The 71,508-nt window shown below is 45.6% G+C and overlaps 2 protein-coding genes and 1 non-coding gene across 8 annotated transcripts; 1 reads left to right on the plus strand and 2 right to left on the minus strand.

Moving 5' to 3' along the window:
- Nucleotides 1-6,940: 6,940 nt before the first annotated feature.
- Nucleotides 6,941-13,937, minus strand: wdr74 (WD repeat domain 74). Its single transcript, XM_033977274.2, has 4 exons — nucleotides 13,558-13,937; nucleotides 11,503-11,716; nucleotides 10,385-10,684; nucleotides 6,941-7,875 (listed from the first exon to the last, which is right to left on the minus strand). Exons 1-4 carry the CDS (start codon nucleotides 13,935-13,937, stop codon nucleotides 7,471-7,473), a joined length of 1,299 nt encoding a protein of 432 aa, XP_033833165.1. The 3' UTR covers nucleotides 6,941-7,470.
- A 163-nt stretch (nucleotides 13,938-14,100) lies between these two features.
- Nucleotides 14,101-34,290, plus strand: LOC117380464 (protein IWS1 homolog). Of its 6 annotated transcripts, none has more exons than XM_055226019.1 (17): nucleotides 14,255-14,451; nucleotides 15,998-16,080; nucleotides 16,176-16,863; nucleotides 21,290-21,355; nucleotides 23,029-23,224; nucleotides 23,314-23,371; nucleotides 23,449-23,555; nucleotides 24,141-24,291; nucleotides 24,650-24,732; nucleotides 25,087-25,216; nucleotides 26,843-26,960; nucleotides 28,489-28,600; nucleotides 31,160-31,216; nucleotides 32,230-32,286; nucleotides 32,359-32,470; nucleotides 32,995-33,131; nucleotides 34,044-34,123. In XM_055226019.1, the coding sequence occupies exons 1-16, from the start codon at nucleotides 14,409-14,411 to the stop codon at nucleotides 33,115-33,117; spliced, it is 2,184 nt and encodes a 727-aa protein (XP_055081994.1). In that variant the 5' UTR covers nucleotides 14,255-14,408; the 3' UTR covers nucleotides 33,118-33,131; nucleotides 34,044-34,123. The 6 variants fall into 6 exon arrangements, with proteins under 6 accessions (XP_033833166.1, XP_055081997.1, XP_055081994.1 ...); XM_055226020.1 differs by lacking the exon at nucleotides 34,044-34,123 and adding an exon at nucleotides 33,914-33,950; XM_033977275.2 differs by lacking the exon at nucleotides 32,995-33,131 and having other exon boundaries at nucleotides 14,101-14,451; nucleotides 34,044-34,290.
- Nucleotides 34,291-37,804: 3,514 nt separating this feature from the next.
- On the minus strand, nucleotides 37,805-41,399 carry LOC117380503 (uncharacterized). The gene is made up of 3 exons (XR_008648918.1): nucleotides 41,377-41,399; nucleotides 40,169-40,246; nucleotides 37,805-37,877 (listed from the first exon to the last, which is right to left on the minus strand). It is a non-coding gene; the product is annotated as an uncharacterized LOC117380503 (transcript).
- Between the last annotated feature and the right edge of the window lie 30,109 nt (nucleotides 41,400-71,508).

Raw genomic sequence — 71,508 nt, forward strand, 5'->3', positions numbered from 1 at the left:
GCCAAGGGGGGTCTTAAAAGCGGTTTTCCACTCGTCCCCTTCCCTTATGCGCACCAGGTGGTACGCGTTCCGTAAGTCAAGTTTGGAAAAGATGGTTGCTCCGTGGAGGGGTGTGAATGCGGAGTCCAAGAGAGGAACTGGGTATTTGTTTTTTACTGTGATGTTGTTAAGCCCCCTATAGTCTATGCAAGGACGTAGCGTCTTGTCCTTTTTAGCTACAAAAAAGAATCCTGCACCAACTGGGGAGGAGGATGGGCGGATGATACCAGCGGCCAGTGAATTCCAGATATATTCATCCATAGTCTCGCGTTCAGGTTTGGACAAATTATATAGGCGACTAGACGGTAAGGGGGCACCTGGCAGGAGATCAATAGCACAGTCATAAGGCCAGTGTGGAGGCAACAAGAGGGCCCTAGTTTTACTAAACACCTCCTGGAGGTCATGGTACTCCACCGGAACAGCTGAGAGATTTGAGACATCCGAGGCGGGACTGGAAGTAGTGTTGGCCCTCCCTCCGGGTGACAGGGCTCACTGCAGACACTGGGCGTGGCAAGTGGGGTTCCAGCCTGATACTTTTCTCCGGACCCAGTCAAAAACAGGATTGTGCGTCTGTAACCACGGGTAACCCAGGACCAATGGTGATGAGGGAATGGACAGGGCGTGGAAGCGACAAACCTCGCGGTGATTCCCAGATAAGACGAGTGTTATAGGCTCGGTGACCTGAGTCACGCGGGCGAGGAAGCATCCATCAAGTGCCCGGGCATCGAGGGGATGTTCCAGGACCTCCAGTTTAATTCCACACTGCTCCGCAAGCTGTTTGTCAATAAAATCCTCTTCGGACCCAGAATCGACGAGGGCTACAACAGGTAAAGTATCCGCGTGAAGACACAGGGTAGCGTTCAACAAAAGTCTATTGTTCCTTTCTGGGATGTGAGACTGACCCACCAGTACTCCCAGTGTTACTGGCGGGCTCCCCCTTTTGCCCCTTTTGGCCGAACTGGGCAACCAGCAATGAAATGTCCCTGCTCACCACAGTAGAGACACTCCCCTGCCAGGCGGCGACGTCGGCTACGTTCCTCAGAGGCCATGCTGGTCCGGCCTAGCTGCATCGGCTCCTCTGGAGGCAGCGGGGAAACACGTGCCTCTCGCGGGACCAGCGACCGGCGTCTCTCCCTCCGTCAAGTCTGCAGCCGGTTATCAATCCGGTGGGCCAACAAAATGAGAGACTGTAAATCTGGGGGCTCATCTCGGGAAACCAACTCATCTTTTAAATGTTCGTTAAGTCCCTTTAAAAAAAACAGAGCGCACTGTCCGTCCAATCAACCTCTGCTGCTAGCGTCCAAAACTCTATGAAGTAATCCGCTACGGACCGGCGCCCCTGGGCGAGACTTAACAGGCGGGCAGCCGCATCCGCTTGGTAGTGCGGGTGATCGAAAACCAGTTTAAAAGCCGACACAAAGTTTTCATAGTTCAGATCATCCGGAGCCGTGTTAGACAGCCGAGCCTCTGCCCACTGGAGCGCCCTTCCCCTAAGTAGTCCGCAGATGTATTGTATTTTAGCGGCATCAGAGTCGAAGTGGGCAGGGCACTGCTGGAACAAAAAATGTACACTGGAACAAAAATCCCTGGAATAGTCCGGGCTGACCTGAGAAGGGGTCAGGGTCCATGCCCCTCGACTCCGGGGAAACGTAGCAGCTGCGCAGTTCTGACGGTGGCAGCAGCGGGAGGCAGGGTCGGAGGTGAGGCAGCGAGCAGAGCCGTGACTTGACCGGTAAGTAGGGGCACTTGTTGAGTAAGAGTCTGGTTATGGTCCAACAGAGTCCGGAGGGACTGGTCGTGTTGCCCAATAATCACTTCGTGGTGGGAAAAGGCGTGGCGCAGCGCCTGATCCGGTCCCGAGTCTGTGTGGGTGTTTTGAAGTGTTTCATAACTCTTGGAAGCTAACTTTATTCTGCTTCCCAGAAATGGACTTGGGACAAGGATGTTGGGAAATGTTTTGATAAATGAATGTCAAGGTGACCTTTGCAAGAGGAGCCAGATGCCAGAGTGAGCTCAGATCCCATCTCACTCCCTTCTATGGTCAGAGTTGGGTCTGGTGTTAGTGTACCAAATTACGTCAGGAGGGTGGACGGTCGGAGGAAGGGGTGGAACCTCGATTCAAGTAGATCTAATAAAAGTGATAGCCACACCCGATTCTGGGGCTTTACTGGGGTTTCGGGGTATCTTGGGCATCTTTAGATTCAGAGCCACTTGTTTCTCACTGAACTGGTCTGGGTTCCCTCAATTGGGTCTAATGAATGAGACACCTAATCTGTAAGCTCAAGTAATTTCTGTTCATACTCAAAACTTCAATAAACCTGTGGAACCTTATTCCTGGACTCGGCTTCTTTCGGGAGAAAGCACCTACATCTGCTTGGTCCATTTTCTGGCCAGACCGTTCTGTCATAATGGTGGGTGTAGTGGACCAAAGACGTGCAGGACTCGGGACAGGTTTACAGTGTTTTAGGATGGGATCAGGATGAGACCAGAGCAAGCCAGGCAGAGATGTCCAGAGAGGGCACGAAGACAGCCAGGGCCGGAGCACGACAGGACCAGGAACAGGACCAGGGAAGACCCAGCAGGGATAGTCCGGAGAGCAGGAGACAGGGCCGGAGACGGGAAGCAAGCCGGAGGCCAAGACGGAACAGGAGGGAAGGCAGTGAGGAGGACTGTACCGGAGCTGGAGCGCGGAGGCAGGAGCAGGGATGAGCGAGAGCAGGAATGTTGACACGCGCACGATCTGGCTCCGAGTGTCTTCTGCCGAGCCTTCATATACTCGGCAGCAGGTGAACGTAATTGCACTGATGCGCTCCAGGTGCACGCGGGAGGAGTGAGGAACTCCGCCCAGCTCCAGGCAGACAGGTAGGGGAGGGGGAAGAACACAGCAGGACAGACAATGCAGGCATCATGACACATCTGGAAATTTAACAATTACTAAGATTAGTAAAGTTAAAGTGCTGAATACTGATATCTGTTTCCCTCCTTGTTCATTGTTGATAATTATTTTGAGAAAGCATTAATGTGATCAGTGTCTTGCAACATGATCAGTGTGTTCACATAGATTATTATCATTTATCATTATTAATAATGTATAACTAAAGGCAAACTGAGAAAATGTGTTATTTCAGAAGAGCATCTCAAACTGGTATCCCTTCGTATGACTCAGTGCCCATAAAGTAGCTCTCTGGTTAAAAAAGGTTGGTGACCCTTGGTCTACACAGTATGCTCCAGATGTTCTAAATTTAAATAAACTGTACTGTTTTCATGTAATAATTTATGAATATTGAATTTTACATATTCCTTCAAATGAGGTGGCACCTTCTGCAGGAGAGGGAGCAGCGACAAAAGAAAGTGCTGATCCTCAGACTGAGCAGGAGGAGGAGGTCGGTCCCGGAGTGCCGCCAGTAGCTCTCTCTCGATGCTGGAGGGCAACAACTCCAGGGACCTCTTCTTCGCTCTCCTCTTCGTTGGGCCTGCAAAACAAAAAGTGTTATGAGAATGATGTTTAACATAAGTTAAAAACAACCAGTACATATGTACATTTAATGGAAAATTGAAGATTGAAATTGCACATTCAAATTCAAAACAACCTCATACAGTGTTATAAAGCCTGACTCCAACTTAATGCCTTTACAAACCTGTGGGTGCAGCAGAAGAGCCAGTCTGCTCTGAAGAAGTAGCAGCAGACAGATCTAGGAGGTGGGAGTCCTCTTGCAGGTGATTCTCAACAGGTTTTGTCATGATAATAATAAAGAAATAATCCACAGCAGTGATATTTTTGCTTTGAATATTTTACTGTACACTGAATTAACATTACTCAATTCCTACTTATTATTAGAACATAGCATAGAGAACAAAGCTGACAGGTTGTATGTGCATCATCTTCCAATATCTTTGACTGTACTCAACACATTTCCTGCATCTGACAGCCCTGCTGCTGCTTTTTCAAGCTCTTTAGGCTCTTCAGGACAGTCCCCTGTGGCCTGCACCTCCTCGACCATCCTGGGCATGTTTCCACTCGTCTCGCAAGGGGAAATGAAGGGGTCGAGGAATGTCAGGACCCCTGAAAACCGCCACTTTTGGGCTGACCCTGCTGCTGACCCACTCCTCTTTTTTTTCTTCATTCTCCTCTCCTTCATATAAGTGTCCCTGAGACTTTTCCATTGCTTCTTACACATGTCCACTGAATAAATACATAAACTCATCAGCTACAAACAAGTGGCAACGGCAACTTAATGATGCTAGCACAGGCTAGCGTAAAGGCGGGCAAATATTTTAGCACTCCAAAGTTGTGATAACTTACCAGACACACCGAGCTCCTCACTTATCGTCCTCCAGGCAAGGTCCTTGTTCTTCCAGTCTTTATAATCTGCCAGCGTCACGTTATAAAGTAGTGGACGCTGGCAAACGGCTACAACAAGGCTGTCCTCCATTGTCGGCGTGTCTCCCGGTGTTCCAAATGACCTCTCGACGTCACTGGTCTCTGCATGGTCTCTGATTGGTAGACACTGCGCATCGAATGCCAAAAAGTTCAAATTTTTTAACTTTTGGATGCGCGTCCAGAGCGTCTGACACCTGGATGCTCAGGTGTCAGACGCCAACGCCAGATTCGCAAAAACGCAGGACGCCCAAGACGCGCGTCCACCATAGACTTTGAATGTAAACTGGACACCTCTGATGCCCCGGTCTGAACACACGTTTTGAATGTAAACTGGACGCCCCTGACGCCCGGTGTGAATGCACCATTAACCCTAACCCCAACCCTGATCCCTAACCCTAATCCCCAACACTATTTATTGCATTGTGAAATGTACACAACTTTTTCTAAATGTCCATTAGCTTAGCATACACTTTCAATGTCCTTTAACAACGTGTCTTGGAGCACGTGCTCCTACAACGTCTATGGCCGTGGTCTTACCTGGTCTTGTGAGAAGAAAGGACCACGTGGTGCTCTAGTGTTGTCCTTTTTCCCGCGCTCCCTGCGTTGGCTCACAGTCTGTATCTTTCTGGGAAGTTAGAATATAAGAATAAGAATATAAGAATAAATATAAGAATATAGAAGATTCTCAGGGGGGACAAATCCTGACCTGCAGGACAGGCCACAAGGACAATAATTTTAGTCCATTTAGAAAAAATAAAACTACTCTAAATGAAAGCGGCACGTCTCATGTGGCTACGTGACTTTATAAAAACTCAACATGAAGGCTGCTCAGCACTAATACAATTTAGCATGTTTTCACATGAAATATACTCAAAATACATAAAAAAAAATACAGTCAGGCTTAAACAGTATCAAATAAAATAATAAACAACATAAATATACCGTTTTTTCGACACATTTTAATTATCTCAATTACCTGGTTTAACAAGCTAAGTGTAAATTACAAAATCAGGCAAAATGTAACATAAACCTCACCAAAACTCTTCTTGGGGGCTTAAACTCTCATTTGGCTCACACCCTCCTTCCGTCTGGCTGGACAACAGGTTTGTGCTGGTATTTCAATATTTTTCCGTAGTTTTCTGCGAATGCTGCTCTGCTGCGCGTGCTCGTTCTCTGTGCGTGCTCGTTCATTGCGCATGCTCGTTCACTCTTTTGCGCGTGCTCGCTCACTGACGTAACAGGTTTGTACGCAGCCTCGTGGGTGGGGGAGGGGCATTTGGAAAACTTTATGGATAAGAAATAAAGTTTAAAATATTCTTTCTTAAAACAAAATAATAAAACTCACAAATTACTTTTACAAATAATATTCATATTTTATGATCAAATTGGTTATTTTTTTATTATTATTATATTTTATTTTATTTTTGCTATTTTAATTACGTTTTAATTATCTTATTTATTTATTTATTGACCCTTGCTGTTGACTTATGGTGTTATTAATGAATTTATTCGTAACAGGAGTTACACAGGACTAAACCAGGACTAAGCCAGGACTAAATCAAGGCTAAAACAAGACTAAACCAGGACTAAACCAGGTTTAAACCAGCACTGAATCAGGACAAAACCAAGACTAAACCAGGACTAAACCAGGAATAGAGCAGGACTAAACCAGGACTAGACCAAGATTCTGAGTGGGCCATGATCCCTAGCTCTATTTCCAACTGAATCTTTGGTGGTTGTTTATTTTCTTAACACAAGGACTACTATCGGCTGTAACCCACGCCAAAACAAGAGTAAAACAACAGCACTGTCCACTGACTAGAGCCAGTCTCCAAAGCAGACCAGGAACTGACCAATAGAACCTCACATCAACTTGTCAGCAGAGCAACCAAGAATCACATACAAAAGCAGTTACATTAACAACAACACAGACATTTTTGAGAAAATAATTTTTATTTAACGATGAACGAAGTCTTGCATCATAGTGATTGTTACTGACTCATCAAAGGAGCAGAGCTTTTGTTATGTTACTGTCATCCTGGGAACGTTCTCCGTCTCGTGCACTCCCCTTTCTTCATTCTCGTGCACTCCCCCCTCTTCTGCCTCGTGCACTCGCCCCTCTTCTGCCTCGTGCACTCACCCCTCTTCGGCCTCGTGCACGCCCGTCTCTTCTGCCTCGTGCACTCACCCCTCTTCTGCCTCGTGCACGCCCATCTCTTCGGCCTCGTGCACGCCCATCTCTTCGGCCTCGTGCACGCCCCTCTCTTCGGCCTCGTGCACTCACCCCTCTTCTGCCTCGTGCACGCCCATCTCTTCGGCCTCGTGCACGCCCATCTCTTCGGCCTCGTGCACGCCCCTCTCTTCGGCCTCGTGCACTCACCCCTCTTCTGCCTCGTGCACGCCCCTCTCTTCGGCCTTGTGCACGCCCCTCTCTTCGGCCTCGTGCACGCCCGGGTCCTCTTCAGACAGCTTATGTTTAATGTTTGTATTGTGTTGTTTTAAATAAAACGTTGACATTTTGAAGTTTTTGTACTTTTTATTTACATCAGAATATTCTGGATGATATACAAACACATTCTCAACTCTGGTACAAGGATTGGTACCAGAGTTTACATTTACTTTAATGATTTTATTTCAGAAATCCTGAGCTAAAACTAGGAACATCATCTGCCAGCTACTGGTGAAAAAATAAACAAACTTGCAGATGGTAACTTTAAGCCTGAAGTTGTTCCATGACAGAAATAATCCTGAGTCTGACCAGCGCCATCTCAGCATCTTAAACCTCAGGCCTGTTTGTGTGTGCTCCCAGTGACTCCGAGAAGACCAGAGCAATGGAACAGCGATAGTCCTGAGCCTAACTCTTTGAAACAGCAGATTAAAGTGTCCAGTCACTGCTAAAACTCCAGAGAGCTCACGGTCTTAACTTGGATCAGATGGAGCCTAACCCTAATTTTGATACTAGCTTTGGTTTCGAGTATTATCTAATTTTCAATATTTTGACAAACCTGAAAGGCACAAAATGTCTCCGTCTCATGCTCATTACAGTCTCTTCAGTTCTTCTGTTTCTTTGTCTTTTTCTGACCTGTTTTAGAGTCTGTTTTCCTTTTGTTTTTTCCTTTTGTATATTGCACCTTCTCCTCCTTGTGCATGCCCCTGTCCTCGTGCACACAGTCGTCCTCGTGCACACAGTCCTCCTCGTGCGCACCCCTGTCCTCGTGCACACAGTCCTCCTCGTGTGCACCCCTGTCCTCGTGCACACAGTCCTCCTCGTGCGCGCCCCTGTCCTCGTGCACACAGTCCTCCTCGTGCGCGCCCCTGTCCTCGTGCACGCTTTCCATCTTGTCCCACACTTCATCCTCCTCCTCCTCTTCCTCTTTCACTTTCACTGGTTTGGCCTCTGCGTTTGGGTCATTGCTCGAGAACAGGAGGCAGTTCAGACGAGACTTCAGGTAAACCTAAAACAAACACATTTTCAAAAACAGTAGTTAAAACACAGATGTAAAATGTCTATTTTATTAGAAAAGAACAGTTCTGATTCTGTGTGACTGAGGAGCACAGAGTTATTGGCTATTCTCTTCTGTGGTCGAGGCTTATATATATATATATATATATATATATATATATATATATATATATATATACACATACATACATATATACACACACACTCACCTGAAGGATTATTATGAACACCAGACTAATACGGTGTTTGACCTTTCACCTTCAGAACTGCCTTAATTCTATGTGGCTTTGATTCAAGGAGCTGATTCTTTACAAATGTTGGCCCAAATTGAGGAGCATTTTGCAGTTGATGGAGATTTGTGGGATGCACATCCAGGGCACGAAGCTCCCGTTCCACCACATCCCAAAGATGCTCTATGGGGTTGAGATCTGGTGACTGTGGGGCCATTGTAGTTCAGTGAACTCATTGTCATGTTCAAGAAACCAATTTGAAATGATTCGAGGTTTATGACATGGAGCATTATCCTGCTGGACGTAGAGGAGGAGGACGGGTACATGGTGGTCATGAAGGGATGGACATGGTCAGAAACAATGTTCAGGTAGCCCGTGGCATTTAAACGATGCCCAATTGGCACTAAGGGACCTAAAGTGTGCCAAGAAAACATCCCCCACACCATTACACCACCACCACCACCACCACCACCACCTGCACAATGGGAACAAGGCATGATGGATCCATGTTCTCATTCTGTTTACGCCAAATTCTGACTCTACCATTTGAATGTCTCAACAGAAATCCCGACTCATCAGTCCAGGCAACATTTTTCCAGTCTTCAACTGTCCAATTTTGTTGAGCTCGTGCAAATTGTAGCCTCTTTTTCCTATTTGTAGTGGAGATGAGTGGTACCCGGTGGGGTCTTCTGCTGTTGTAGCTCATCCGCCTCAAGGTTGTGTGTGTTGTGGCTTCACAAATGCTTTGCTGCATTCCTCAGTTGTAATGAGTGGTTATTTCAGTCAACGTTGAACTTCTATCAGCTTGAATCACTCGGCCCATTCTCCTCTGACCTCCTCTGACCTCCTCTGACCTCCTCTGACCTCCTCTGACCTCCTCTGACCTCCTCTGACCTCCTCTGACCTCCTCTGACCTCCTCTGACCTCCTCTGACCTCCTCGCCCACAGGACTGCCACATACTGGATGTTTTTCCCTTTTCACTCCATTCTTTGTAAACCCTAGAAATGGTTGTGCGTGAAAATCCCAGTAACTGAGCAGATTGTGAAATACTCAGACCAGCCCGTCTGGCACCAACAACCATGTCACGCTCAAAATTGCTTAAATCCCCTTTCTTTCCCATTCTGACATTCAGTTTGGAGTTCAGGAGATTGACCAGGACCACACCCCTAAATGCACTGAAGCAACTGCCATGTGATTGGTTGATTAGATAATTGCATTAAGGAGAAAGTGAACAGGTCCTAATAATCCTTTAGGTGAGTGTATGTGTAGCCGGGTCAAATAAAACAAAATCCAAGTTAACAAGTAGTAGTTGCAATTTTCGGCCTCGCCACTAGATGTCACTGTACTATGTTGGTAATGCAGTAGTCACTTGAAGTCGCACGCGTGATGTCATCAACGGCAGACAGCCAAGTGCCTCAATGAGAACCAGACAGAAAACGGTGCGTTTGAAGAGTAAAAATGTGAGTTTGAATGGGTTGAGCACAAAAATAATCTTTAATATTGATAAGTAATGCTGTAATGAGTGTCCTATTTTAAGATTATTCATTTAGTTGTAGACCCAAGGATTCAGATTTTCCATTCTGTGAAATGTGTAACAGCTCACGTAATGGAAGACGGGACGACGGCATGAACAATAAAAGTGAATTAATTTCAAGTTAATTCAGTGTAATTATTTAGTGACCAATCTTGTACAGTTGTGATAGATTCAGTGGGGAGATAGCAGACAGAAGAACCCTGGACAGTGCTCAGTTGTTCTGGGCAGTCTGTTCGCCATTTTAACGTGAGTTGAAGTTCACTGTTAAACTGTAATTCCATCTCTATTGTACTGTTGCTATTTGAATGTAAACTAAGTAGTGTTATTCCATGTTTAGTTATAGGATAAACCCACTACTTTTGTCTTATGTTTTTTTTTTAAATCTTAATTAATCCACATACATTTTTTTGGAGTTGCTGGTGTCTGGTCTATTCATTTTACACCTGGCCACACACACATATATATAATATATATATATATATATATATATATATATATATATATATTATAGATATATATATTTTTTTTATTTATTTATTTTATTATATGTTTAAAAGGTGATTTTTGTATTTTTTTTTAAACAAACTGAACTTAAAAACTCAACCAATTCTAAATGAAAATATTTCAAACGTTCAAGTTTAAAAATTCAGCAGCATTTAAAATTCAAGATGTAGGATCATGGGAGGGCATCTGACACACAGAGATAAAGGACGATGGGAGGGCATCTGACTCATACCTTGTGTTGTAGCTTCCTGTCCTGCAGACTGTGGATGCGCAGGTGTCGATCCAGGCCGCAGGAGGCGATGAGGGGCAGGGTCATGTGACACTGCAGCGCTCGTACGCTCCCTGACGCCCCCTTCAGGACACCGCACACCAGGCCTTTTCTCAGGTCCAACAGCGCCATCTGTCCCTGAGTGTTGGCCACTGCAACTGTGTGTCCATCCACTGGGAGGGACAGTGCGGTCAGAGGGTACTCCCCAAACACAGCCTCCAGAACGGGCCGGCGCTGCGGAGAGCTGGGGTCATACACATGAACCTGGAACACACATTTAAAACACGTGAACCTGGAAAATCACAGGCAGAATACCCCCTTTTTACTACTCTACGACTGACCCGAACCCTGGATCCTCGGAGAGCACCTGTGGAACATTTTATGTGACCCCTTCATGTTTTATTTAAATAAAAAGTTCTGCTTATGGCAATTTGAGCCAATTCACCTGGACACCTGAAACATGTGTCTGAGGGCCCTGTTTGGCCCCCGGGCCATAGTTTGGACGTCTGCTCATGAGACAGACAGTTAACCACCGCCTGATCGTATCAGACACATTGTTACACTAAAAGTAACTAAACTAAAATAATTTACAAGACAAAACGTTGGTCTTTATTATTTAGTGGTTAGACCCCACAAATTAGAAGGTTTGCGGTTTGATCCAAGGTGCAGGTTCCAGTGCACACAGTTATGTGTGAATGTGGTAAGGGGGTCAGGTGTCAGGGGTGCTTTGGTCAGCCTGCCCCGGGGCAACTGTGGTGACAGTTACAACCTGAGCGTTTAGAGTGTGCAATATGAATGAGTATTATTGCTTACTGTCACATGACTCTAGGTCCTTAATGTGTAGATAACCGGACAGACAATGAAACAATAAGCAAATAAATACAAGAGTCCTCTAGTGTTTTGCCCACGGACACAACAGCAGCACGCACTGGTCAGAGCTGGAACGAAACCCGCAAACTTAGGGTTAGTGGGTGAAATGCCAAGTACCAAGTACTGAAATGCTGCTGTGTAATCTGCGTGACATCCAGGACTAAACCACATCTAAAGCAGGACTAAAGCAGGTCTAAATGTGGTCTGCTCACCTGGTGGTATCCAGTGCAGGAGACCAGTCTGTCTGTCCCTGGGATGAAGGCCATGTCTCTGACCCAGTGGGGCTGCCGTAGGTCAAGCCATGTGTCGCGCAGGTTTTTGGCGGTGAACATGGGCTTGTCTGGATTTTCCAGGTCCCAGATCTTCACAGGAGTCTCCTTGCCCCCGGTGGCCACTCTGTGAGGTGCAACGGGGCTCTGACGCATCCTGAGGGAAGATATCATGAGCCTGTGACCTTTGACCTGTACTAGAAACAGTGATGACATCCTGATGGAACATCATCAAAAACAGCAAACAACGAAGTTAAATCTGTCAACTGGACAAATCTTGTAGGAGTGAAGACGTTTCTCTGCTCATCCAAGTCTCTTCTTCAGTTCTGGTCAGATGCTGCTGGCCACTGCCTTTAAATCTGTCTGAGGGGAGGGGCTAACCACACTGAAACTGTAAACAGCTGTTGTCTACAGTTTCAGCTGAGACTACCCTATTGTTCTCATTGCTCTGGGTCTGAGGATGGTGTTGTAGATGGAGGAGCGATTATGTCTCAAGCCCCCATTTCTGGGGAGACCTTTCCTAACAAAAATAGCTTAGTAAGCTATTTTTGCTAGGAAAGAGAAGCCTTCCTTAAACAGAAATGGGGGGGCTGTCTCCTGTTGCTGTATATAAGCTCATAGCTCTCATGCTCCAATAGATTTGTAATAGTATTAAAAGATCCACTATGTAACTTTTCTGGAGGAGGGTTCTCACCTTCTGAGATGTTATTGTCTAGTGGAATGTTTCACAATATCACTTTAAACTCCTTAATCTAGCCATTATTCAATTTACACTACAGGATCCCTTAAACATTCTGAATGTTAGCAGAGACAGGCACGCCTCTCTGCAGATCTGACCCGTAATGTCACCTGACTGAGTCACCTGCTGGTCTCCATGGAAATAACATTAATCATCCATTAATGCCATGCTATGGATTATTCCAGGCAATGCAACAACATCTCCATGGAAACCGGCAGGTGGTAAACCCTCCATCAAAGAGTTAATCCTTTAAGGGGACAGTGAGTCTGTGAGGGGTCGGTCAGTGTGTGAGGGGTCGGCCAGTCTGTGAGGGATCAGGGTCAGCCAGTGTGTGAGGGGTCAGCCAGTGTGTGAGGGGTCGGTCAGTCTGTGAGGGGTCGGCCAGTCTGTGAGGGATCAGGGTCAGCCAGTGTGTGAGGGGTCAGCCAGTGTGTGAGGGGTCGGCCAGTCTGTGAGGGGTCGGCCAGTCTGTGAGGGGTCGGCCAGTCTGTGAGGGATCAGGGTCAGCCAGTGTGTGAGGGGTCAGCCAGTGTGTGAGGGGTCAGCCAGTGTGTGAGGGGTCGGCCAGTCTGTGAGGGGTCGGCCAGTCTGTGAGGGGTCGGCCAGTCTGTGAGGGATCAGGGTCAGCCAGTGTGTGAGGGATCAGGGTCAGCCAGTGTGTGAGGGGTCAGCCAGTGTGTGAGGGGTCGGTCAGTGTGTGAGGGGTCGGTCAGTGTGTGAGGGGTCGGTCAGTGTGTGAGGGGTCGGCCAGTCAGAGGGATCAGGGTCGGTCAGTGTGTGAGGGATCAGGGTCGGCCAGTGTGTGAGGGATCAGGGTCGGCCAGTGTGTGAGGGATCAGGGTCGGCCAGTGTGTGAGGGATCAGGGTCGGCCAGTGTGTGAGGGATCAGGGTCGGCCAGTGTGTGAGGGATCAGGGTCGGCCAGTGTGTGAGGGATCAGGGTCGGTCAGTGTGTGAGGGGTCGGCCAGTCTGTGAGGGGTCGGCCAGTCTATGAGGGATCAGGGTCGGCCAGTCTGTGAGGGGTCGGTCAGTCTGTGAGGGATCAGGGTCAGCCAGTCTGTGAGGGGTCGGCCAGTCTGTGAGGGATCAGGGTCAGCCAGTCTGTGGAGGGTCAGTCTGGCAGTCTGTGGAGGGTCAGTCTGGCAGTCTGTGGAGGGTCAGTCTGGCAGTCCATCACCCCTCATCTGTCTGTGAGGGGTGATGGACCAAAGGCTGGACCAGAATAGATCCATCACAGACAGATCCAGACCCAGACCCACCTGTGCACGTGCTCCCCGGCGCGCACTTCCGTCACGGGCACGTCACTGTGCTCCTTCCACACGCGCACAGCTCCTTTCTCTGTGCACGTGACCAGCGCAGAGCCGAGCGCGTGGAGACCGCTGAAGCAGCCCTCATGTGGCTCCCCGCAGCGGCGCGAGGACGTGAACGTGCCCTTCTCCGCGCTGAACGTCCTCACGAGCCCGTCCGCCGAGCCTACGAGCAGCTCCGTCTCCCCGGGACCGGCCCAGCTCAGAGCCCGCACCTCCTGCGCGCGGTCCAGGCAGCTCGAGCTGCTGAAATTTACCGCCTGTTTCCGGCTTACGCTCACGCCTTTGAGCAGCCCCGTCTCCGCGCCGAGCCACGCGTCCATCACCGACATCACCTCCTCCAGGCAGGAAAACGGGGATAATCCCAAATAAACCAACTGTCAACTCCAAACCAGACAGAAGCACGAGACCAGCGTGGATCACGCACACCGCACGCCCTGGGTCGCTGCGTGATGACGACACGCTGTGTTTTAAACTTATTCTTCTTCAAAAATGATCACGCATCCTTTAAATGTTCGGATATGAAATGCGATCCGATTATGTAATCATGAATATAAGTTAAAATAATGTATTAAAGATTTAAAAAAAATAAATCTACGTCTATTTTAGGCGACAGCTCAGCTGCGCATGCGCGCATGCTACACACAGCGCCATTTTGGATCTACAGCTGCTGGAACAGGAGCTAACAGTTTTGTTTCGATTTTATAGTTTAATCGGCACGTGTTTTGTCTGTTTGTTCATCCAGTGTGTTTTAACTTCACGGAGAGTCCCCGAAGCCTCCCGGGGCCCGAGCTGGAGCGCACATGGACGGGGAAGAGGACGAGTTAATGCCCAGGAGCCACTCTGGTAACTGCCTCTGTGTTGTTTATGTCCGAGCCGCTAAAGAACAAAACCGGGTTAAACTTTGGTTCTTTTAAACCTGTTCTTAGTAAACTTTGGCTCTGTTTAAACCTTTTCGTATTCGGATTCGTTTAGACTTCACTTGATCCTCTTTAAAGTACTGGAAATAGCGAAGTTGAAACCTTAAACCGCGGTGTTAACGCTAGGAATGTGCGACAAGGAAACTGCAGCCGCTAAACACATAAACGAGAACAAATCTCACTTGGTAGACATTATTCAATTCAATTCATTTATTTTTGTAACGCCCAAAATCATAACAGTTGTCTCGAAGGACGTTCATGTTTTGGTTGATGGGGGAAACCGGAGTACCCGGAGGAAACCCATCCAGACACGAGGAGAAACATGAAAAACTCCGCACAGAAAGGCCTGGGCGACCCGGGGATCCAACCAAACCTTCTGCTGTGAGACATGAGCCACTCAGCCACCGTGATATACACACAAAAACAAAACAACAGGAAAAATCAGAAATCAGACAAAACAAGAAAAATCGGCCAGGCGAGGAGGAGGGAGGGGGAGGAGAGGGTCCAGCTGTCATCGGGGCATCTGAAAGAGTTACACTCCACAGGGGGAGTGGGAAAGGGGACAACATGTGAATAGCATTGCTGATGAGAAAATAGGAGGAAGCAGAGGATAGTGCTCAGGTTGCCATACTTCCCCCAGCTAGTTACTCCTACTGCAGCCTGTCTTATCCCGGGTTTTAATGTCCCTAACTCCCTCACAAAGTAAGCTGGTCATAAGCTATACCGAAGAGGAAGGTTTTAAGCCTGGTCTTAAATACAGAGACTGTGGGGGCCTGTTTAACATCAGCAGGGAGTTGATTCCATAGCACAGGAGCTTGGTAACTGAATGCTCTCCCTCCCACTGTACTTTTGGACACTCTAGGAACCACTAATAGTCCTGCATTCTGAGAGCGGAGTGCTCTGTTTGGCTGGTACGGGACAATAGCATCTTGCAGATAGGATGGGGCCATACCGTTTAGGGCTTTGTATGTCAGGAGGAGGACTTTGAATTTGATTCTAAGCTCGACAGGAAGCCAGTGCAGATATTTTAGTACAGGACTGATGTGGTCTCTTCTTTTAGTTCCTGTTAGGACTCTGGCCGCTGCATTTTGGACCAACTGGAGGTTCCTTATAGTACTTTATAGTACTTTTGGGGCAGGCAGCGAGCAGAGAATTACCGTAATCAAGTCTGGAAGTAACAAATGCATGGATGAGTTTTTCAGCATCGTTTTTAGGTAAAATATTTCTAATTTTAGTTATATTTCGCAGGTGAAAGTATGCGGTTTTACAAGCTAGGTTTATATGGGCTGTGAATGAGAGATGTTGATCAAATGGGATCAAATCTGTCCCTCACTTCTGTTCCTTTTTATCCTCTGTTCCTCTGCATTCTCTACTCCTCTGTCCCTCTCTGCATCCTCTGCTCCCCTGTATCCTCTGGTCCTCTATCCCTCTCCTCTGCATCATTATTTGAAGAGTAACTTTGTGTTTTTCAGATGATGGAGGTGGAACTCCAGTCCAAGACGAACACCCACAGTCAGACACAGAGGAAGCCAAAAGCGACAGACATCAATCAGAGGTGTGGCAGAATAGTTATCCCATGTCCTCCCTCTCACCAGGATGTTGTGGGTTAGACTCTTCATCTCTCTGAGCATAATTATTTTATTTTCTCAGGATGAGGGCAGTAATGATGAGACCACACAGCCAATGGACACCAGTGGAGCCATGAGCGATTCAGATGGAGAAATACCCAGGAAAGATCAAGATGAGGACAGCGAAAACGAGCTGGAAAAAAAACAGGAAGAGCACAGCGACAACGAAACCAAAGAGCATGATCCGAGCAGCGACATGGAACAAGCGAAAGAACAGGGAGACATGAGCGGAAGTGATGAGGATTCTCCAGAAAAACATCGACCCAATGTTTCTGAGAACGAATCACCGGCCAAACAGCCTCAATCTGACCAGGAGGGGGAGCCGTCCAGTTCACCCAAGCGCAGGGGCAGCACGTCGGATGCAGAGGAGGGAGGAGCTGTCCCCCGGGAAATGGAAAACGCAACCAAAATGACGTCTGACTCGGAATCTGAAAAACACGACAGTGATTCGGATGGTGGAATAAGAAAGAAACGGAGACAGTTGGACTCGGATGATGAAGAGGAGGAAGAAGAGAGGGAGAAGAATGGAGGGGAGGGAGAAAGAGAGGGGGAAGAGAGAGGAGAGAAAGGGAGAGAGGCGGAGTCAGGGAAATGGAAGGGAGTGATGCAGTCCGACAGTGAAGAAGAGGAGAGAGAAGGGACAAAGGCTAAGCGCGAGGGAGAACAAGATGGAGGACAGAAGGACAGTGGCGATGAAGACGACAGACCAGGTTTGGTATTTACAGCTGCACAACTTTCCTGTTTGAGGGTTCATTGCCTGCTTGTCTCCACGGTGAGGCCAAGTTAAAGGTCTGATCTTTGGAGAGCCAACCCTGCTCACCTGTATTGAAATCAGTGTTAAGCATAGATCCATCCATCCATTTTCTTCCGCTTATCCGGGGCCGGGTCGCGGGGGCAGCAGTCTAAGCAGGGACTCCAAGACTTCCCTCACCGGGACACATCCTCCAGCTCCTCCGGTGGGACCCCAAGGCGTTCTCAGGCCAGCTGAGAGACATGGTCTCTCCAATCCAGCGTGTCCTGGGTCTTCCCCGGGGCCTCCTCCCGGTGGGACATGCCCAGAACACCTCCCTAGGGAGGCGTCCAGGAGGCATCCTGAGCAGATGCATGAGCCACCTCAGCTGGTTCCTCTCGACGTATAGGAGTAGCGGCTCTACTCTGAGCTCCTCCCGTGTGACCGAGCTCCTCACCCTATCCCTAAGGGTGCGCCCGGCCACCCTACGGAGGAAGCCCATTTCAGCCGCTTGTATCCACGATCTTGTCCTTTCGGTTATTATCCAGAGCTCATGACCGTAGGTGAGGGTAGGAACGTAGATTGACCGGTAAATCGAGAGCTTTGCCTTTAGACTCAGCTCCTTCTTTACCACAACAGACCGATACAGCAACCGCATCACCGCAGACGCTGCACCGATCCGCCTGTCAGTCTCACACTCCATCCTTTCCTCACTCGTGAACAAGACCCCGAGATACTTGAACTCCTCCACTTGAGGCAGAGACTCACCACCCACCCGGAGAGAGCAAACCACCTTTTTCCGGTAGAGAACCATGGCCTCGGATTTGGAGGAGCTGATTCTCATCCCAGCCGCTTCACACTCGGCTGCAAACCGCCCCAGTGCTGCAGGTCCTGGCTCGAAGAAGCCATCAGGACAACATCATCTGCAAACAGCAGAGATGAGATCCTGTGGTTCCTGAACCAGACACCCTCCGGCCCCTGGCTGCGCCTAGAAATTCTGTCCATAAATATAATGAACAGAACTGGTGACAAAGGGCAGCCCTGGCGGAGTCCAACATGCACTGGGAACAGGTCTGACTTACTGCCGGCAATGAACACAGCTCCTGCTCCGGTCATACAGGGACCGGACAGCCCTTAGCAAAGAGCCCCGGATCCCATACTCCCAGAGCACCCCCCCAAAGGACACCATGAGGGACACGGTCGAAGGCCTTCTCCAGATCTACAAAACACAAGTGGACTGGTTGGGCAAACTCCCATGAGCCTAGAGGACCCGATGGAGAGTATAGAGCTGGTCCAGTGTTCCGCGACCACAGCTACTAGCAGCTGCATCGACAATAGAGGTGGAGAACATGGCCCACTCAGAGTCCATTTCCCCAACCTTCCCCGGGATCAGGGAGAAGCTCTCCGCCAGACGTTCCCAGCAGACCCTCACGATACGCTACCTGCCAGGTCTGTCCGGCTTCCTTCTCCGCCAGCGGATCCAACTCACCACCAGGTTTCCAAGACACTCGGCCGGAGATCATCGACCTCTGACCTAGAGTGTCCTGGTGCCACGTGCACTGATGGACACCGTTGTGCTTGAACATGGTGTGTGTTATTGAGAAACTGTGACTAGCACAGAAGTCCAATAACAAAACACCGCTCGGGTTCAGATCGGGGAGGCCGTTCCTCCCAATCACGCCCCTCCAAGTGTCGCTGTCATTACCCACATGGGCATTGAAGTCCCCCAGGAGAACAACGGAGTCCCCAGTTGGTGCACTGTCTAGTACCCCTCCCAGGGACTCCAAGAAGGCCAGGTACTCTGCACTGCTGTTTGGCCCGTAGGCCGACACAACAGTGAGAGACCTGTCCACGACCTGAAGGTGCAGGGACGCGACCCTCTCGTTCACCGGGGTGAACGCCAACACGTGGCGGCTGAGCTGTGGGGCAATGAGCAAGCCCACACCAGCTCGCCGCCGCTCCCCGCGGGCAACACCAGAGAAATGGAGAGTACAACCCCTCTCAAGGAGTTGGGTTCTAGAGCCCAAGCTGTGCGTGGAGGTGAGGCCGACTATATCCAGCCAGTAACACTCAACCTCCCGCACAACCTCAGGCGCCTTCCCCCCCAGCGAGGTGACATTCCATGTCCCCAGAGCTAGTCTCCATGTCCAGAGATCCGGTCGACGAGGCCCACGCCTTCGACTGCCACCCGGATCTCTGCACCCGCCCCTCATGGCTCCTCCCGCAGGTGGTGGGTCCACAGGAGGGCGGCCCCACGTTGTTCCTTCGGGCTGGGCCCGGCCGGGCCCCGTGGGGAAAGCCCCGGCCACCAGGCGCTCGCTGCCGAACACCCACCCTAGGCCTGGCTCCAGGGTGGGGCCCCGGTAACACCAGTCCGGGCGACGTAACTGGCCTTGTTGTTTCTCTCTTTATGGGGGCTTCTGAACCGCTCTTAGTCAGACCTGTCTCCCAGGACCTGTTTGCAATTGGTGACCCTACCAGGGGCATGAAGCCCCCGATAACATAGCTCCCAGGATCATTCGGGTGCTCAAACCCCTCCACCACGTTAAGGTGGCGGTTCGGGTAGGGGTGTTAAGCATATATGTTTAATGCCATACTGCGGAACGTTCAAGGCCAAGTAGTAACTTCAGTGGACCCCTCCATTACAATAACACATTTTCAAGTTTCTACATTACACAAAACTGACCCCTTTAAGTCATGTTATAATGATGAGTCCTCCTCAAAAACATACTGGGAGTTGTGTGTGTCAAGCTCCTTTTACCTTCAGTTCAATAAAGATGGGCCAGGGCTGAAATGATCTAAATGATTCTAGTGTCTCGCCCCTGTCATGGAACACTAGACCTGCTCTATAGTCTTTATTGGGTCCTCAAGGGTTCATGGGAGTTTACCCTACCAGTCCACATGTGCCAGGGCTGCCCTTTGTAACCAGTTCTGTTCATTGTATTTATGGACAGAATTTCTAGGGTCAGACGGGCTGGAAGGGGCCCGGCCCGGGAACCATAGGATCTCATATCTGCTGTTTGCAGATGATGTTGTTCTGATGGCTTTATTGAGCCAGGACCTGCAACAGGCGCTGGAGCGGTTTCCAGCCGAGCGTGAAGTAGCTGGGATGAGAATCAAATCCTCCAAATCCGAGACATTGATTCTCAACCTGAAAAAGGTGGCATCCTCTCCGGTTGGGTGGTGAGTCTGCCTCAAGTGGAGTAGTGCAAGTATCTCAAGGTCTTGTTCACCAGTGAGGGAAGGATGGAGTGATGGAGCGAGAGATGACATTTGGATTGGTGCAGCGTCTGCAGTGATGCAGTCGCTACACCAATCAGAGCTCGGAGTAGAGACGCTGCTCCTCCACGTCAAAAGGAGCAGCTGAGGTGGCTCAGGCATTTGTTCCCGATGCCTCCCTAGGGAGGTGGTCCAGGTACTTCCCACTAGGAGGAGGCTCTGGTGAAGACACAGGACATGTTGGAGGGACTATGTCTGTCGGCTGGCCTGGGAACGCCTTGGGGTCCCACCGGAGGAGCTGGAGGGCGTGTCCAGGGTGAGTGAAGTTTGGGAGTCCCTGTTTAGACTGCTGCCCTCGTGATCCAACCCCGGATAAGCAGAAGAAAAGGGATGTATTCTAGTCAAGGCTTATGGAGTTTATAAATACTACATGACAAAGTGGAACTGAGTCTTTTCAGTTTGAGAGAAGAATTTGTGTTAAACATGTGAAACAGCACACAACTTTGGGTGTTGAGAAAACAACATAATGCAAATCTGAAAATAAATATAGCCCACCTCTATACAGACATTATGTAGATGCATCCTTTCTGTGAGTGGGCACACATCTCCACAAACATGACTCTTATTTGGCCTGGAGGAGGGGCCCCGTGCATGTTTCTATGGAAATGTTATTGCCACCAAATGTTATAGCCTTTTGGCTATAATGGATGGATTTACCCTCTGGTTTACGTGAAGTTATGCAGGTGACTTGCCGCCTCCAGAAAGTTGCATACTGTAATAATAATAATAATGGCTTACACTTGTAATGTGCTTTACAGGCTTGTCAAAGCCTTTCAAAGCGCTACACTATAGTCATTATTCATTCATTTCCACACTTGGTGATGGTAAGCTACTATTGTAGCTACAGCTGCCCTGGGGCAGACTGACGGAAGCGAGGCTGCCAATCTGCGCCATCAGCCCTTCTGACCACCACCTATCATTCGCGCACACACCACTTTCATACTAGGCAATGTGGGTGAAGTGTCTTGCCTAAGGACACAACGACAGAACTTGGTCCAAGCGGGACTCGATCCTCCGACCTTCGGGTTGGGGGACCAACACAACATACTGTTGCTTTAAAAGAATTTCCCCACAACATGTTATAATCGTACAAGTTCATTCAAATGATTTAATCTTTGTTTTTTCAGTTAAAAGGAAAAAGGCCATTTTGTCTGACAGTGAAGATGAGGAGGAAGAAAAGGCAGACCAACCTGGTGAGCTGTAACTAATCTGCAAAATCAGTGATCAGGGCCTCACCATATGTCACAAACATGCAACACGCTGATCATATGTCACAAACATGCAACACGCTGATCATAAGTCACAAACACGCAACACGCTGATCATATGTCACAAACACGCAACACGCTGATCATAAGTCACAAACACACAACACGCTGATCATAAGTCACAAACACGCAACACGCTGATCATATGTCACAAACACGCAACACGCTGATCATATGTCACAAACACGCAACACGCTGATCATATGTCACAAACACGCTGATCATATGTCACAAACACGCAACACGCTGATCATAAGTCACAAACACGCAACACGCTGATCATATGTCACAAACATGCAACACGCTGATCATATGTCACAAACACGCAACACGCTGATCATATGTCACAAACACGCAACACGCTGATCATAAGTCAAAAACACGCAACACGCTGATCATATGTCACAAACACGCAACACGCTGATCATATGTCACAAACACGCAACACGCTGATCATGTCACAAACACGCAACACGCTGATCATATGTCACAAACACGCAACGCGCTGATCATATGTCACAAACATGCAACGCGCTGATCATAAGTCACAAACATGCAACACGCTGATCATAAGTCACAAACACGCAACACGCTGATCATATGTCACAAACACGCAACACGCTGATCATATGTCACAAACACGCAACACGCTGATCATAAGTCACAAACACGCAACACGCTGATCATATGTCACAAACACGCAACACGCTGATCATATGTCACAAACACGCAACACGCTGATCATAAGTCACAAACACGCAACACGCTGATCATAAGTCACAAACACGCAACACGCTGATCATATGTCACAAACACGCAACACGCTGATCATAAGTCACAAACACGCAACACGCTGATCATAAGTCACAAACACGCAACACGCTGATCATAAGTCACAAACACGCAACACGCTGATCATAAGTCACAAACACGCAACACGCTGATCATAAGTCACAAACACGCAACACGCTGATCATATGTCACACACACGCAACACGCTGATCATGCGTCACAAACACGCAACATGCATGCGTCACAAACACACAACATGCATGCGTCACAAACACAACATGCATGCGTCACAAACACACAACATACTGGTCATATGTCACACTGATCAGCACTGATGCATTAATGGGTTTTATATTTATTGTATTTTCACAGTTTAATTTATCTTTAACCACAATAAGTTTGGTTAAATTATATTAAAATATTGCCTTATTATTTCAGGCCGACACAAATGAGAATCAAGATATCACTCTCAAAGTTTATGTTGCAAATCTTTGTTTTTATTATTCTGAACTGTGTAAATATTTCATATTTTTACACATCACTCACTTAAAGTTTATGTGGAATGTTTTTCTAATTCTGATTTACTTTGTGGGTAGCACCTGTGTAAATATTTTGTAGTTTTACATTACTTAAGTGGCAGTTTGTGGAGAAAAGTTGAAAATCAAAAGTCAAAAGAAAATACAGGAAGTAAAAATAAAATAATTACTAAGAAAAACGCACTGGTGTTTGAGTGAACTCTGACCTGTCATATGCAGTATAAAAGTACTTTATTTCAAAATGTGTGATATGTTTGACTTGTGCTCCAGTGAAGAGGAGTAGAGCGGTGTCGGACGGTGAGGACTCAGACTCCGACTCCTCCGTGGGGCCCGATAAATCGTTAGCAGCTAAACTCCGAGAGCTAGGGTCGGCCAGTGAAGACGAAGAAGAGACAAAGACAGAAGTGAAGAAGGATGAGAAGGCTCTGTTTGGAAGTGACAGCGACTCCGCAGAGGATGAAGAGGAGTGAGTGAAAACTTTAGAACGATGGAGGAGGAGAAGGAGGGAGCTTCACCTGTCTGTAACCTCCTCACCTGTTCTTATTGTTTCTTTAGGAAAATGATCGCAGACATCTTTGGAGAATCAGGAGACGAAGAAGAGGAGGAGTTCACTGTGAGTTTAATTAATAGAAATGAATGGAACTCAATGTAACGTCCCCATAAGACATGTAAATGTGTGTGTCTGTCCAGGGCTTTAACCAGGAGGATCTGGAGCAGGAGAAGAAAGAAACTCCTCAAAAGAAACAACAAGAAGAAGACTCTGACTCGGACGAAGGAGTCGACCGCAGCGGACAGGAGTTAGTATAACTCTAATAACCCTCAGTACTGTAACAGGAGTCAGTGTAACTCTAATAACCCTCAGTACTGTAACAGGAGTCAGTGTAACTCTAATAACCCTCAGTACTGTAACAGGAGTCAGTGTAACTCTAATAACCCTCAGTACTGTAACAGGAGTCAGTGTAACTCTAATAACCCTCAGTACTGTAACAGGAGTCAGTGTAACTCTAATAACCCTCAGTACTGTAACAGGAGTCAGTGTAACTCTAATAACCCTCAGTACTGTAACAGGAGTCAGTGTAACTCTAATAACCCTCAGTACTGTAACAGGAGTCAGTGTAACTCTAATAACCCTCAGTACTGTAACAGGAGTAAGTATAAACATGACATGGTGAGGGGAAACCACTATAACATGGTTAAGAGGTTGAAATTTGCTTTAAGAACAGCGAAGCAAACATGGAAGGTTATACATAGCTTGTGCTTGAGAGCCAGGGCAGAACCAGGACTTTAACCCTTCGGCACCACTAACCTTTGATTTGAAAATAAAACAAATGGATTCAACTACAACTCCAAACACATTTAAAGCGTATGTTTCATATTTGCAGCATTAGTTTCATGTCAGACTTTGACATCATGTTGGCCAAGAGAAAAGCCATGAACAGCAAGAGACGAAAACATCGCGACGGAGGAACGTTTATCAGCGACGCCGACGACGTGGTCAGCGCCATGATCAACAAGATGAACGAGGCTGCCGAGGTGAGTCAGATGCCCTCCCACCCTCCTGTGTCCCTGTGTGTCAGATGCCCTCCCACCCTCCTGTGTCCCTGTGTGTCAGATGCCCTCTCATGTGTCCCTATGTGTCAGATGCCCTCTCATGTGTCCCTGTGTGTCAGATGCCCTCTCATGTGTCCCTGTGTCAGTTGCCCTCCCATCCTCTTGTATCCCTGCAGTGTTGGACATAGGGGCAGATCCAATCTCTCTACTTAATCTGCAGATGTGGTGCTGTGCCAGATGCCCTCCCAGATGGTTTATCGCTGATAGAAACAATGAGGGGAAAAACATTTGTGGATTTGACTTTTGTAGAGTTCTTATTTAATATTTTTTTTGTTTTCAGGAGGATCGATCTCTGAACAGTCAGAAGAAACCAGCTCTGAAGAAGCTCACGCTCCTGCCTCAGGTCGTGATGCATCTCAAAAAGTAAGACTCCACCCTGTCCGTTTCTCTGCAGCGACGTCACATTGGGGGTGTTCCACTTGTATCTCTATGGCAAAATGCTTCTGCAGTTACTGTGGTGACCCAGTGCACACATTTGCAAACTCTGTCAAAAAAAAAGTTTTACTATTGAAAACTACGATTGGGGAAAAAAAGATCCAAAAGTGATTTAAAGTGCACATTTTCAGGAGCCTGTGATGAAACCGTGCCATGATCCTGTTTAGAGTTTGAGTTTACACATAAAGTGAGAGTGACTCACTGAAAAACTGTTGACTAATGCTAGTTAGCTACTGACTGTTGTTGTGCTCTTGAGCAAACACATTCCTCTGCATGTTATAGGCAGGACTTAAAGGAGACGTTCATCGACAGTGGAGTCATGTCGGCCATTAAAGAGTGGATCAGCCCTCTGCCAGACAAGTCTCTGCCCGCACTCAGGATCAGAGAGGAACTGCTCCGAATACTACAGGAGGTACACACATGTCAATAGGAGATGCACACGTGTCACACATGTCTGTGTTCAGACTGGGACTTACTACAGGAGGTACATCAGAGAGGGTTTTGTGACATACATTGTGTTGGTAAAAGAATTCCTCTTAGACCCCATGTCTACATATGTGTGTTTGTGTGTATGTATATATAATATATTTATTTAAAAAAAGGCTTGCAAAAGTATTCATCCCCCTCATAACCACAAATTTAAATATTTTTAAATTTGCATTTTATATGAATAAGTAACACAAAATGGTATGCAAGTGTGAAGTAGAAAGAAAATTATACATAATTTCCAGATTAAAAAAAAAAAAAAAAAAAACTAAACTAAAAAGTGCAGTGTGCAAAAGTATTCAGTCCCCATCTTTCCATCAACTCTGACCAGCTCCCCTGTTCTAGCTGAAGCAAAGCCCTCCACAGCATGATGCTGCCACCACCATGTTTGACTGTGGGGATGGTGTGTTCAGAGTGATGTGCAGGGTTAGTTTTCCTCCACACGTAGCATTTTGCTTTTAGGCCAAAAAGTTCGATTTTGGCCTCATCAGACCAGAGCACCTTCTGCCACATGTTTGCTGTGTCCTCCAAATGACTTTTAACAAACTGTAAATGAGACTTCTTAGGGATGTTTTTCAACAATGTCTTTCTTCTCGTCACTCTTCCATAGAGAACAGATTTGTGTAGTGCACAACTAATAGTTGTCCTGTGAACAGATTCCCCAACCTGAGCTGTGGATCTCTGCAGCTCTTCCAGAGTCACCATGGGCCTCCTGGTTGCATCTCTGATGAGTGCTCTTCTTGTTCGTTCTGTAAGTTTTGGTGGACAGCCATGTCTGGGTAGGCTTGCAGTTGTGCCATACTCCTTCCATTTCCAGATGATTGAACAGTGCTCCTTGAGATGTTCAATGCTTGGGAAATCTTTTTAGCTCCAAGCCCCGGTTTAAACTTCACCACAAATTTTTCCTCTTACCTGTTTTATGTTCTCATTTGACTTCATTTTGTGGTTTGCTCCCCAACACTCTCTTAACAAACTTCTGTGGCCTGCACAGCTGCATTTATACTGAGACAAGATTACACACAGGTGGACTCTTTTCAGCCATTAGGTCAACATTCAGTCTTTCCAAAATCATCAGGCAACCTCTAAAAACAATTGGTTGCATTCAAGAAAAAGCGGGCTGAATACTTTTGTATGTAACACTTTTAAGTAAAAAAAATTTAATTCTTGTAAAATATGTGTGTGTGTGTGTGTATATATATATATATATGTCTTTTTTTCTAACTGCAGCTGTCAGATTTGCCATTTTGGTCTGAAAATGATCATTTTAACTCTACAGACAAAAAAGCAAAAATAATATTGCGATCATGTAAATAAGGATATGAACATTAATAACAGACCAATCAGGTGCAGTCTTTGAATAAATAAATGCGACTTTCGGGACTATAACATAATCATGAAACAAACATCAGTTCTGATGAGTTTATTGACGATGATAAACTGGGGGAAAGAACAGATTGTATTGTCTCTAATGATAATGGTCTAAAAACTACTGTGCCCTGTTCATGGTAATTGTGGTAGTGCTACATATGCTAACGCTATTGTTTGTGTGCAGCTGCCCAGTGTGAGCCAGGAGACGCTGAAGCACAGTGGGATTGGACGAGCCGTGATGTTTCTGTACAAACATCCCAAAGAGTCAAGAACCAACAAAGACCTGGCTCTGAAGCTTATCAGTACGACACATATACACATTTAAATATATGCTCATTTAAATGTAAGGAGGCCATGGAGGAGGACTATTGGTCGGACTCAAAGAAATTCTGGCAAACCGTCCGACGCCTCAGGAGGGGGAAGTAGTGCTTCACCAACACTGTTTACAGTGCGGGTGGAGAGCTGCTGACCTCGACTGGGGATGTTGTCGGGCGGTGGAAGGAATACTTTGAGGATCTTCTCAATCCCACTGTCAGGTCTTCCGAAGAAGAATCAGAGACTGGGGACCCGGAGGCGGGCTCGTCCATCACCCTGGCTGAAGTCACTTAGGTGGTTGGCAAGCTCCTCGGTGGCAAGGCTCCAGGGCTGGATGAGATCCGTCCCAAGTACCTCAAGTCTCTGGATGCTGTGGGGCTGTCTTGGCTGACACGTCTCTGCAACATCGCTTGGCAGTTGGGGACGGTACCGCTGGACTGGCAGATGGGGAGGGTAGTCTCTCTGTATAAGAAGGGGGACTGGAGGGTGTGTTCCAATTACAGGGGAATCACACCCCTCAACCTTCCCATTAAGGTCTTTTCCAGGGTTAAGGTCTTTTTGGAGAGGAGAATCCGACCGCTAGTCGAACCTCTGTTTCAGGAGAAGCAGTGCATTTTTTGTCCAAGTTGCGGAACGTCGGACCAGCTCTATACTCTCCATCAGGTGCTTGAGGTGTCATGGGAGTAGTGCCCAACCAGTTCTCATGTGTTTTGTGGATTTGGAGAAGGTATTCAACCATGTCCCTCATGGTGTCCTTTGGAAGGTGCTCCAGGAGTATGGGGTCCGGTACCTGTATGACCAGAGCAGGAGCTGGGTTCGCATTTCCGGCAGTAAGTCAGACCTGTTCCCGGTGCATGTTGGACTCCGCCAGGGCTGCCCTTTGTCACCGGTTCTGTTCATTGTGTTTATGGCAGCTGGGATGAGAATCAGCTCCTCCAGATCCGAGGCCATGCTTCTCGAGTCCTCAAGTGGAGGAGTTCAAGTATCTCGGGGTCTTGTTCACGAGTGAGGGAAAGATGGAGCGTGAGATTGACAGTTGGATAGGTGCAGCATCTGCAGTGATGTGGTCATTGTATTGGACTGTCGTGGTAAAGGAGCTGAGCCGAAAGGCAAAGCTCTCGATTTACCGGTCAGTCTACTTTCTTACTCTCACCTATGGTCATGTGCTCTGGATAATGACTGAAGGGACAAGAGGAACGAGGAAGTGTCTGGAGTGAGGGAAATCTGGGAGTCCCTGCTTAGACTGCTGCCCTGTGACCCGGCCCCAGATAAGAGGAAGAAAATGAATGGATGGACATTTAACTATATATCTAACACACATACGCTATATATGACACATATTTAGATCACCATGTTACCTTTTATTGTTTTTATAACCTTTTTAAATGAGCATATACATTGTGTGTCAGCAGGTAATACCCCATACAATTAAAATACACTTTTAACACCCCATAAGCACATGTTTAAACTGTTTTATAAGTGATCCTTTTATCAATAAATGTTCTGTGCTTTCAGACGAGTGGTCACGGCCGATCTTTGGGCTTACGTCGAATTACAAAGGAATGACACGAGAAGAGCGACAACAGAGAGACTTGGACCAGCAAATGCCCCAGAGACGCAGGCTCAGGTACAACAGGGTCTAAGCAAACGACTATAACATGGTCTAAACTAACGACCACAACATGGTCTAAACTAACGACAATGCTACAACAGGTTCTAAGGTGACGACAACACTGCAACAGGGTTTAAGCTAATGACAACATTACAGCCGTGTCCCAATTCAGCAGCTTCATCCTTCGAAGGACCCGGCCGACTAAGGCTGCTTTTCCGTGTATTTGCAAGACCATGCCGATATGGGACAGGTCAAGCCTGTGGAGCTGCTCCCGTCACCCAACAACCGAGACATGCTTCTGACACAAATGCTAAGGCTAATGCTAACTAGAGGCACTAAGCACTACGCATATTACACACACGGACTGATTAAAAAGATTACGCTCTAGTGATCAAATAGACCGACGATGAGGCCAAGATGCACACGTGGACAAAATTGTTGGTACCCATCAGTTAATGAAAGAAAAACTCTTGAACTGACAAAAGTAATAATAAAAATTCTATGAAATTTAACCAATGAAAGTCAGACATTGCTTTTCACCCATGCTTCAACAGAATCATAAAAAAATAAACTCGTGAAACAGGCATGGACAAAAATTATGCTACCCTTAACTTAATATTTAGTTGCACAACCTTTTGAGGACAGGAATGGGGCCTGAGACATAATTTCTCACAGATCTTTGATTCCATCCTCAGACCCATAGCAAACAAAAAGAACAATAGGGAGCCATTAACAGTTGAATAGGTTAGTTAAGGCTGAAACTGGAGACAATGGCTGTTTCCAGTTTCAGTGTAGTTAGCCCCTCTCTTCAGACAGATATAAGGCAGTGTCCAGCAGTAATCTGACCAGAACTGAAAAAGCATCTTGGACGAGCAGCCAAACGTCTTCGCTCTTACAACGATTTGTCCAATTGACAGATTCAAGCTTTGTCTTATGCTATGACTTGACCTGGACAACTGAGGGATTACACAGACAACACTACCGACACGGTCTAAGCTATCACCGAGGAAAACCTAAAACACGGTTTAATCTAGCACTGAGAAAAAAAATACAAAACGGTGTAAGCTAATGGCAAAACTACAGCACGGTTTATGATAATGGAAATTTTTGTCTTTCCTAACAAAAATTAGGAAACTGGTCACCCAGAGGACAAACCCCCAAGCCACAAACAATGTGGTCTTTTCCATTCAGTGTAATGAAGAGTGCAGTGAGCGTTACACTGGAGAAACTAAATGGTTACTCCATAAGAGAATGTACCAACACCGCCGTTTCTGTTAGGACAGACAATCCTTACCTGAGCATGGAACGGAGGCATCGATTATCATCTATCCCCCATCTATAACTCCATCCCAGACCCAAAGCAAAACAAAGAGAACAATACGGCTACCCAGGATGCTAATAGGTGAAATCACTCATTAGTGACTTTAATGACTATGCTAAGCAGGACTCAGGCACAGTGCACACTTAGGGTAGTACATTAGACCTAGCCTACAAACAGACTGTAGACGATAGGTTTTGAGTTTCAGTGTAGTTAGCTCCTCCTTCAGACAGTATAATGCAGTGTCCAGCAGTAATCTGACCAGACCTGAAGAAGCGGCTTGGACGAGCAGCCAAACGTCTTCACTCCTACAACATTTTGTCCATTTTAGAGATTTTATTTTTCTTTTGCGATGGATCAGACCTGGACTGAGGGTTTACACAGATAACACTTAAAAAATAACGATAAATTGTATTTATCTGTAATTTAAAAGGCGTGAGTTTATGTAACATACAGCCATATAGCACACTCCCATTTCCATTGATGCACTGGTCTGTTCAAAAAAGGGCACAGAAAATCAATCGATCGCCCATCCCTTTTAATGTCTCTCGGTGTTTATTACTAGAATTTAAAGGAACTGTATGTCGCCTCTTATTGGTTTAAAAGGGAATGCCAATCACAACAGTCCTGTGATTCTCATTCTGCGTTCTGATTGGACAGTTGTCTTGAACCAAAACACCAAATTGTAATAAATGTTCATCATGTCCAATGTTTTTGTACTTAAGAATAAATCTGCATTTGGATGACACTGGCTCAATGGTAGAGCAGCAGTCCCTCAACCCGGGGTGGAGGATCGATTCCCACTTGGACAGAGTTCTGTCATTGTGTCCTTTGGCAAGACTCTTCACCCACATTGCTTAGTATAAATGTGGTGTGTGCATGAGTGTTGATGGTTGTCGGAAGGGCAGATGGTGCAGATTGGCAGCTTCACTTCTGTCAGTCTGTCCCAGGGCAGCTGTGGCTACAGTAGTATTTTTCCACCGGTGTGGAGTGAAAGAATAATGCCACAGTGAGGCACTTTGAGAGGCTTTGATAAGACATTAATAAGAGCATTACAAGTGTAAGTATAATTAGAATGTTCATCAGTAAAACCTATGTTTGATTTGAACATGTTTACCTCATGTTTGGGCACTATGACGTTTAAAATCTAAAGTTCTTTAAATATTTTCAATATTTGGTGTGGTTTTGACTTCTTCCTCTCCATCTCTCCTGGTTCATTTATGGTTCATTTGTTTGTGGTGCCACCGGTCTAACAGTCAACCCCAGAAGGTGGAGAGAGCTTTGGAGACGGACGTCTTCTCTCCACCAATCAGGTCCTTCCATCAGCTGCATGTCCCGCCCCCCTGTGACATCACCACAGGGCGCAGTGTGGAGTAGTGCATCTGTGTAGAGACGTTTCTGGAATAGTCTTAACAAAATGTGTGTGTGTTTAATGTGTGTCAAACTTAAGTAGATTAACCAAGGTTGGAAATGTCCACATTGAAAACATTTTTACACCTGATGCCCTTCCTGGTTGTGGCTGCAGTGCACTGGATATGAAGTGTCTCTTTAAGTGATGTGGCTTTAGTATTTGCTTTGATGATTACACCTGGTGACCTTCTGGCTGGAGGGCAAACTCTTATTGTTTGTTAGTGCTTTGCCTGGAAACTTGCCAAGTATGACATTGAACTTAATAACTTAATCTGTATCTATGGAAACAGGCAGGTGACACCCTCGTCATATTACGGGTCAGATCCATGGAGAGCCCAACCTGCTCAGTCAAAATACTTGTTTGAAGGTTTTTTTTGAGCCATAAAAACACCTGTAATGCCATACTGGGGAACATTCCAAGAGAAGCATCAACTATGAGAACAATTTAAACTACTAAAAAGTTACAGAATGCATCTTTAAATTTAGCATTTCCTTGTTTTGTTAATGAACTCTTTGTATAATGTTGCCGCTGTTCAAATCTGTTTAGTTTCTATAAAGTCTCAAGTGTTGTGTTGAATGTGTCATAGAGCTTTTCTGTTTCACTAACAGCTGTAAGGCCTTCAACAGCACGTCTCTGCTCAGATTGAACTGCAGGGGTCTGTGCGGCCCCCCAGACGCTCGCAGGGGTCTGTGCGGCCCCCCAGACGCCCGCAGGGGTCTGTGCGGCCCCCCAGACGCCCGCAGGGGTCTGTGCGGCCCCCCAGACGCTCGCAGGGGTCTGTGCGGCCCCCCAGACGCCCGCAGGGGTCTGGGCGGCCCCCCAGACGCCCGCAGGGGTCTGTGCAGCCCCTCAGATGCATGTTTAATTTAGTTTTGATCAGAGTTTGAACTTTAACCTTTGTGTCTGTGGTTTCAGTTCTGGAGGTCAGACGCCGCGCCGTGACTTGGAGAAGCAGCTGACTGGAGAGGAGAAGTCAGTGACATACGAGTAACTGACTAAAGTGTATGGAAATGCTGTGTGTTCTAAACCTATGCTCATCCTCAGAGCCCTGCGACCAGGAGATCCGGGGTTCTGCGCCCGAGCCCGAGTCCCCATGCCGTCCAACAAAGACTATGTGGTCCGACCCAAGTGGAACGTGGAGGGAGACTCGAGCCGGGTCAGTACTGCCTCTGCTCTCAAAGGGAGCTACTGAGAGATTGTTAGTATCGAAACAGTTGAAATGCATTGTGCCAAGGACTCGATACCGATTCTGATACCATGATGATAAAAACACTTTCTTTAGACAATAGAATGTGATTTTCAACATTACATGGAAGTATTTTCTTTACAGCTCAAGGTCATTCTAAAGTTATTCAGGAATTTCTGTCAATGGGACTTTTTTTTTTTTGTAGCATATTTATAATTGCCTTGCTCTGCCAGCCAGGGCGTTGTGAGATTCAGATCAGTTTATAATCAGAAACACCTGGCTGTAATCAAGGAGTCCTACATGATGTCACGCGGTATTTGAAATATCAGTGACCAATCCAGCTCCCTGATTGGCTGTCCCTGTTTGAACCCCACACCCCTGATTGGTTGTCCCTTTCTAAACCCCGCTCTCTGATTGGCAGTTCATGTTTAAACCCCACTGTCTGATTAGTCCTCCCTGTTTAAAGCCCACTCTCTGATTGGTCGTCCCTGTAGTTCGTTAAGAAGGGGCTGAGTCTTCTGGAGAAACACAAACGTCGTTTTGCTGAAGAGCGAAAACAGAAGCGACCACAGGGGGCAGTCAAGATCAGCATCGAGGGCAACCGCATGCCCCTGTAGTGCCCCTGCAGGCCGTGAGTGTCACTGCATGCAGTGAGGCTTGGACTGAAAATAACTCCATGATCTCTGTGTAACCCAAGGTCTGGGCAGAGAAAAGAGGAGCGAGGAGTACGTCTTTAAGAGTGTGCTTGTGAATGTTGTGCTCTGGCTCCTCTGGCTCCTCTGGCTCCTTTGGCTCCTTTGGCTCCTTTGGCTCCTTTGAGGTTTGCAGGAGCTGATGTTGAGTGAAACATAGTGGAGAAGAAAATTAGCCAAGCTGCTGTGACGATCGTCTGACACTAAACACTTTGGGCATTAACATTTTGTGGCTCAGTTTGTGGCTCAGTTTGGCTGAAGAAGTTTGATGTTTTGTTGAGCCGCAGAGTCTCACCACCTGAATGCTCTGTGTGTTTAGAGTCACATTTACTCAGACTGCCCCTCTCCTCCTCCTTGTCTCTTTTTTCTCTCTCCTGTCGTACCTAACCCTCTCTCTCTTCCCTCTCTTTGCCTCTTTTGTCTCTAACCCTCTCCTCTCTCCTCTCCAACCCTCCCTCTCCTCCTCTCTCTAACCCTGTCCTCGCTCTCTCCTCAGGGTCCAGTGAAAAACAGATGTGCCGGTTCCTCTCTTCTTCTCTCTCTCTCTCTCTCTCTCACTCTCACTCTCACACTCACACACACACAGAGTGTGTCCACACGAGAAAAGGCCTTTCTCGTGTGGACAAACAGATGTGTTGGCTCTTCTCCTCTCTCTACTCCTCTCTCTCACTCCTCTCCTCCTTCTCTCCTCTTTAACCCTCTCCTCTCTCTCTCTCCTCAGGGTCCAGTGAAAAAAGGCCTTTCTCGTGTGGACAAACGGATGTGTTGGCTCTTCTCCTCTCTCTACTCCTCTCTCTCACTCCTCTCCTCCTTCTCTCCTCTTTAACCCTCTCCTCTCTCTCTCTCCTCAGGGTCCAGTGAAAAAAGGCCTTTCTCGTGTGGACAAACAGATGCGTCGGTTCCAGGACATTCGGCGTCTCACTAAAACGGGTCACGCCGTAAAGATCAGCGTGGAGGGAAACAGGATGCCGCTCTGATTTTAAATTTTAGGATTATTCACTTTTATTTTAAATTAAAAATGTTATTTTAAATGTTTTTTGGGTAAAAGTGTAAAAGTATCTGCTGTGATCCCAGTGGAATAAACAGTGGGTACAATCATCTGGTTTGTTGGATTAGTTTGTCAGTGATGGAAGCTAACTGAGGCACTGCTTTGCCTGAAGCTCAAATAATATTACATTCACAAGCTAGCTAGCATTAGCCGACAGTTTTTCAGTTGGTCACACTCACCTTTTTGTTTAACAGGACCGTGAACTCTCAGATTGATCACGGGTTCCTGAAAATGTGCTCTTTAAATACAGTTTCAACTTGTGCATTGTGTCACTATAGTAACTGCTAAACATTCCACTATAGACATCCAGCATGATGTCTCTGCAAAGTATCAATACTGCCAGTTTTAGTTTCTGTGTGTTAAGCCCCAGTAATTACAGAGAGACATTAAAGGAGCTGTCTGTATCCTGCCACCTACAGGTTTAAAAAGGTACTGCAGTCACATCTGAGCCTCTGTCCAGAGCCTTGACCTGCAGATAGACACATACAGGTGTGTCCAGAGCCCTGCAGATAGACACGTACAGGTGTGTCCAGAGCCTTGACCTGCAGATAGACACATACAGGTGTGTCCAGAGCCCTGCAGATAGACACATACAGGTGTGTCCAGAGCCTTGACCTGCAGATAGACACGTACAGGTGCGTCCAGAGCCTTGACCTGCAGATAGACACGTACAGGTGCGTCCAGAGTCGTGACCTGCAGATAGACACATACAGGTGCGTCCAGAGCCTTGACCTGCAGATAGACACGTACAGGTGCGTCCAGAGCCTTGACCTGCAGATAGACACGTACAGGTGCGTCCAGAGCCTTGACCTGCAGATAGACACGTACAGGTGTGTCCAGAGCCCTGCAGATAGACACATACAGGTGTGTCCAGAGCCTTGACCTGCAGATAGACACGTACAGATGCGTCCAGAGCCTTGACCTGCAGATAGACACGTACAGGTGCGTCCAGAGCCTTGACCTGCAGATAGACACGTACAGGTGCGTCCAGAGCCTTGACCTGCAGATAGACACGTACAGGTGCGTCCAGAGTCGTGACCTGCAGATAGACACATACAGGTGCGTCCAGAGCCTTGACCTGCAGATAGACACGTACAGGTGCGTCCAGAGCCTTGACCTGCAGATAGACACGTACAGGTGCGTCCAGAGCCTTGACCTGCAGATAGACACGTACAGGTGTGTCCAGAGCCCTGCAGATAGACACATACAGGTGTGTCCAGAGCCTTGACCTGCAGATAGACACGTACAGATGCGTCCAGAGCCTTGACCTGCAGATAGACACGTACAGGTGCGTCCAGAGCCTTGACCTGCAGATAGACACGTACAGGTGTGTCTCTCAGTTTATGGCCTGGCCTCGTTCAGAATCTCAAGATTCACTCCCTGAGCTGCAGAGGCTGCAGTAGCAGTCATTCATTATTGTCTGCATATAAACAATGTCCACAGATCCTGGTTCTGGATTCGGTGTCTCCTGATGATTTTTGACAGGTTTTTTTTTTTTTTTTTAATAATGTAAAATGGCCATTAATTCCACAGAGCTGTGAAGCCCTGAGCTTTAAACTTTTAATGTATTTCTTTTCTATGGGAAAAAGGAATGAGAAATGTACATGCAGAATCTTAGATTTGGTGACTCAGTTATAAACTCAGAAGTGTCACGGTCTTAAATAAGTGAATTTATAGTACTTAATGGATAATGGATTTTTATTAATTCAATTACTTTAACACACTGACATCTAGTGGTGAACTGAAAGGTTGTTTCAAACACTGAAGTTATCTTTATATTCCTCTTAAAGTAAATGTTCTCACCAGCAAGTTAAAAACATGCAAAGAGTATATTTTTTTATTAATTCAAACTTAAAGCATTAAAGGCACAGCGTCAGAAGCATTGAGGTGGAGCACCTCCTGTCACAGCTTGCGGGGGGGCGTGCCTCAGTCTGAAGGGGCGTGGCTCAGCAAGACAAACGCTGTTCATCTGCAAAGGAACAAAACAGCAAAATAAGGTAAACTAAAGGTGCACTGTGTAACTTTTCTGTCGGGTTTGTCATGTTTGTGTTTATATGGAGATGTTGGATTGTCCCATGGTATGGCATTAAACTTATTTCCAGGGAGACAAGCAGGTAACATCACCAGGCCACATTACAGGTCAGATATGTGGAGAGGTGACCCTGCTCACAGTAAGAATGCATGATTTTAAGCAATAATAACATTTGTAATTGAATAAATGTGTTTGGGTTACACCTGTCAAAAGCAGTGGACAGGTCAGGTGCTGCTCCTGACAGAGGGTCAGAGGTCACCTGCTTTTGTCTTCTACACCCGTGAACAGCCCTGTTGTGATAATCACTGTCACTTTATCAATTTATCGGTCAGTATATGAAAAATACTACAGTTTGTACATCTTGGTCAGTATATGAAGCTGTAGCTATATATTCAGTATTTATTGTGTGCACAATTTTTTTTACAAAACTGGTGAGATTTTTGTTATTTTTCTCTCTGCAGCTCAAAACTGATCAAATAAGTACATTTTATGGCTGATTAAGGGGTGGGGCCTGTTTATGATGCAATCTATTTAAAAATAGGTTTACTGGGCTTATTTTGCTTTATTTTAATCTGGATTTGTGGCATAAAGTAGTTTCAATATTATCGTTTAGCACAGTTTTTGTCTGTAGCAATATATCAAGCTTCAAAATTCATTATGGTATTGATCTAAAATGACTTAATAAAACAAGTCCACGACTTCTGCTTTGGAAAACTGCGGTGTCCAATAGGAGCTGATGTCGCTGTAAACGTCATTACAACAAAGTGCCACATGCCGTCGGCGCCCCCTATGTATAGCTGCACGTCACACTAGAACAGCACTTTTTTTTTTCCTTCGAGTATCACCGATTAAGAAAATAAAACTGGAGAAGGAAGTGCGTGCCTCACAGTGGGCGTGTACGTCACAGTGGGCGTGTACGTCACAGTGGGCGTGTACCAGTGAAGATGAAAACAGAGGTATATCGGCAAAATGGCTTGAAAATAAACGATTAAAGATTAAACTCAAACATGAATCACTCAAAATACAACTTCAGAGGCTCAATGATCTGAATAGTCCATTTGGCAGAATAGGTCTGATTTATATAAATGTTCTACCTGCTGAAAGGTGAGGGGGGTGTGGCTTATCCTTTGTTTCCCGGGAGACGGCCTGTTCCAATGCGGTCGATTGGAGGAGGACTGGCCTTTCGCCGTGGCAATTCAGGCACTTTACTGTGAAAGTAAGTTAAAGTCAGACAGGTCCTGCTTCAGTCCTGGTCCAGTCCTGGTCCAGTCCTGGTCCAGTCTTGGTCCAGTCTTGGTCCAGTCTTGGTCCAGTCTTGGTCCAGTCTTGGTTCAGCCCTTGTTCAGACCTGGATTTCAGGCTCTGTTTGCTTTCCATGCTGCTACCTCCCACTGACAGCCGGTCCAAGGGGGCGCTGTTTCCGCTGAAGCCTCTTTTCCTCTTGGGCTCCATGACATCATTCTCCTTACTGTGCATATCGTCCAATCGGAGCAGCTTCTCCATCAGACCCTCCCCTTTCTTCACAGAGTCCAGTCTGGTTTCTGGTCTAGATCCTGGTCTGGACCGCACCTCCTTCTGAAGACTGGAGACCGGAGCATCTTTGAACTGAAACAAAATTAAGGACAAAAGATAAAGTGATTGGAACGAGCCTCCACAGACTGTACAGAAGTGAGTGTGACGTCACCACAGCGTTCAGCTCCAAATGAAGCTCATCAGGGCTAGCAGCTCTAGCGGCTAATCTGGAGTCCAGTTCCATATTTGGAATTCCGACCTTGTGTATCATAGTAACCAAAGAGCCAGTTAGGAGTGAGGCTGTTGAAGATAACGCTCCTTCCTCCTCCAAACCTGTTGCTAATGCTACCGGGAGCAACCTCAGGGAAAGAAGACACCTGATTGGTCTGTTATGAATGGTCATATCTTCATTTGGGGATAAATTAATAATAATAATAATAATAATAATAATAATAATAATAATAATAATAATAATAATAAACGGATCATGTGGAGCTCATTAATATGAACATTTTAAGACTAAAATGACGGGGCAGTTACAGAGCGGCGACGCCCATGCTCATTTCCTGTTTGGAAAGTGGTGGCTAGTGTCTTGTGTTCATGTATGTTTAGAGTCTGTGGTCGCTCTGAATCTACACATTTATCTGGAACAGCTCTGACTGTGATCAGGATCTACTGGGATGTTAAAATAAACACATGAAGCATCACAACAGTGAAACAACAGCAGCACAGACAGGTTTCCCTCCACAAGACCTTTCCTCTACACGTTTGTCACTAAACTGTCTGTGAAAAAAGTCAGATGCACTCTGTGTCCTTCTCTGTGTCAGATGCCCTTCCCCGTGTGTCAGATGTCCTTCTCTGTGTCAGATGCCCTTCCCCGTGTGTCTGTTGCCCTTCCCCGTGTGTCAGATGCCCTTCCCCGTGTGTCAGATGCCCTTCCCCGTGTGTCAGATGCCCTTTCCCGTGTGTCAGATGCCCTTTCCCGTGTGTCAGATGTCCTTTTCTGTGTCAGATGCCCTTCCCCGTGTGTCAGATGCCCTTCCCTTTGTGTCAGATGCCCTTCCCCGTGTGTCAGATGCCCTTCCCTTTGTGTCAGATGCCCTTCCCCGTGTGTCAGTCTCTGGGAATGCCTCAGGATTATGCAGAAAATCCAGAGAATGAAACAGAAGACTGACTCTGGCTCTGTCTCAGGTCACAGGGAGTGTTTTGATTGGTCACAGCAGGTCCCCAACTTCCTGTATGTCATGTGACCGGTCATGTGATCAGACTCCTCCACATGTAAACACCCGGAGCAGCGGGAGCCGAAATCTCCCATAGCTCCGACAGCTCCGACACAGAAATGAAAAAGCCGCTTTAATGTCAATGGCTTAAAGATGCCCTATCTTTTCTGGAGAAAGGTGTGCACCGGCTGCCTCTCCACAGATCTGACCTGTTATGTGACCTAGTGGTGCCACCTGCTTGTTTCCATGGAGATAAGGTTAATGCTATACAGTTTTGTTCAATCCAACCGAAGAAATATATCGGAATGTTTCACAATATGTCATTAAACGAATCTACACCACCAGGCCAAGTTACACATCAGATCTGTGGAGAGGTGACCTCACTCACACTAACAATGCTAGTGTTTTCTAGCAATATAAAAACAACCAGAACTGAAAGAATGCAAGGAAGGTATTTTTTAATGCTATGCTATGGAACTTTCCAAGCAAATTCCCATGGAAATATTTTCGACAAAATTAACCTCATTGGATTAAATCCCCATAGAGACGAGTATAACCTTCGCTAGGAAGGTTACACAGTGCACCTTTAAGCTCGACTTTAACAGTGTCTCTGGGTTAAACCTGTCAGGAGCAGAGGACCAAAGCTCGACCCTTTTCCGTTTGTCTTTATGGCGGGCGGTTTCTCCCAGCATGCACCAGGGCTGTGAGCAGTGTCATGTGATACTTCTGAATCAAAATGTCTCAACTCAGCAGGTATCAGCTACTGAGTCAGCAGTCTAACCCACAACCAATGGATAACCACTCTGCCACAGTCACAGGGAGGAATCTAATCCACAACCTCCTGGTGAGAGGGAGGACACATGATAACCACTCTGCCACAGTCACAGGGAGGAATCTAATCCACAACCTCCTGGTGAGAGGGAGGACACATGATAACCACTCTGCCACAGTCACGGGATTTATACATTTATACTCCACTCAGGAATCAGGAGTCTAACCCACAACCTCTGAGTGACTGTGGCAGAGTGGTTATCCTGTGTGCTCCCTCTCACCAGGAGGTTGTGGGTTAGACTCCTGATTCCTGAGTGACTGTGGCAGAGTGGTTATCCTGTGTCCTCCCTCTCACCAGGAGGTTGTGGGTTAGACTCCTCTCTCTCCTCGTACCTGGTGGTGGCTCTGGACATGTGGACACTGCAGTAACATGAAGCAGGTCAGCCACAAGAGCAGCGCATGGATCTGCATCTGAGAAGAGCAGAAAACAGGAATTAGACCAAAGTAAAGCTAATGTAACACTGTGAGCGCAATGCTGTTTCTATAGAGACCACAGGGGGGCGCTCATAAAGGAGATTTTAACAGCTGATATAACAATGTTATAAAACACGGCTAATTTGTCCTTTGATAATTTATGTTTAAATCAGAATCAGAAGATTTTATTGCCATTGTTTGTGAACACAGTTCACAAACTAGGAACTTACTTCGGTGATAAAGTGCAACATAAAACACACTGGATAAATACAAATAAGGGCATGCACAAAGTTATAAAAAGATATACTTAAAATAAAATACAGGGTGGATATATCAGGCTATTCTCTGATCTGTTCTAATGTTTCCTCGTCTCAAACAGACCTGGAGTTTTGTTTTGTTTCATTCTCACATGTTTAACACAGATTTAGGTTCTTCTTCTCTCAAACTAAAAACGCTCTGTTCCACCTTGTGATGTCATCATGTAGTAATACAGGAAGTGCTCCACTGTGTTTTTAAAGTCCACACACCTTCACTAGAATAATTTGGATCATTTCAGTCCTGAAATGACCAATCTTCTACTGAACTAAAGCTAAAAGGAGCTGTTAACTTGAAAACTACCACTTCATGACATCACAAGGTGGAGCATTTTGATCTTTGTAGATATTACAGACTAATAATAAAGTGTGACTCAAACATGTGAATGAAACAAAACACAACTCCAGGTCTGTTTTTGAGGAGGAAACATTAAACATGGAGCACAGTGAGTTTGATACAGGAGCTTTAACCTGCAAAGTCCCACTGAGTTTCAAATCTAGTTTTTAGGGGAGTCAGATTTCGTGCCTATAGTTTAAAGCTGCACTACATAACTTTTCTAGTGCAGGTATGCTATCTGTCTCCATGGAGATGTTATTCCGTGGTCTGGAATGTTCCACAGCATGGCATTAAACGCATCAATCTCCATGTAGATGATAAAAACTCAAATTAAATAAATGGAAAATGGATCCGTTTAATGCCATGTACGAGCAAAGAAAGAAAATCACCATGGAGACAAGCAGGTGACAGAAAAAGTGACATAATGCAATTTTAAAAATAAAACAAATTGAAATCTGAAATCACAGATGTCTTACCTCGCTCGTCTTCGGTCTCTGCTCCTCTCGGCTGGACGCTCGACTCCCACAGGTTATGAAGCAGCTCTCACCCAATCAGAATCCAGCTTTTTTTTCTACCTTTTCATTCACAGTTTAAACCCTCCTCCCCTGAGCGCTCCAGATCTGGGTGACTTCTGGGTTAGTCTCCAGTCCCCCCCCCCCCCCCTCCCCCCCATCAACCCAAAACGTGCACAGTGGGTCAAATGCTCCGGCTGAGGTCCTGACCAAGACTAAAACCAAGATCTCAAGATGGGTCCCACTGCTCCTGACAAGTTTAACCCAGGGACACTGAAGGATGGGTCAAATGCAGCTTTAACCCAGACACACTGAAGGATGGGTCAAATGCAGCTTTAACCCAGAGGCACTGAAGGACGGGTTAAATGCAGCTTTAACCCAGAGGCACTGAAGGACGGGTTAAATGCAGCTTTAACCCAGAGACACTGAAGGATGGGTCAAATACAGGTTTAACCCTAACACTGAAGGACGGGTTAAATGCAGCTTTAACCCAGAGGCACTGAAGGACGGGTTAAATGCAGCTTTAACCCACAGAGACACTGAAGGACGGGTTAAATGCAGCTTTAACCCAGAGACACTGAAGGATGGGTCAAATACAGGTTTAACCCTAACACTGAAGGACGGGTTAAATGCAGCTTTAACCCAGAGACACTGAAGGACGGGTCAAATACAGGTTTAACCCTAACACTGAAGGATGGAGTACACATTTCTCTACGGGGACAATAACGTGGACCTTATCTTATGCATCTCGCTGAAGTCAAATGGTTAACTGGTTAAGTCCTGGTTGAGTTCTGGTTTAATCCAGTTTAAATCCTAGTTTAGTCCTAAAACTTGGTCCAATCCTGGTCCAGTTTTGGTCCAGTTTTGTACAGATGTTAACAGTTTCAGATTTTAGTGAGTCATTGTAGTGAAGTCATGTGACCTCTGACCTCATAGTGACCTTCCCAAAATGGTGGCTACAAAAGACAGAAGTATCACATCTGACACAAAAGATATTAGTCAAAAAAGGTTTTGTAACTTTAGTTTCTCTAGAGATGTGTCCTCTGCATTTGACCCGTCCTTCAGTGTCTCTGGGTTAAACATGCATTTGACCCGTCCTTCAGTGTCTCTGGGTTAAACCTGCATTTGACCCATCCTTCAGTGTCTCTGGGTTAAACCTGCATTTGACCCATCCTTCAGTGTCTCTGGGTTAAACCTGCATTTGACCCGTCCTTCAGTGTCTCTGGGTTAAACCTGCATTTGACCCATCCTTCAGTGTCTCTGGGGTTAAACCTGCATTTGACCCACCCTTCAGTGTCTCTGGGTTAAACATGCATTTGACCCATCCTTCAGTGTCTCTGGGTTAAACCTGCATTTGACCCGTCCTTCAGTGTCTCTGGGTTAAACCTGCATTTGACCCGTCCTTCAGTATCCAAGTTAAACCTGCATTTGACCCATCCTTCAGTATCCAAGTTAAACCTGCATTTGACCCGTCCTTCAGTATCCAAGTTAAACCTGCATTTGACCGTCCTTCAGTATCCAAGTTAAACCTGTCAGGAACAGCAGACGAGACTTATCAGATCTATTTGTGCTGTTAAACAAGTCCCTCTCAAATAACATTAGTCACAGTCGAGCTAGCGTTAGCGTTAGCATTAGCATTAGCATTAGCCAACAGTTTATCAGGGAGTCACTCTCACCTTTTTGGTAGAAACAAACTCCCAAACAGGACCATGAGCTTGGACTAATCACAGGCTCCTGAAATTTGCTGTTTGAAAACTCAAAAAAGTCCAAAATGGTTTTAGACATTCTTAACATCAGACAGTGTTTGCTAATTTGTGCATTGTATCACCATGGTAACAGCTGAACATTCTACCATATAGATATAAATGCAGAGCGCCCCCAGCGTGATGTCACTGCCAAGAATCAATAGAACATTGTGATGTCATTTGAAACACAGCGATGAATACCTCATTGGAGGCGTCTGAGGAGCAGGTGAGGAAGTTGGAGCAGGTTTGGAGGTCGGCGTGAGCTCAGCCACGTTGAAGGTCTAATGAGGCTCTGAGCTCACGCTGACCTTCTCACCTGAGTTTAAACCAACAGAACGTCTCATTATCACAGGTGAGTCACCAAATTTGTCTGCCACATTTCCATTACGACAGGGACAACACAGGGACAAAATGACCCACTGGATTCTGGACGGCTCTCTGGATACATTTAAAGCCGCACTATGTCACTTTTCTGCTTGTCTCCACAAGATGTTATCGCTCTGCCTGAAATATTCCATAGTATGGGGATTAAACTGCACAGCACGCGGCAGATCTGCCATAAAACAACACTTGAATAAAGTAGATAAAGTCAGTGTGGAACATTCCATGCAACTTCTCCATGGAGACTCCAGTCAAATGGACCCAATCAAAGCTAGCACTTACAGCGGCTAAACAGCAACCAAAGAGCCAATCAGGAGTGAGGCTGGTGAAGGTACTCGGCCCTTCACGTAGCGACGCTGTCAAACGTGTTACTGACACTAGTGGAAGCGACTTTGGGGGTATGTTGTGTTCACGTGGTCCTTGGAAACTCGGGATTCCAACATGAGATACCGGGTTTGTTTGTGACTTCATGTAAATCACAATCAATAAAATCACTAAGTAGGAGCTGTTTTTGCCATCTCAAAACTAAACATTATCTGTTCACGTTGGCTAACACGAGCTAACGCTACATCGGTGGTTAATTAAACAGCTGTAATAAACTTGAGTCAGAGAGTTCAAATGTGGTCTGATAAACTCAGATTTTCATTCATCTGCACAGAGCTGGGACGTCAGGGGCTGATGTCAAGTTTTAAAGTTATTTTTCCAACTTGTGCATGTTTAAACTCAACACATGAACACATGAACACATGAACACATGAACACATGAACACATGAACACATGAACACATGAACACATGAACACAGCAGAAGAAGCCCCTGATCAGTTGGTCTGATTAACATGACTTTTTACAAAGACAAAATGTCAGAAATGTAAAGATCTGATTTCCTTTGGCACAAACATGAATGCTAAAAACTGTGTCCTGCCCTGGAGCGCTCAGACACAGAGGGGCTCACGGGGGTCACTCTCGGGGAAATGATTCAATAAGTTGTTAATGTTTCAAAGGCCAGAACTGTACATCGTTTTTATTTAAGCTTTTGACTCAAATACTGTGGCCGTGGTGGGGAACCGCTCTTTTGCATTTTCACATGTCAGCCCCTAAATCTGGATAAATCTTCACTTTGACAATTACTTTATTCTCGTAAAATTATTACTTTAATGTAGAAATGTAATGACTTTATTCTTTGTGGTGCTGTTTTTTTTTTTTTAAGTGACCCTTAAACTACCGCTTGAGTCCTGTGCACTGGTCTCGTTCACATTGTTACTGCCCCTCGGGTCCTGGTCTCGTTCACATTGTTACTGCCCCTCGGGTCCTGTGCACTGGTCTCGTTCACATTGTTACTGCCCCTCGGGTCCTGGTCTCGTTCACATTGTTACTGCCCCTCGGGTCCTGTGCACTGGTCTCGTTCACATTGTTACTGCCCCTCGGGTCCTGGTCTCGTTCACATTGTTACTGCCCCTCGGGTCCTGGTCTCGTTCACATTGTTACTGCCCCTCGGGTCCTGTGCACTGGTCTCGTTCACATTGTTACTGCCCCTCGGGTCCTGGTCTCGTTCACATTGTTACTGCCCCTCGGGTCCTGTGCACTGGTCTCGTTCACATTGTTACTGCCCCTCGGGTCCTGGTCTCGTTCACATTGTTACTGCCCCTCGGGTCCTGGTCTCGTTCACATTGTTACTGCCCCTCGGGTCCTGTGCACTGGTCTCGTTCACATTGTTACTGCCCCTCGGGTCCTGGTCTCGTTCACATTGTTACTGCCCCTCGGGTCCTGGTCTCGTTCACATTGTTACTGCCCCTCGGGTCCTGTGCACTGGTCTCGTTCACATTGTTACTGCCCCTCGGGTCCTGGTCTCGTTCACATTGTTACTGCCCCCTGGTCTCGTTCACTTTGTTACTGCCCCTCGGGTCCTGTGCACTGGTCTCGTTCACATTGTTACTGCCCCTCGGGTCCTGGTCTCGTTCACATTGTTACTGCCCCTCGGGTCCTGGTCTCGTTCACATTGTTACTGCCCCTCGGGTCCTGTGCACTGGTCTCGTTCACATTGTTACTGCCCCTCGGGTCCTGGTCTCGTTCACATTGTTACTGCCCCCTGGTCTCGTTCACTTTGTTACTGCCCCTCGGGTCCTGTGCACTGGTCTCGTTCACATTGTTACTGCCCCTCGGGTCCTGTGCACTGGTCTCGTTCACATTGTTACTGCCCCTCGGGTCCTGTGCACTGGTCTCGTTCACATTGTTACTGCCCCTCGGGTCCTGTGCACTGGTCTCGTTCACATTGTTACTGCCCCTCGGGTCCTGGTCTCGTTCACATTGTTACTGCCCCTCGGGTCCTGTGCACTGGTCTCGTTCACATTGTTACTGCCCCTCGGGTCCTGTGCACTGGTCTCGTTCACATTGTTACTGCCCCTCGGGTCCTGGTCTCGTTCACATTGTTACTGCCCCTCGGGTCCTGTGCACTGGTCTCGTTCACATTGTTACTGCCCCTCGGGTCCTGTGCACTGGTCTCGTTGCTCTCTCAAGTTAAAGACAGTCAGGTGAGGTCATAGTAACAGTAATGACACAGAATGCACAATTCTGTTTACATACAAAAACTGTTTACATACAAAAACTGGAGATAGAATTAGCCTTAACACTAAACACTAACTGGCAGATGAAGAGTATTAGGTGAAGTACAAAGCAAGATCCTTTTGAAAGCTTTTTTAGAAGGTAAGAGGAAAAATTGCCCATGCAGCTCCATTTCTATTTCAAATAGTTTATGTTCATCCATAGGATAAATGTTGTATATCTTAGCTGCAGTTACGTGAGGTTTTAGTAAATCAAACAAACATGATTTTTTATACTAAGGAATCGACTCAATACTCAATACTGATTCCAATACCACGATGACAATAAAATCACAATGAGTACTGTATCTAGTTTGACTATGGATTATTATCTGATTTTTAATAGGCGACTTTTGAGATCCCTGGAAGGCACCATGTCGAAAAAGACTAAGAAGAGCCCTAAGAAACTGATGAACGTGGAGAAGAGCCCTAAGAAGCTGATGAACGTGGAGAAGAGCCCTAAGAAACTGATGAACGTGGAGAAGAGCCCTAAGAAACTGATGAACGTGGAGAAGAGCCCTAAGAAACTGATGAACGTGGAGGAGCGAGCGCTTCACCTCCAGCTCCAACAAGAGATGGAACAGAAAAGACAACAAACAGTAGAACAATTCCTCAAGGTACAAGATCACACTGACAGGTGAAGAGTGACAGGTGAAGAGTGACAGGTGAAGCGTGACAGGTAAAGAGTGACAGGTGAAGAGTGACAGGGGAAGAGTGACAGGGGAAGAGTGACAGGTGAAGAGTACCTGACAGATGATAGCTGAAATGAGGCTCAAGAAAACAAAAAAATCTTTCCGTTTGAGTCTTTTCAAAGTCTGTTTCCAGGACAATCTTAAAGAAGATGAGAGGAGCTCTGCCTCCCTGAAACCTCCTCTGCATCAGAGCTGGAAAACACTGTTCCGCTTTTGTCAAACTGAGAAGCAGAAGAGCCAGATGGATGTACTGACCCACACATGGGAGAGGCAGCTGGAAGCCGCTGACCGCTGCATCAAGGTGAGCAGAAGGTGGAGTATTTAGGCCTGTCATGATCTCACCTTCTGAAGTATTCCAAGTATACTGCAGAAGAACAGGTAGATGATAAACGATAGTACTTATGCCACTGATACAATCATCAAAAATCTTGATTATTCTAAAGAAAAACTATCCTAAATGTTCAATATAGTTATAACAGATTAGCTGCAAAAAATAAAGAATATAATACCAGTTAAATCCAGCCCCCTTCAGCTGAACTATAACCGTAACAGAACTAGTACAAAGAAAAATAAACCATAAGAAATATTGACTCTCAAAATGATTGTTCTGTCTTTCATATAACGATTGATAGAATAATTATTGTGTTGTTCTCATTTGAACACACGAGCATACCCTGGCCACAAAACATTAGAAAGGCCAACACATGTTTGCATTTTTCATTTGAAAAACAACATGTGTAATGTGTCTATATATATGTCTAAACAGGAAATGTCCGAGGAGCTGAGGGAGAAGGAGCGGCACTCAGACCACATGAACCATAGTCACCTGATACACATGTCTCAGCTGAGTGAACTCCAGAAGAAACGCATCAGCCAGCTTCAGCAGGAATGGAAGAGGAGCATGAGTAAGATCAAGACATGCTACAGTCTGAAGATGTGGGTCAAGTATATGTCAAGACAATGTACAATGTAGTTTTTATAAGTGAATGAGTAGACCACATTACTTTACTCTATTCAGTGTAGTGAAGAGTGCAGTGAGCGTGACATTTCATAAGAGAATGTACCAAAACACTTAAAAGGGAACAGCTCAGGACCCCAGTCTGTTGTACAACTCCATCTCAAAGACACTAACCACTACTTTAAGATAGTGAGGTTCAAATCTGGTCCAGAGAAAGAAGTTGTTTGAGAGGGGAGTTAAAGAATCTATTTTTGTTTGGAAAGACAAGCCTCAGACATCACCAATCTATAACCCAAAGCAAACAAAGAACAATAGAGCTAGCCAGGCCCATTAAAGCTGAATGTAGGCCCATTAGACTGAAACTGTAAACAATACAGTGGGGCAAAAGGTATTTAGTCAGCCACCAATTGTGTAAGTTCTCCCACTTAAAAAGAGAGCGGCCTGTAATTTTCATCATAGTTTCACTTCAACTATGAGAGACAGAATGGAGGGAACGAATCCAGGAAATCACATTGTAGGATTTTTAAAGAACTGATTTGCAAATTATGGTAGAAAGTATTTGGTTAATAACAAAAGTTCATCTCAATACTTTGTTATATTACCTTTGTTGGCAATGACAGAGGTCAAGAGTTTTCTGTAAGTCTCCACAAGTGTCACACACTGTTGCTGGTAACTCCCTCCAAAATCTCACAATACATGGCCCCATTCATTCTTTCCTTTACACGGATCAGTCGTCTTGGTCCCTTTGCAGAAAAACAGCCCCAAAGCATGATGTTTCCACCCCCATGATTCACAGTAGGTCTGGTGTTCTTTGGATGAAACTCAGCATTCTTTCTCCTCTAAACACGACAAGTTGAGTTTTTACCAAAAAGTTGTATATTGGTTTGATCTGACCATGTGGCATTCTCCCAATCCTCTTCTGGATCATCCAAATGCTTCTATCAAACTTCAGACGGGCCTGGACATGTCCTGTCTTAAGCAGGGGACACGTCTGGCACTGCAGGATTTGAGTCCCTGGTGGTGTAGTGTGTTACTGATGGTCCCTTTGTTACTTTGGTCCCAGCTCTCTGCAGGTCATTCACTCGGTCGTGTGGTTCTGGGGTTTTTGCTCTTTGTTCTTGTGTCATTTTGACCCCACAGGGTCAGATCTTGGTGGAGCCCCAGGTCTTGGTCTTGTTCCATTTTGTAATAATTGCTCCACAGTTGATTTGTTCACTCCAGCTCTTACCTGTTGCAGATTGAGTGTTCGGGGCCTGGTGTCTACAGTTTTGTTTGTGGTTCCTTTGCTCTTTGGTCTTGTCCATAGTGGAGTTTGGAGTCTGACTGTTTGAGGCTGTGGACATGTGTCTTTTATACTGAGGACGAGTTCAAACAGGGACCATTAATACAGGGAATGAGTGGAGGACAGAGGAGCCTCTTGAAGAAAAAGTTAGGGGTCTGTGAGAGACACAAATCTTGCTTGTTTGTAGGTGACAAATACTTATTCTACCGAGGAATTTACCAATAAATTAATTCACTACAATGTGATTTCCAATTACAGGGGAATCACACTCCTCAGCCTTCCCGGTAAGGTCTATTCCAGGGTACTGGAGAGGAGAATCCGACCGATAGTCGAACCTTGGATTCAGGAGGAGCAGTGTGGTTTTCGTCCTGGTCGTGGAACACTGGACCAGCTCTATACTCTCCATCGGGTCCTCGAGGGCTCATGGGAGTATGCCCAACCAGTCCACATGTGTTTTGTGGATCTGGAGAAGGCATTCGACCGTGTCCCTCGTGGTGTCCTTTGGGGGGTGCTCTGGGAGTATGGGGTCCGGGGCTCTTTGCTAAGGGCTGTCCGGTCCCTGTATGACCGGAGCAGGAGCTGTGTTCGCATTGCCGGCAGTAAGGGATAGGGTGAGGAGCTCGGTCACACGGGAGGAGCTTGGAGTAGAGCCGCTGCTCCTACACATTGAGAGGAACCAGCTGAGGTGGCTCGGCCATCTGCTCAGGATGCCTCCTGGACGCCTCCCTAGGGAGGTGTTCTGGGCATGTCCCACCGGGAGGAGGCCCCGGGGAAGACCCAGGACACGCTGGAGGGACTATGTCTCTCGGCTGGCCTGGGAACACCTTGGGGTCCCACCGGAGGAGCTGGAGGACGTGTCCGGGGTGAGGGAAGTCTGGGAGTCCCTGCTTAGACTGATGCCCCCGCGACCCGGCCCCGGATAAGCGGAAGAAGATGGATGGATGGATGGACAATGTGATTTCCTGGATTCTTTCACCCCCATTCTGTTTTTCATAGTTGAAGTGAACCTATGATGAAAATTACAGGCCTCTCTCATCTTTTTAAGTGGGAGAACGCAATTGGTGGCTGATGTTGGTTTCTGGTCTGTTGTATGAAGAACAGGTGCAGAGGCTCAGGAATCGTTCTGTAGATCTTTATTGTACGGTCGGGTTAAAGGCAGTGTACAACAAAATTCAAAGCAGAATCAAATGCAAAGTCTATGCAGAGTCTTATGCAGAGTCTTCTTATCCAGAGTCTAACAAATTGAGATTACACCAGTGTTTTAAATCCTCCCAGAGTGGGTGTCACACACCCTGTATGAAAGAAGCTATTTAGTGCGAAGCTTAAGCTATAAGTGCGAAGTGTGACCTTGGCCAAAATGTAACATTATGTCTGAGTTTTCTGTTATCACAAGAAATGACACTGTTATATGGGAAACAGAACATTTTGTAAGCAATGTAATATATTTGTGTATTGTTCACACTGACTAAATACTTTTTTGCCCCACTGTAGCTGTTTATAATTTCAGTGTAGTTAGCTCCTCCCTTCAGACAGATAAAAGGCAGTGTTCAGCTGTGATCTGACCAGAACTGAAGATTTGTTACATAATATGTAAAACATATTTAGTAGATTATTTCACTTTTTTGCTTTTACTTTTTTGCTACATAATTCCACATTTCTTACCTCATATGTTTATTTTCTTCTGTCTGTATATAAAATATAGAGAGCAGTAAACAGTGGATGTGTCCAAACCTTTAACTGGCTGTGTGTTTGTAATGTTCTGTTGGTGATTTCAGGGAGGACATGGCTTCTGAAGATATGATCCAGTCTCTGAACCTGGATGACACTTTCTCAGACCCTGAAGACCAATATCTAAAGCTGCTCAAAGACATATCATCCAGTGTCAGCTCAGAGATGTACTCAAATGAAACAGGCTTTGAAGAAAAGGTCTGTGAATCTGTGAAACACTGAAACTAAACCCACATAAACAGTGCAAGTAGAAAGTCCACCAAACCTTCTCAGCATACAATGTGTTAGCACAGGTGGGGAAATTCTACTCCAGTAAGAGTAACTTTATGTCAAAATAATGTTACTCAAGTAGAAGTACAAAGTAGTGGACCAAGAAGTGACTCAAGTAAGAGTAAAAAGTATTTGGTAAAAGTACTACTCAAGTAACATCTAATTTATAATTTTGGTGAATGTGACAAAACATGAAATAAGGCACAAAATTAAATATTTTCAAAGAGCCACAAAAATTAAACTAAAGTCATTTTTTGCTCTGTAGTGGACTGAGTGCGGTGTGAACACGGCCAATCTGGCCAACCTGCACAGTCCGCTGTGACAGTATAAGTGCTTGGAATTGGGCAAAAAAGAGGTCAAATCTAATGTATTTCTATGAATGGGCACTGCAGAGCTGCTGTTAGTCTGTCTGGTATGATCGTCTCTCTACAGAGAGATGATTCTTTTGGCATACCAGACTATAATGCACCTGGGATAATCCATACCAGACTATAATGCACCTGGGATAATTCATACCAGACTATAATGCACCTCGGATAATTCATACCAGACTATAATTCACCTCGGATAATTCATACCAGACTATAATGCACCTGGGATAATTCATACCAGACTATAATTCACCTGGGATAATTCATACCAGACTATAATGCACCTGGGATAATTCATACCAGACTATAATGCACCTGGGATAATTCATACCAGACTATAATGCACCTCGGATAATTCATACCAGACTATAATTCACCTCGGATAATTCATACCAGACTATAATGCACCTGGGATAATTCATACCAGACTATAATTCACCTGGGATAATTCATACCAGACTATAATGCACCTGGGATAATTCATACCAGACTATAATTCACCTGGGATAATCCATACCAGACTATAATGCACCTGGGATAATTCATACCAGACTATAATTCACCTGGGATAATTCATACCAGACTATAATGCACCTGGGATAATTCATACCAGACTATAATGCACCTGGGATAATTCATACCAGACTATAATTCACCTCGGATAATTCATACCAGACTATAATGCACCTGGGATAATTCATACCAGACTATAATGCACCTGGGATAATTCATACCAGACTATAATGCACCTGGGATAATTCATACCAGACTATAATGCACCTGGGATAATCCATACCATGGTGGAATGCTGTAAATCAAAAGACTACCGTAGCCTCTTACTTTTCCAGAGCCAGAAGATCTTAAAACAGGACAGAGAAACCATAAATGAGGCCAAACGGATCCTAGAGAGAAAAACACTGACGCTGGACAAAGCCACCTTAATAAAACAGCGCCTCACAGTGGACATAGAGAGAGCTTCTAAGGAACTCGTAAATGACAAGGTCTGTGCATTTTACTGTAGTACTCAACATATGTCCATCGTTACAGTGATGTCTGGTGAATTCTGTCCATTTATATGTAAATTGTTGTCCACAAAGGTAAACAAATACGGCACATTTAAGTTTAAAGGTCTTATATTGACTCTAAGCTTTAAGCCTTATTTAGTCTCGTGACACTAGTTAGAAAGCTGTGTCTTTTTACAGGAGGAAGAATGAGAATATAAACCTTAACAGCATTTACGATACCGATCCCGATTCCACGATAATAATAAAAACACTCTTTCTTTAGTCAATAGAATGTGATTTTCCATATAAAATATTGTACTTTGTGTTCATGTGTGTACATGTGTTTTATATCTGTGTAATCCCCCAGTGTCCAGTGGGTTCATAGTGGTCCATGGTCCTGGTTTAGTCCTGGTTTAGTCCTGGCTTAGTCCAGTGGGTTCATAGTGGTCCATGGTCCTGGTTTAGTCCTGGTTTAGTCCTGGCTTAGTCCAGTGGGTTCATAGTGGTCCATGGTCCTGGTTTAGTCCCGGCTTAGTCCAGTGGGTTCATAGTGGTCAATGGTCCTGGTTTAGTCCAGTGGGTTCATAGTGGTCCATGGTCCTAGTTTTGTCCTGGTTTAGTCCTGGTTTAGTCCAGTAGGTTCATAGTGGTCAATGGTCCTGGTTTAGTCCTGGCTTAGTCCTGGTTTAGTCCAGTGGGTTCATAGTGGTCCATGGTCCTAGTTTTGTCCTGGTTTAGTCCTGGTTTAGTCCAGTAGGTTCATAGTGGTCCATGGTCCTGGCTTAGTCCTGGCTTAGTCCAGTGGGTTCATAGTGGTCCATGGTCCTGGTTTAGTCCTGGCTTAGTCCAGTGGGTTCATAGTGGTCCATGGTCCTGGTTTAGTCCTGGCTTAGTCCTGGCTTAGTCCAGTGGGTTCATAGTGGTCCATGGTCCTGGTTTTGTCCTGGTTTAGTCCTGGTTTAGTCCAGTAGGTTCATAGTGGTCCATGGTCCTAGTTTAGTCCTGGTTTAGTCCAGTGGGTTCATAGTGGTCCATGGTCCTGGTTTAGTCCTGGTTTAGTCCTGGCTTAGTCCAGTGGGTTCATAGTGGTCCATGGTCCTGGTTTAGTCCTGGCTTAGTCCTGGTTTAGTCCAGTGGGTTCATAGTGGTCCATGGTCCTGGTTTTGCCCTGGTTTAGTCCTGGTTTAGTCCAGTAGGTTCATAGTGGTCCATGGTCCTGGTTTAGTCCTGGTTTAGTCCTGGCTTAGTCCAGTGGGTTCATAGTGGTCCATGGTCCTGGTTTTGTCCTGGTTTAGTCCAGTAGGTTCATAGTGGTCCATGGTCCTGGTTTAGTCCTGGTTTAGTCCTGGCTTAGTCCAGTGGGTTCATAGTGGTCCATGGTCCTGGGTTTGTCCTGGTTTAGTCCTGGCTTAGTCCAGTGGGTTCATAGTGGTCCATGGTCCTGGGTTTGTCCTGGTTTAGTCCTGGCTTAGTCCAGTGGGTTCATAGTGGTCCATGGTCCTGGTTTTGTCCTGGTTTAGTCCTGGCTTAGTCCAGTGGGTTCATAGTGGTCCATGGTCCTGGTTTTGTCCTGGTTTAGTCCTGGTTTAGTCCAGTGGGGTCATAGTGGTCCATGGTCCTGGTTTAGTCCTGGTTTAGTCCTGGCTTAGTCCAGTGGGTTCATAATGGTCCATGGTCCTGGTTTTGTCCTGGTTTAGTCCTGGTTTAGTCCAGTAGGTTCATAGTGGTCCATGGTCCTGGTTTAGTCCTGGTTTAGTCCTGGTTTAGTCCTGGTTTAATCCAGTGGGTTCATAGTGGTCCATGGTCCTGGTTTAGTCCTGGTTTAGTCCTGGCTTAGTCCAGTGGGTTCATAGTGGTCCATGGTCCTGGTTTAGTCCTGGTTTAGTCCAGTAGGTTCATAGTGGTCCATGGTCCTGGTTTAGTCCTGGCTTAGTCCATGGTTTGGTCCATGGCTGTGTCCTAGTCTACGTATCTGTTACTTGTGAATATTCAGGAAAGGTTCATTTCTGTCCTGTCGATGGGTCTTTTTACTATCGATACCTGTGAAAAATGAGCATCTAGTTTCGATACTATTGATTAGTATCAGATTTTCAATACTAATCCTTCAGCCTATACATAATCAGTCACCCTCTGAGTGTCATTTCATTGTAAGTAACCATCCTTTTTTCTGTTTTTCATTTGGTCCCAGAAAAAAATGGAAGCATGCCGATCTAACCACTTATCACAAAACATGAACTTAGCCAAAGTGAAGGAACAGGAAGTGTGGGCTGAGAGCGAGAATCAAAAGCTCAGGAGCCAGTTCAAGCATGCTAGAGCAAGATCAAGAAAAAATCTGATCCAGCTCAGTGTCCAGAGTGACGACGCAGCCAGGAGCCTAAAGAACGCCATTCCACAGGTGACAGTACTTTTATAGCAGCATACTTTTACTCCTACTTGAGTAACATTTTTATTGAAGTAACAGTATTTGAGTAAAAGTTGTGGTTCCTCTTCCCACTGTGAGTAAGTCTACAAGTGACAAAAGCTTTATGTTGGCAATATGGAATGATTAGAACATTTCATCCCTGGATGTGCCTGACTTTGAATTTACAGCTATTGTTTTAGCCTCATTTAAACTGCTTCACTCCTCGGTGCACCAGAGATATTAGAGACTTTCTATTGACAAACTCAACTGCACAGAAAGTCAAACTAAAATATTCAAAAACAGCAGGTTATTCTACAGTGAAGAATAGTTTATTTGGGGCTAAAAATAGCCGTTAACCTTAAAACTATCACTAAGTGGCATCACAAGGTGAAACGAGCCAAGACTATTAACATGTTATTAACATGTGAGAATGAAACAAAACACAACCCCAGGTCTGTTTTTGAGGATGGTTAGACCCACAAATGTAATAACCAAATTATACCTACTTTATTAGTTGAAGTTCCTGACGTTTGTCCTGCAAATGTAAGACAATGTTTATGGGTGAAATGTGAAACTAATTCAACTCATAGTTCTGTGGGTAAACACTGCAGCAACGATGCAGCAACATTGCAGAAACTCTACAACAAAAGTGGAACACATTAGAGTTGGTGTCTGCAACACGTTCCAAAAAAGCTGGGACAGGGGCATGTTTACCACTGTGTTACATCACCTTTCCTTTTAACAACAATCAGTAAGCGTTTGTGGAAGCTTTGCAGGAGGAATCCTTTCCCATTCTTGTTGAATGTACAACTTTTGCAGTTGCTTTTTAAAGTTGTACACAGTGTCCCAACTTCATTGGAATTGGGGTTGCAAGATCAGTCTAAAGTATCATCATGGAATACTTCGTCTATAAAACTGTTGTCTTTATTTAAGAGGATTTGGGCTTGGACTCTCACCACAGTTTGAGAAGCTTAACACATAAAAGCATTTGAATGTTTTCAGTGTCAATACATCCGTTATTGTTATCACATTCATAAACCTGCAGTTAGCTAGGTTAGCTAGCTAATATTAACTTAAAGGCTGTGCAGATCATGCAGCGCTCTGCACAGCTCCTCCTGACACAGCTCCTCCTGACACTGCTCCTCCTGACACTGCTCCTCCTGACACAGCTCCTCCTGACACTGCTCTTCCTGACACAGCTCCTCCTGACACAGCTCCTCCTGACACAGCTCCTCCTGACACAGCTCCTCCTGACACTGCTCTTCCTGACACTGCTCCTCCTGACACAGCTCCTCCTGACACAGCTCATCTCGTTCCAGCCTCGCTCTATCTCATTCCATCTCATTCCATCTCGTTCCATCTCGTTCCATCTCGTTCCATCTCATTCCATCTCATTCCATCTCGTTCCAGCCTCGCTCCATCTCGTTCCATCTCGTTCCATCTCGTTCCATCTCGTTCCATCTCCTTCCATCTTCTTCCAGCCTCGTTCCATCTCATTCCATCTCGTTCCATCTCATTCCATCTCGTTCCATCTCATTCCATCTCATTCCATCTCGTTCCAGCCTCGTTCCAGCCTCGTTCCATCTCATTCCATCTCGTTCCATCTCGTTCCAGCCTCGTTCCATCTCATTCCATCTCGTTCCATCTCGTTCCAGCCTCGTTCCATCTCATTCCATCTCGTTCCATCTCGTTCCATCTCATTCCATCTCGTTCCATCTCGTTCCATCTTGTTCCAGTGCCTGGACACCAGCCATTCCCTTCTCTTGCAGATGAGATTTTATCCCAGATTAAACGGGACACACTCAGGATAAGTCAGCACCTCCACAGTTAGCTGTTCTGGAGTTCAGAATTATGTCTTTGAGACCAAGAATTATGTAAAAGTTAAAAGACGAATAACAATGCTTTGTCTGTTTATTCTTAACTTTCTGCAAATACATTTAAAAATATGTAAATGTTTTGTAACATTGGTCTATAATATTTTTTATAATTACAATGTTATAGTATGATAATTATAATGATATAATTATAATATTCCATCCATCCATTTTCTTCTGCTTATCTGGGGCCGGGTCGTGGGGGCAGCAGTCTAAGCAGGGACTCCCAGACTTCCCTCATCCCAGACATGTCCTCCAGCTCCTCTGGTGGGACCCCAAGGTGCTCCCAGGCCAGCCGAGAGGCATAGTCCCTGCAGTGTGTCCTGGGTCTTCGTACAGGAGGTATCCTGAGCAGATGCCCGAGCCACCTCAGCTGCTCCTCTCAACGTATAGGAGCAGCGGCTCTACTCCGAGCTTCTCCGGTGTGACCAAGCTCCTCACCCTATCCCTAAGGGTGCGCCCGGCCACCCTACAGAGGAAACCTGCTTCGGCCGCTTGTATCCGCGATCTTGTCCTTTCGGTCATTACCCAGAGCTCATGACCATAGGTGAGGGCAGGAACGTAGATTGACGGTAAATCGAGAGCTTTGCCTTTGGGCTCAGCTCCTTCTTTACCACAACGGACCGATACAGCGACCGCATCACTGCAGACGCTGCACCGATCCGCCTGTCAATCTCACGCTCCATCCTTCCCTCACTCGTGAACAAGACCCCGAGATACTTGAACTCCTCCACTTGAGGCAGAGACTCACCACCCGGAGAGGGCAACCCACCTTTTTCCGGTGGAGAACCATGGCCTCGGATTTGGAGGAGCTGATTTTCATCCCAGCCGCTTCACACTCGGCTGCAAACCGCCCCAGTGCTGCAGATCCTGGCTCGATGAAGCATCAGGACAACATCATCTGCAAACAGCAGAGATGAGATCCTGTGGTCCTCAAACCGGAATTCCTCTGACCCCTGACTGCACCTAGAAATTCTGTTCATAAATATAATGAACAGAACCGGTGACAAAGGGCAGCCCTGGTGGAGTCCAACATGCACCGAGAACAGGTCTGACTTACTGTCGACAATGAACACAGCTCCTCCTCCGGTCATACAGGGACCGGACAGCCCTTAGCAAAGAGCCCCGGACCCCATACTCCCAGAGCAGCCGCATTGACAATAGAGGTGGAGAACATGGCCCACTTGGAGTCTTTGTAATCTAGGAGCTTTAAAACAAATCCACACATGGTTTATTAGACTGTTATTAATCAATTTAAACATGACTCATTTTGAAATAGTCAGGTTTATCTTGTGTCCAGTTTCATAAGAGCAGCCATGCGTTTCAGGGTGAGCGAGTTCTGACGATGGCTTCACTTTGTAAGAAGATGGAGGCCAAAATGCTCTTAACTGAGGAACTTCAGAACATTTTTGTGGAGACTCAACAAACAGGAGACCTAGAGGCTCAGGAGGTAAGACCACGTGAGCCCCCATCCACATTCATGTGGGTCACACATTCACATTTTCTTGAATGGCAAAGTGTAGCTATTAAATAATTAGCTTTTTGTTCCTTTTTCATGTGAACTTTACATAACACTTTACACATGCAAACTTTACAGAAAACTACAAACGTTCACAATGAACCACACTGTAAGACAGAGGTCGGGAACCTTTTTAGCCGAGAGAGCCAAAAACAGTCACATATTTTAAAATGTATTTCCATGAGAGCCATACAATATTTTTTTTAAACTCTGAATACAACTAAATGTGTGAATTTTTAAACAATTTTTAGAGTATAAGAAGTCTCTGAAATATTTTTTTTAATAACATCTGTGGGAGCCAAGTTTTGGTTTGCGTTTGGTAATGCGCAAATTCAGAGTGTTAATATTTCATTTATATGTATAAAATACGCTTCTTTTATTGCATTAATGTTGATTTTGGAAAATATCTTAGGATTGTCATTATTTAAGTTTTACGTAAATATGTTCCCGTCACTTTAAGAGCGATAGCGCACGAGGGAAAACAGCACGCGCTGTGAGAACGTGTCATCTGAGGCAGTGCATAAAGACGGAGCCAAATGGTTTTCTTACCGTAGTATTGTTTATTTTTGAGAATTACTTGATTTGATTACTTCTGTTTTTATGTATAATTTATTCATTACTTATTGTGTTCACAAATGTCAGCTAAGATTTATCTGAGAGCCAGATGCAGTCATCAAAAGAGCCATGTCTGGCTCGTGAGCCATAGGTTCCCGACCCCTGTTGTAAGATGTTGTCCCATGATGTCAAGATTTTGGGATTTGAGACTCGATGTCTCAAATCCACTATGTAACTTTTCTGGGGAAAGGTCTGCCACCTTCTTGTCTCCATGGAGATATTGTTGCCTCACTTAGAACTGATCAATCAATCAAGATCTATTTATTTAAGCACATTGAGCAGTGAAAACAATACTAGTATAAAACTCAAACAAAAGTCTACATAGAGTCATCATATCAGAGAATTGAAGCACTCAGTACAACAGAGTCCTTCCTCTGTGTCCTCAATGTCCTCTGTGTCCTCTGCGTCCTCTGTGTCCTTCAGCGTCCTTCAGCATCACAGCAGCCTCTAGGGGGAGCCAGGAGAACTCTGCACACACAACAGGAAAGCCTCGTCCAAGCCGCACTCTTTCACTGCTCTGTTGTTTCTGTTACAGTGGTGTAAAAGTCGCTAGCTGGCTAGCATAACTAGATTCAGGGTCGCCATTTGCTGCCATCTGCTCAGATCAGACAATCCAATAGTTCTGAACTTTTGTCCTTTGAAGGCAAGGAAAGTTTATTTGTATAGCACAATTTGTACACAAGGTAATTCAAAGTGCTTTACAGAATAAGAAAGACATTAAAATCACATAAATCAAAACATAAATAATCACAAATAATCATCATAAAATTACCATTAAAACAGAAGAGTGCAGAATAAAAACCTTTCAGTCGTATGCACAGCTAAACAGAACTGTTTTGAGCCTCGATTTAAACATTGTCAAAGTAGAGGCCTGTCTCACATCTTCAGGAAGAATGTTTCAGGTTTTAGCTGCATAAAACTGAAACACTGATTCCCCATGTTTAGTCCTGACTCTGGGCACCAGCAGGAGGCCGGTCCCTGAAGTCCTCAGAGTGTGAGATGGTTCATGTGGCACTAACATGTCGGAGATGTTCTTTGGACCTAGGCCATGGAGAGACTTATACACAAGCAGAGCTGCTTTAAAGTCTATTCTTTGAGCTACAGGAGCCAGTGGAGAGACCTGAGCACAGGACTTATGTGCTTGTATTTCCTGGTTCTAGTCAGGACCCGAGCAGCAGTGTTCTGCTACTGGAGCATCTAACCTACTGGAGACAAATGCATGGATAAGTCTCTCTAAGTCTGGTTTTGACAGTTTACCTTTGATTTTTGCCATGTTTTTAGGTGGTAAAAAGCTGCAGATGTTATTGATTTGATGTGGCTGTTAAAGGTCAAGTCTGAGTCCATTATTACCTCTAGATTTCTAGTCTGATTTGAAGGTTTTAGAGAGAGAGACTGGAGGTGATGCTGACACTTTCTCTATGTTCCTGTGGGCCAAAGATGATGACTTGAGTCTTGTCTGAGTTTATCTGGACAAAGTTGTTTTTCCTCCACACACTGATCTGTTGATGCAGTGAATCCACTGGTCCATATTCACCTGCTGCAGTGAGACATAGATCTGACTCGTCTGCAGAGTTGTGTGTGACACATTATTGTTGTGTATTAACTGTCCTAACAGCAGCATGTAGAGACTGAACAACAGGGGTCCCAGGATTGACCCCTGGGGCACCCCACAGGTCAGGGACATTTTATCTGAGACACATTTTCCAATTTCAACAAAGTACTCCCTGTTTTCTAGATAGGACTTGAACCAGTTTAGTGCAGTACCACAGATGCCCTCCCAGTCCTCTAGTCTCTGTAAGAGGATCCTATGATCCACAGAGTCAAAGGAAACACTCAGATCTAACAGGATCAACACTGAGACTTTGCATCAGTGTTCATGCGGATGTCATTTGTCCTTGATAAGAGCAGTCTCAGTCTGTGGTGGGTCTAAAACCTGACTAGAAAACATCAAAGGAGTTGTTCATTTGGAGAAGCTGTTGGTAAGCATCTTTTTCAAGGACTTTGCCTAAAAACGGCAGATTTGAGATCGGTCGATAATTGTTCAGTATTGTGGCATCAAGACTGCTCTTTTTCAGGAGACGCTTGATAACCGCAGTTTTCAAAGCTCTTGGGTATGTTCCAGATTGAAATGACATATTAACTATGCAAGCGAGTTGAGCACAGAAATTCGTCAGCACTCTAGAAATTTAGAGGGTAACACGTCGAGGCAGCATGTAGATGAACTCAGACTAGTGACAATCTCTTGGACAGTTTTGTCAGTTACAGGTGCAAAGTGAGTCAGCTCTAAGTGTCTAGGTGGCTGCAGGGGTTTCTTTCTCTTGTGGCAGCCAGTCAGCCACAAGAGCAAATTTAAACTTAAATGTATCTATCATCATGGAGATAAGCAGGTGACACGCCCAGGTCAAGTTAGGGTCAAAGGTTAAGGTTAAATCGATCAGACTTATTGAAGTGATTCTCTTTGTAGAAGCTGGACATCCCTGAGCTGAGTCTTCTCTCGCGTCTGCACAGCGTGGCCATAGAGAAATGCAGTGCTCTCCAGCGACAGCGTGATGCCCTCCACCGCCAGAACCAACAGCTGCTGCACCACAACAGGGATATGCTGAGTGCACAACGCCACCTGGAGGTCAAGGGGGGGTTCTGACTAAACCTCCATGCTGCTCTTAACCTTACGGCGATGGAGTCTCTAGATGGATTAGCATGAGTTTGTGAACTCAAATATCGCACAAATCCATGTTGCTGTGTGAGGTTATCAAAAACCAAACAAAAACTGCAAAACCTACAAAAAAATAACTTATTATGTAACAATAAAATATTAAAAGTTGAGATTTTAAGAACAGTAGGCCACTGTGTGTTTAATGCCTGGATTTGACTGATCTGATAAAATTTGGGACAGTAAAACATGTTCCACCTTTACAGTTTTGGGCCGACCCTTTCAAAACTATGGAAGTATAAGATCTTATAAAGTATTAAGTATAATAAGTTCTTATAGATCCATGTGTTAAACGCACATCATCACCCCTGTAAAGAATAACAACAGCGACATCCGCTGGACAGTTTGTGTAACTACATTTTCTAGATGGCAGCAGAAACAGCAGTTTGGACATGGCTTGTCCAACATGGTCTTCTCTTAGAGCCACCAGCCACTGTGCATCGCTGCCTCCTTCTCCCATAGACCTTTCCAGTACTGTTCGGTTTCCAGCCTTGGTGGGTCTGCTATGGTGTTATTACCCTCCCATTGAGCATACACTTTCACCGGTTGTATTGTGAAGCCTTTGTTTGGTAGTTTCCAATGCTACCTTGATTTTAGCCTCTAACCGTTGTTTCCATGATGAGTATTGTTTCTCATGGCTCCCATGGTTGCTCTTATAGCCAAGCATAAACCAAACCACAGAAACATGTGTATATATATATGTGTGTGTGTGTGTGTGTGTATATATATATATATATATATATATATATATATATATATATATCCATCCATCCATCCATCCATCCATCTTCTTCCACTTATCTGGGGCCGGGTCGCGGGGGCAGCAGTCTAAGCAGGGACTCCCAGACTTCCTCACTCCGGACAGGTCCTCCAGCTCCTCCGGTGGGACCCCAAGGCGTTCCCAGGCCAGCCGAGAGACATAGTCCCTCCAGTGTGTCCTGGGTCTTCCCCGGGGCCTCCTCCCGGTGGGACGTGCCCAGAACACCTCCCTAGGGAGGCGTCCAGGAGGCGTCCTGAGCAGATGCATGAGCCACCTCAGCTGGCTCCTCTCAATGTGTAGGAGCAGCGGCCTACCCTATCCCTATCACCCTATCACCCTATCCCTAAGGGTGCGCCCGGCCACCCTGCGGAGGAAACCCATTTCAGCCACTTGTATCCGCGATCTTGTCCTTTCGGTCATTACCCAGAGCTCATGACCATAGGTGAGGGTAGGAACGTAGATTGACCGGTAAATTGAGAGCTTTGCCTTTGGGCTCAGCTCCTTCTTTACCACAACAGACTGATACAGCGACCGCATCACTGCAGACGCTGCACCGATCCGCCTGTCAATCTCACGCTCCATCCTTCCCTCACTCGTGAACAAGATACCCGAGACCAAGACAAGACCCCGAGATACTTGAACTCCTCCACTTGAGGCAGAGACTCACCACTCGGAGAGGGCAAACCGCCTTTTTCCGGTCAAGAACCGTGGCCTCGGGTTTGGAGGAGCTGATTCTCATCCCAGCCGCTTCACACTCAGCTGCAAACCGCCCCAGTGCCTGCTGCAGATCCTGGCTCGATGAAGTCATCAGGACAACATCATCTGCAAACAGCAGAGATGAGATCCTGTGGTCCTCAAACCGGAATTCCTCCGACCCCTGACTGCACCTAGAAATTCTGTCCATAAATATAATGAACAGAACCGGTGACAAAGGGCAGCCCTGGTGGAGTCCAACATGCACCGGGAACAGGTCTGACTTACTGCCGGCAATGAACACAGCTCCTCCTCCGGTCATACAGGGACCGGACAGCCCTTAGTAAAGGGCCCCGGACCCCATACTCCCAAAACACCCCCCAAAGGACACCATGAGGGACACGGTCGAATGCCTTCTCCAGATCCACAAAACACATGTGGACTGGTTGGGCAAACTCCCATGAACCCTCAAGGACCCAATGGAGAGTATAGAGCTGGTCCAGTGTTCCGCGACCAGGACGAAAACCACACTGCTCCTCCTGAATCTGAGGTTCGACTATTGGTCAGATTCTCCTCTCCAGTACCCTGGAATAGACCTTACCGGGAAGGCTGAGGAGTGTGATTCCCCTGTAATTGGAACACACCCTCCGGTCCCCCTTTTTATACAGAGGGACCACCACCCCGGTCTGCCATTCCACAGGTACTGTCCCCGACCGCCACGCGATGTTGCAGAGACGTGTCAGCCAAGACAGTCCCACAACATCCAGAGACTTGAGGAGCCTTGCCACCAAGGAGCTTGCTAACCACCTAAGTGACTTCAGCCAGGGTGATGGACGAGTCCGCCTCCGGGTCCCCAGATTCTGCTTCCTCTTCGGAAGACGTGACAGTGGGATTGAGGAGATCCTCAAAGTATTCCTTCCACCGTACGACAACATCCCCAGTCAAGGTCAGCAGCTCTCCACCCACACTGTAAACAGTGTTGGTGAAGCACTGCTTTCCCCCTCCTGAGGCGTCGGAAGGTTTGCCAGAATTTCTTTGAGGCCGTCCGATAGTCCTCCTCCATGGCCTCCCCGAACTCCTCCCAACCCTGAGTTTTTGCCTCTGTGACTGCACGAGCCGTGGCACGCTTGGCCTGCCGGTACTCATCAGCTGCCTCAGGAGTCCCACGAGCCAACAAGGCTCGATAGGACTCCTTCTTCAGCTTGACGGCATCCCTTACTTCCGGTGTCCAGATGACACGACAACAAAGTCGATCATCGACCTCCGAACTAGAGTGTCCTGGTGCCACGTGCACCAGGACACCGCCACCCACCCTCTCGTTCATCGGGGTGAACTCCAACATGTGGCGGCTGAGCTGTGGGGCAATGAGCAAGACCACACCAGCTCGCCGGTAACGCTCAACCTCCCGCACAAGCTCAGGCTCCTTCCCCCCCAGCGAGGTGACATTCCATGTCCCCAGAGCTAGTCTCCATGTCCGGAGATCTGGTCGTCGAGGTCCCCACCTTCGACTGCCGCCCAGATCTCTCTACACCCGCCCCTCATGGCTCCTCTCGCAGGTGGTGGGTCCACGGGAGGATGGCCCCACGTCGTTTCTTCGGGCTGGGCCTGGCCCTCCCTGTCGGCACACACCCCAGGCCTGGCTCCAGGGTGGGGCCCCAGTAACGCCAGTCTGGGCGACGTAAACGGCCTTGATGTTTTTTTCTTCATGAAGGGCTTCTGAACCGCTCTTGGTCAGACCCGTCTCCCAGGACCTGTTTGCCATGGGTGACCCTACCAGGGGCATGAAGCCCCCGACAACATAGCTCCCAGGATCATTCGGGTGCTCAAACCCCTCCACCACGTTAAGGTGGCGGTTCGGGGAGGGGTATATATATATATATATATATATATATATATGTGTGTGTATATATATATAATGTGCTGAACAATAGCACTCTCTTGTGCCAAATCAGTTCATAATAATCTCTTAACACATTGTTGAAAGTATGACAGAAATAGAAATTAACTCAACATGTTGGAATCGGGCTGCATCCAATTACCACTGCTCGACTTTCCCTAAGCTCCTGTTTATCCAAATGATGCAAAACCTGGCACAGGCCTTTGGAATTGTAAAAATGCTAATCTTATCCAGTCATTTCAGAAGAGCTGGGATGCGTAAATGCCACATGTTGGAGTTCACTGCGGGATAACTTCTTTTTGACGTTTTCTTTGTTGCAGAAAATGTATCAACCACATTGCGCCCATATTAGCAGTCCATCTATTAATATCCCAATGTTTTTCCAGGCAAGGATGCCAGGTAAGGATGCCAGGTGTTGGTACATTCACTCCATAAGAGAATGTACCAACACTGTCGAAAGAGCTTCTCTGGGCCCCAGTCTGCTGTGCATCCATCTCAAAGACACTAACCACTCCTTTGAAGAGAGAGAGGTTCAAATCTGAGCCACAGAAAAGAAATGGTTTGAGAGGAGAGTTAAAGAAGATATTTGTGTTAGGAAAGACGACCCTTCCTTGAAAAGGAATGAGGCCTGAGACATCATCTATCCCCCATCAATAACTCCATCCACAGACCCAAAGGAACAAAGGAAACAAAGAGAACAACAGAGATAGCCAGGATGCCAATAGCTGTGTAAGCACCCACTAAGAGTTGTATGAATATGCTAATTATGACTCAATCACAGTGCACACTTAGTGTAGCTCAATAGACCTCGCCTATAAACAGAAACTGTAAACAGAAGCTGTTTACAGTTTCAGTGTTGTTAGCGCCTCCTTCAGTTAGATATAAGGAAGTGTCCAACAGTAATCTGACCAGAACTGAAGAAGCAGCTTGGATGAGCAGCCAAATATCTTCACTCCTACAACGTTTTGTCCAGTGACAGATTTTACTTTTGGCCCTTATGATGGATCAGTCCTGGGCGGATGAGGGACACAGACAGGTGCAGATTTCAATAAAAGTTTGTGAAACCGCAGAAACCATGAGGATAAATAAAGAGTGTGCTGACTCTGAGCTTTTTCCTAAACAAGAGTGACTCCTCTTCAGGACCACACCCTCTCACTGCCACATGATTGGCTGTGTTACACCATCAGTCCAAGTTACAGGTCAGATCTATAGAGAACAGATCTATAGAGAACAGAAAACAGAAAGAACCTACTGGACACAGGGATAATTTGAAAATCACATTGTAGAGGATTTTTATTATTGTGGTATTGGAATCAGTATTGAGTGTATTCCTTGATATTGAATTGCATCTAGTATGGAAATTTTAGTATCATGATGACACTAATTTATGTCAGCTATCTCTACTTGCAAAGCTCACCCAAGATAAACATTTGAATTCCTTTTATTATTTTTGTACTGCCTTTCAAATGCAAAAATCTAAATATTCTATAAATCATACAGCGGTTTTGTTATTTAGTAAGATATATACTCTTAATGACCACTAGAAGGAGTTGCTGAACCCGCCTCCTCAGCTGTCTGGCAGTAGTTAGAGCTCTGATTGTGCAATTTCTCTTTGATAGTTCTCCAGGAGCCTAAGATCTGCAGCTGTCTTCCATCATCTCCATCAGAGAAGGGGACACGGCTGCTCCGCTCAGTATCAGCAAACAACTCCACCTGCACAAGAAGATGCGGCTGCTCCACTCAGTACCAATAAACACGACTCCACCTGCACAAGAAGAGAGACTGAACAACAGGGGTCCCAGGACTGACCCCTGGGGCACTCCACAGGTCAGGGACATTTTATCTGAGACACATTTTCCAACATCAACAAAGTACTCCCTGTTTTCTAAATAGGACTTGAACCAGTTTAGTGCAGTACCACAGATGCCCTCCCAGTCCTCTAGTCTCTGTAAGAGGATCCCATGATCCACAGTGTCAAAGGAAACACTCAGATCTAACAGGATCAACACTGAGACTTTGCATCAGTGTCAGGCGGACGTCATTTGTCTCCTTGATAAGAGCATCTCAGTCTGTGGTGGGTGAAAAACCCACCACAGCCCACTAAAACCTGAAAACATCAAAGGAGTTGTTCATTTAGAGAAAGTTAATAAACTGTTGGTAAGCATCTTTTTCAAGGACTTTGACTAGAAACGGCAGATTTGAGATTGGTCAGTAATTGTTCAGTATTGTGGCATTAAAAAACTGCTCTTCTTTAGGAGAGACATGACAACCGCATATATTACCATTTGGTAAGAGGGCAAACTGCACTACTGTAACTTTAATAAAAGTAAAGCCAAACAGTAGTTCCTTAAACATCTCATCAGATCTCAGAAGTTAAGCAGGGCCTGGTCAGGACTTGGATGGGACACTGATGGGCATACCAGGTGCCACAGTGGGGCCCTATTCACAAAACTCATTGTGTCCTTAGGCGAGACACTTCACCCACATTGCCTAGAATAAATGTGGTGTGTGCACAAGTGTTGGTGGTGGTCAGTGGGGCTGATGGCACAGATTGGCAGCTTTGCTTCCATCATTCTACCCCAGGGCAGCTGTGGCTATAAAAGCAGCTTACCACCACCGTGTGCGGAGTGAATGAATAATGCACGAAACTGTAAAGCAACTGTGGAAAAGCACTGTTTAAGACTAGCACATAATAATAATAATAATAATAATAATAATAATAATAATAATAATAATTAAAACTGCAAGCAGTGATAAAGGCCCTCGCCACCCCTTGCGACCGCGGGGTACACGCCACCGCGGAGATCCTGCCTTTCGTTCCTGCCTTTCGTTCCTGCCTTTCGTTCCTGCTTACATCGCCCCTCCCCCCAAAATCAGCGACTGAGTAATACTACCCCATTCATTCCAATGAGAGCATTCATGACATTGTCACGCCTAAACGGTTGGAAATAGAGGTATATCTTCATTGGCTTTTTTATTCAGTATGATGAGAGGAATATGTGTACCAAATTTTAATGGTCTATGACACAGTAAATATTTTTCATCCCAGTTAACCAAAACCCATGTATTTCAATGAGAAATGTCAGACATTGCCATGGCAACACCTTTGAAATTAGAGGTATGTTCTTATTGACTTTTTTGTTCAGGTTGCCAAGCCAAATGTCCATGCCCAATTTCAAATGTTAACGTCAAATTAATTTTTTTGGACCGATTCAAAAGTTCAAGGGGGCGCTGTGGAGTAAAAAAATTCTGACATATGTAAATTGTATATCATTTCGTGTAGATCAAGATTTTACACAAAATGTATATGCCGGGAAATAGGACACTGCATGTGTGAGTTATGCTCACTTTAACACTTTTGCTTTTTTCTTTGCAGGCTGGCCACACCCATATTTTATGATGTAGAAAAATCCAAGACAGTTCCCTATAATCCCACATGGGTCTAGTTCATTTTGACCAATTTGCAAATTTTTTGAATGAAAATCTGAGGCGCAAAAAATCCAAATGTGAGAGGTAAGATTTTGAAAAAATGGGGTTCCGCCTTCCTGTAGGGTTTAGGGTGGGGTCATAATATCATTTTTTACTTGTCTTCACATCTTCTATGTTTGTAACAAATTTCATTTGTCTACGATGAAAAAGGTCTCTCATTGCCGCAATGTATTTCAAATTTTGAGGTGGCGCTATTGAGTCATTTTGATACATTAATTTTTTTGAACATCAAAATAATTAATTTTTCACCAATCTTGAATTTTGGGTCCAATAAAATTGACTTTTCGTTAACGTTCAGGGGGTCAAAAGTGGATTCAAAGTCGCGACCAAAATAAGAAGAAGAAGAAGAAGAATAATGGAAACGCATTTTCCACCCATTATTTTTCTCCTAAACCATAACAGCTACAGTCATGTGACTTTCTCACATTGTGCCCCATCACAAATAAGGCCCCTGTGAATTTTTTCACACGTCCACGACAAATCGCTTGTCTTCTACGAATTTTTGAAAATGAAATTTGAAGAGGGCGCTAGAGAGCCATTTTGTGAGAGAGTGCCTTGATTTGCATACCATTGCGTTCAGCTTACAAATGTGCATAAACGTTGTATTAGCGTTTTCCCAACAAAAAATGTGTGAAAGAGAAATATTTTATTGAAATATTCCAAAAATTGCGATTTTGTTGAAAATTCACCCTGACCACACCCAAAGTCATAATCAAAATGTAATTGTTAATCTTTAATCACACATGGGTTTAGAGGGATTTGGCCAAATTTGACGTGTTTGTGATGAAAACTGGGCGAGAAAATGTCCTGAATGTGAGGGTGTGCACTTTTGTCGTTCTCGGGTTTGATCCAATATGGCCGACTTCCTGTACATTTTAGGGTGGGGCCATAATATCATTTTTGTCATGTCCCGACATGTTCTATTTTTTGATGTGAGTTTCGGATTTTTACGTCGACTTTTTTCCGAGTCGGGCTCCCATTGGCCCCATGAAAATCAAAGTTTGAGGTGGCGCTACCGAGTCATCTTTCGTTATTTTTTCTCGGGGTCTTTTGTGACAATTAGAGCTCGTCGAGTTCTAATTTTTGACACCACTCACTGCCATGTCGGGGCGTGTTTACTACTTGATTTTTGCCATTTTCCGGGTTTCAGACGCGGTTTTAATGAGTCCCTCGCCGGGACGGAGTCCCAGGCTCGGGCCTAATAATGGAAACGCATTTTCCACCCATTATTTTTCTCCTAAACCATAACAGCTACAGTCATGTGACTTTCTCACATTGTGCCCCATCACAAATAAGGCCTCTGTGAATTTTTCCACAAGTCCACAACAAAGCGATTGTCTTCGACGAATTTTTGAATATAAAATTTGAAGAGGGCGCTAGAGAGCCATTTTGTCAGAGAGTGTCTTGATTTGCATATCATTGCGTTCAGCTCACAAATGTGCATAAACGCTGTATTAGCGTTTTCCCAACAAAAAATGTGTGAAAGAGAAATATTTTTTTGAAATATTCATAAATTTGCGATTTTGTTGAAAATTCACCCTGACCACACCCAAAGTCATAATCAAAATGTAATTGTTAATCTTTAATCACACATGGGTTTAGTGGGATTTGGCCAAATTTGACGTGTTTGTGATGAAAACTGTGCGAGAAAATATCCTGAATGTGAGGGTGCGTACTTTTGTCAATCCCGGGTTTGATCCAATATGGCCGACTTCCTGTACATTTTAGGGCGCGGCCATAATATAATTTTTGTTATGTCCCAATATGTTCTATTTTTTGATGTGAGTTTCAGATTTTTAAGTTGACTTTTTTCCGAGTCGGGCTCCCATTGGCCCCATAAAATCAAAGTTTGAGGGGGCGCTGTGGAGCAATATAAAATCTGACCTGTGTAAATTGTATATCTATGTGTTCAGATCAACATTTTGAATAAAAAAGTATATTCATGCCGGGATGTAGGACACTAACTGTGTGAGTTACATGCAATTAAAAACTTTTAAAAATGGCTTTTTTCTTTGCAGGCTGGCCACACCCACATTTTATTACTTAGAAAATTCCGAAAGAGTTTCTTATAATCCCACATGGGTCTAGTTCATTTTGACAAATTTGCAAGTTTGTTTAATGAAAATCCAAGGCGCAAAAAATCCAAATGTGAGAGGTAAAATTTTGAAAAAATGAGGTTCCGCCCACAATGGCCGACTTCCTGTAGGGTTTAGGGTGGGGTCATAATATCATTTTTTACTTGTCTTGACATGTTCTATGTTTGTACCAAATTTCATTTGTCTACGATGAAAAAGGTCTCTCATTGCCGCAATGTATTTCAAATTTTGAGGTGGCGCTATTGAGTCATTTTGATACATTAATTTTTTTGAACATCAAAATAATTAATTTTTCACCAATCTTGAATTTTGGATCCAATAAAATTGACTTTTCGTTAACGTTCAGGGGGTCAAAAGTGGATTCAAAGTCGCGACCAAAATAAGAAGAAGAAGAATAATAATAATGGAAACGCATTTTCCACCCATTATTTTTCTCCTAAACCATAACAGCTACAGTCATGTGACTTTCTCACATTGTGCCCCATCACAAATAAGGCCCCTGTGAATTTTTTCACACGTCCACGACAAATCGCTTGTCTTCTACGAATTTTTGAAAATGAAATTTGAAGAGGGCGCTAGAGAGCCATTTTGTGAGAGAGTGCCTTGATTTGCATACCATTGCGTTCAGCTTACAAATGTGCATAAACGTTGTATTAGCGTTTTCCCAACAAAAAATGTGTGAAAGAGAAATATTTTATTGAAATATTCCAAAAATTGCGATTTTGTTGAAAATTCACCCTGACCACACCCAAAGTCATAATCAAAATGTAATTGTTAATCTTTAATCACACATGGGTTTAGAGGGATTTGGCCAAATTTGACGTGTTTGTGATGAAAACTGGGCGAGAAAATGTCCTGAATGTGAGGGTGTGCACTTTTGTCGTTCTCGGGTTTGATCCAATATGGCCGACGTCCTGTACATTTTAGGGCGGGGCCATAATATCATTTTTGTCATGTCCCGACATGTACTATTTTTTGATGTGAGTTTCGGATTTTTACGTCGACTTTTTTC

The sequence above is a fragment of the Periophthalmus magnuspinnatus genome, chromosome 13 (genome assembly GCF_009829125.3).
Source record: "Periophthalmus magnuspinnatus isolate fPerMag1 chromosome 13, fPerMag1.2.pri, whole genome shotgun sequence".
NCBI classification, from domain to species: domain Eukaryota; kingdom Metazoa; phylum Chordata; class Actinopteri; order Gobiiformes; family Gobiidae; genus Periophthalmus; species Periophthalmus magnuspinnatus.

Bases quoted from the DNA above. Each gene is read 5' to 3' on its own strand.
- wdr74 (XM_033977274.2), bottom strand. From the start codon at position 13,937: ATGTCGGTGATGGACGCGTGGCTCGGCGCGGAGACGGGGCTGCTCAAA. The intron at 11,717-13,557 runs GTGGGTCTGGGT...ATCTTCCCTCAG, and splicing joins GCCGGGGAGCACGTGCACAG to GATGCGTCAGAGCCCCGTTG. The intron at 10,685-11,502 runs GTGAGCAGACCA...TGTGTGTTCCAG, and splicing joins CCTGCACTGGATACCACCAG to GTTCATGTGTATGACCCCAG.
- LOC117380464 (XM_033977275.2), top strand. From the start codon at position 14,409: ATGGACGGGGAAGAGGACGAGTTAATGCCCAGGAGCCACTCTG. The intron at 16,081-16,175 runs GTGTGGCAGAAT...TTATTTTCTCAG, and splicing joins GCGACAGACATCAATCAGAG to GATGAGGGCAGTAATGATGA. The intron at 23,225-23,313 runs GTGAGTGAAAAC...TTGTTTCTTTAG, and splicing joins TCCGCAGAGGATGAAGAGGA to GAAAATGATCGCAGACATCT.